Genomic DNA, 72,089 nt, shown 5'->3' on the forward strand with positions numbered 1-72,089 from the left:
AGAACATGATATTAGCTGCCAATAAAAGATAGGCCAGAGTTCTAAGAGGGATGGTGATGGTTGCATGCACACAGTCACAAGCACAGAAGAAAAATGTTTTCTTTCTTTTCTTTTGCTGCAAGAATAAATTGCATGAATATTTGACAGTTTGTGACAAACATGACACAAACCAGAAATATATATGCAGACAAGAGGAAACGAAAGAAAGAAAAAAGAGAGAGGAAAAGAAGAGGATAAAAAATAAAAAAAAAAAATAAAAAAAAAAAAAAAAAAAAAAAAAAAAGTAAGAAAACAGGAAGGACTCATGAATTAGAAAGAAGATATGATACATGAAAAAAATAAAAAATAACTACGTAAAAATAATATGAAATAAAATAAAAAAAATATATATAAAAATAAAATAAAATAAAAATGAAAATAAATAAATAAATAAAATAAAATAAAATAATAAATATTTCTAACAAACAAAATCTTGAAATGAATTTTCACAACTTGCCCTATGAAACATTATATTACATTAGTCCTCAAGAGAGGGAACAGAATTTACAAATGACAGCACAGGACCCCAGGTCTTTTTAAAATGATCTGAACAACCTCACACACTATACTTCATTTTCTCTAAATAGTGGAAGGTCTTTTAGCCAGGAATTTTCAGATGGTGGTTTATGATCCTTCCATTGTAGAAGAATGTGTCTGCGGGCCACAAGAGAGACAAAAGCAATGATATTTCTTTCCCTGACAGAAAAGCGAGTAAAGTCCTCAGAGACACCAAAGGTAGAGATTAAGGGGCTGGGATGTACAGGTTTACAAAAAACTCTTGATCATTTATCATAAAAAGAGGACCAGAATTATCTTAGTTTCAGACAGGAGAAAAATAAATGATGTTTTCTGACCAAAAATCTCCTCCAGCTTTCAACTAACAATCAAATACTCATACTCATACAGAAAAAGCATTAAAAAGGCTTTTTCTTCGACGTGCTGTCAATCACCTTGTCTGACACCTTCCACTTGCAGTGATGTCAGGCTTAAAAATATCAAAACAGAAACTATCATTACCTTTTCTAACATTCTCGGTCATAAAACGGCATCACTGTTCATGTCAGTCACTTTCATGACCCCTCAAAAACTCCTCACAGGAGCTTTAGGTGTGGGACCGGCCTCAGCAGTCAGGTTCACAGTAACATGTGAAGTCTGCTAATACTGGCCACGACAAGACAATGAGAAGAAGACTGTTATCAAAGCACTGGAGGGCTTTGGCTTCAGAATTGTGATGTATTACTGATTCAGGAGATGATGAGAGTAATCAAAGACTTAACATCCCTGCCCCCACACACATATTGTTACAGCAGCAGATAAACCTCTGTTTCACAGCCTGTTACCCGTGTCTAACTGTTTCCAGCCGCCTCACTTTGGCGCTCTGCAGAGAACAGGAAGAAGACAACTCTCTGAAAACGTGAGCCTGCATGACGTACACGCCTCTCTGCAGCGCTTCCTCGTTGAGCTGCTTTCTTTTGTGCTCAGCCGAACTCCTGATGTGTTGCTCGGAGACAAAACAAAGAGAGAAAGAGACGATACACCTGAGGTTGAGACCAAAACCTGAACCAACAGTGCTGGAAATGGTGATTTGTTTCAGAGAATAACCGCAGACCTTGCGCTGACTCACACATGTTCAATCTTTTAAATGTTGGTTTGTTTTTAACCGTGCGTAATCAGGTTTTTGAAATTTGTTTCACTTGTTCCTAATTTTTTGGCAACCCTTTGATTTTTTTGTCCAAGCAGAGGCCTCTAGTCCAAGCTCAGCTGTCCACCAGCCACAGATAACCTGTCCTTTTTTGTCTTCTTAGAAAAACATGGGCCGCTCATTGATGTAGAACATGAGAAAAACAAACTGAACAAAGGGAGGAGCCGTGAAAAAACGAGACAAAAGAGGTATTTGTCCCCCTTCAGAAGGGGGGCAGCTGAGGTCTGTCAGGTAGTTTTGAGTCTGAAAAAAACACAACTGTCCCATGGTTGACTCAATTTTAAGTCACCCCTGAGTATTTGTATTTTAATAATCCATGTTTTAATCCTCATAATGTCTATTTAAAGAGTTTACCCCACCTAACACTAACCCTGTAAATGTCCTGTATTTAACAGGAGACTGTCTTTATACCGTTTCTAAATGTGTTTCTCTGCAGCTTCTCTTTACGATGCATACTTCCTGTGGGCGGGGCATAGAGGGCTCCTTCAGTGCGCCTGCAGTTCATTTGAGGTTTTGTTTGACTTGCTGCCAGAGAAGGCCGAGCTGTGGTGAAAGCTGCACTAAGACAGGAAAACACCCTCAGCTGCAGAGAGACAGATGAGGAAGCTGAAGTAACATTGATGCTGTAATTGGATTGGATGGTTTGAAATTTCAAAATCGCTTGTCTTCCTCTTGCTGAGTTTATGAGCTTTAGCAGCAGGTGTGCATAATGTAGCACAGCAGCCCAAACAAATGACCCATCACCAAACATGATGAACACTTTGATGAACCCAAGGTAGTAACATGCAGTGAGGTTGTGACCAAGGTTATTATAGTTTTGCATTTTTCATTAGTTTGTATTTTGATTTCGTTTTGACTTTTTTTTTTCAATTTTAGTTTAGTTTTAATTACTTTTAAAGCAGGTTTGCTAGTTTAGATAGTTTTTATTTTTTGAAAATGCTTAGTTTTATTTGAGTTTTTTTTAAATTATTTTCAGTATTAGTTTTAGTCTTTTTTGTAACATGGGTTAGTTTTCAGGGGTGAGATTCAAAAAGGTCAGAAAAGGTATTGTGTAAGCTTCCTCAAGCTTGTGATGTTCCTGCGTATATACTGACCAGCAGCTATCAGGTCGCCGGTGGAAGCAATGCATCAGTGTTTTCTGCGGTCCTCCGGTTGTCTCGGGCTCCATCATGCTGCCTGGCAGGGGGTTAGCTTCTGTTTCTGGGGAAGGGGGCTTGGTTAGCCGTCTTGTATGAGTTTCAAATGGACTTTAAGATTAGTGGGATTCTTCCCCTTGAGAATTCCACATATTTTATCACCTTCCACTGCAAGGCACTTCCTCCTATCAGAGACACAGTCATATTCAAAGTAATCCCAAACGGGGCTCTGCTGCTTTCTCCAGACTTTCGCTGCCATTAACGCTCTGCTAGCAGGTAAAGTGTGGACGCTCTGCAGTAGGTAAAGTGTGGACGCTCTGCTAGCAGGTAAAGTGAGGACGCTCTGCTAGCAGGTATAGTGTGGACGCTCTGCTCACAGGTAAAGTTAGGACGCTCTGCTAGCAGGTAAAGTGAGGACGCTCTGCTTGCAGGTAAAGTGTGGACGCTCCGCTAGCAGGTAAAGTGAGGACGCTCTGCTTGCAGGTAAAGTGTGGACGCTCCGCTAGCAGGTAAAGTGAGGACACTCTGCTAGCAGGTAAAGTGAGGACGCTCTGCTAGCAGGTAAAGTGTGGACGCTCTGCTCACAGGTAAAGTGAGGACGCTCTGCTAGCAGGTAAAGTGAGGACGCTCTGCTAGCAGGTAAAATGTGGACGCTCTGCTCGCAGGTAAAGTGTGGACGCTCTGCTAGCAGGTAAAGTGTGGACGCTCTGCTAGCAGGTAAAATGTGGACGCTCTGCTCGCAGGTAAAGTGTGGACGCTCTGCTAGCAGGTAAAGTGTGGACGCTATGGTACCAGGTGAAGTGAGGATGCTCTGCTCGCAGGTAAAGTGAGGACTTTCTGCTAGCAGGTAAAGTGTAAACGCTCTGCTAGCAGGTGAAGTGAGGACGCTCTGCAGCAGGTGAAGTGAGGACGCTCTGCTAGCAGGTAAAGTGTGGACGCTCTGTTAGCAGGTAAAGTGAGGACGCTCTGCTAGCAGGTAAAGTGAGGACGCTCTGCTAGCAGGTAAAGTGTAAACGCTCTGCTAGCAGGTGAAGTGAGGACGCTCTGCATCAGGTGATGAGAGAGGACGCTATGCTAGCAGGTAAAGTGTGGACGCACTGCTAGCAGGTAAAGTGTAAACGCTCTGCTAGCAGGTGAAGTGAGGACGCTCTGCATCAGGTGAAGAGAGAGGACGCTATGCTAGCAGGTAAAGTGTGGACGCACTGCTAGCAGGTAAAGTGTGTACGCTCTGCTAGCAGGTAAAGTGTGGACGCTCTGCTAGCAGGTAAAGTGTGGACGCTCTGCTAGCAGGTAAAGTGAGGACGCTCTGCTAGCAGGTAAAGTGTGGACGCTCTGCTAGCAGGTAAAGTGTGTACGCTCTGCTAGCACGTAAAGTGTGGACGCTCTGCTAGCAGGTAAAGTGTGGACGCTCTGCTAGCAGGTAAAGTGTGGACGCTCTGCTAGCACGTAAAGTGTGGACGCATGCGTGCTTGTGCGACTACGCCAACTGAAGTGAAACTGGCAGAAAACAAACAAACAAAAAATCATATCCACTCAAAATACTGAGTTTATGTATATTTTACTTAATTTTGTAAACTCACAATACAGTTACAGTTAATTATCGTTTTTTTTGTAAAGCCTTTTTTAAATTTTTATTTCAGTTAATAAAACGTTTTTTCACCTCTCGTCTTCATTATTTCGTTACTTTTCCTTAACGATAATAACCTTGGTTGTGACTGCAGTGAGTAAAGCAAATGGGAAACTTTAACTCTAGAACACTATCGCTAAAATTAGTAACACCATCACTAATCACTGGGTTTTTGTTGCTCGATATAATATACCCAATAAAAAGTACTTGTCATCAAAGTATATCAAAATATGACAATACATGACAAATTAGAGTAGTGTTCTTTTATTTCAAACTGTTCCATGTCTAAAAAAATGAAAAAAATGCATCATGGGGGACCCTTTGCTCACAATGCTCCACAATTACTGAAAATTTGGAATTCGGAACCAACAACAAAAAATGATGAAACTGTAAACTCGGTGTTCACTCCACCCATTACTGGGACATGTGAGACTTCCCTGGTGAAGGCACAGTCACCTTTTTTTTTTTTTTTTTTTTTTTTTCTTCTTTTCTCTTTTTTTTTTTTTCCTCTTGTCTGCATATATATTTCTGGTTTGTGTCATGTTTGTCACAAACTGTCAAATATTCATGCAATTTATTCTTGCAGCAAAAGAAAAGAAAGAAAACCTTTTTCTTCTGTGCTTGTGACTGTGTGCATGCAACCATCACCATCCCTCTTAGAACTCTGGCCTATCTTTTATTGGCAGCTAATATCATTTTCTGGAAAAGAGGGCGTGCACACCTAGGTGGGCCAAAAAAAAAAATAAAAAAAAATAAGAGAAAGTGAAAGAAAGATTACATAAGGATATACAAAGGGACAGGGAGAGAGAAGGAGAGAGAGACCTAACACACTTAGATGGAGAGGGACCATCTCACCATGATGCCAAAAAGAAAATCCGTGTGGTGATACTAATGATTAAGCAACCCTTAGTGTCCACAATCATTACTGAAGCTTGGGTCGCAGAGGGTTGCCGCCGTGCTGTGTTCTATTTGTGTAACAAGACCACCACTGGTGCAGATGAAACCACCTGGGTCAGACCAGCCGAGCGGTACGGCTCAGCACCCGGGCCGCGAGAGCAGTCAGACCGAAGGACCCAACCCGCCGCGGGAGACCCAGGCCAGGGGACAAGCCAAGGACCCAGACCGGAAGCAAGCAGGTACCGCCGGAGCACCCAGGGCGACCGCCAGGTCACCCAGTAGGAGGAAAGGGGGGCGAGGGGGGAGAGATCCCGCAGCCCCCCCAAGGGACACCCCCACAACACCACCCCCACAGCCCCCCAAGACGGAGCCAAAGGAGCCACCAGGGCCGAGGGGGCCCGGCACCAGGAGCAGACAGCCAGGCAGACGGGCAGGACCAGGACCAGAGCCCACCAACCGGCGCGCCGGAGCGGGGGGAGGGCGGAGGCGGCAGGGCCAATCCCACCTGCCCCCCCCAGACGGCCCGACCACTCCCCCAAGCCACGCCCCCCACCCATGCCCTGCGACTGATGGACCAGGCCGCGGGGGCATGGAGGGACACCCCAATGGCTGCCATAGTAACACCCCCCCAGCTGCGCACCACCCCACCCCCCCAAGAGGACCGCGAGGGAACCCCGGGAAACCGGCCCCGAGGGCAGCCGCGGACCAGGCCCCCACAGGGGAGGGGGCAGCAGGGGGGCGGAGGGTGACAGGGACACCAGCCACCCACCCAGCCCCGATGGGCCCCCGACGAGTAGGGCCGAGCCAAACACTAAGGCCCCGCCAAACCTGATCTGTGTGTGTGTGATATGATTTGAACTTTGTTTTGTTTGTTTTTTTTGTTGTATGCATGTTTGCTAGTGAGGTGGATTAAAATAGGGGGGGCAGGAAGGGAGGCAGGAGAGAGGGGGGAGAGCCGTAGTGCACTACTGCATCACAATCCGCCGCCCCCCCCCCGTATAAAACCCGCCCCCCTGACCCTATATCTTTACCTATATCAGTATCTAGTGAGGTGCATTAAAATAGGGGGGGGGGCAGATGGGGGGCGGGAGAGAGGGGGGAGAGCCGCAGCGCACTACTGCACCACAATCTGCCCCCCCCCCCCAGTATAAAACCGGTCCACCCAACCCACACCCCCCACCCCATGTCTTTACCTATATCAGTATCTAGTGAGGTGCATTAAAATAAGGGGGTGGAAGGGAGGCGGGAGAGGGGGGGGGAGAGCCTTGGCGCACCAATGCCCCATCATCTGCCCCTCCCCCCTGTATAAAACCCGCCCACCCATCAGCACCCCCAACCCTATTGTTCTTTTTTTTTTTTTTTGTCTAACTATTCTAGTGAAGTGCAATTAAAAAGAGGCAGGGCCCGTCTGCGGCAAGCCCACTCCAGGGGGCCCTAGGGCGGTGGCACTCCAGCAGTCCCCGACCCCCCAAGCCCCAACCACCAGCCCCCCCACCCTGCGATAGACAAGGCCCACGGCCGCCCGGCAGGGCGTGGCACCAGACCCGAGATCCCCCCCAGTATCCCACAGGGAGGCAGGGAGCCCACAGCCAGGGAGGGGAACCCGGCACCACGTGATGCCCCAATCCAACCCCCGCCGCAGGCCGCACGAGCAGAGTAGGGGCAGCAGGACAGAGGAGGGCCAAAACCAACCGGGGAGACCAGACGGGAAAGGCAGGCCAATGAATGGACCCTTCCCCTGCCCCCACCACCACCCCCCCACCACCACCACGCCGGCCGGCCAACCCCAGCCCAGGACACCGCCCGCCCAACCCGCCCACCCGCCCCCGGTACCGAACCCCCAGGACCCAGGAGGCCCCCCAGGCCCCGCCCCAGGCAGCCACAGGGACAGGGCGCAGAAGCGCCCAGAGGGGGAACCCAGGACCAAACCCCACAACCCCCCCACCTCCCCCACCAGTAGAACCGGAGGCCGCGCAGGCACCCGGCAGGCACCGCCAGCCCCCCGTCAAAAGGCCCCGAGCCCAACCACAGGCCCCAGCCACCCACACCGCGAAGGGCCCCACCAAACCCAACACCCCAACCACCCCGGGCGCAGGGCCGACCACCCGAAGGCACAGTCACCTTGACACACAAACAGCTGCAGGAGAGAGAAACAAAAAAGGGTTAAAATCACCCGAACACGTGCCTGTAGGAAAAAGCGGGTTTTGGAGTAGGGAAACACCCACGTCTTCAAAGATGCCAAAGAGGATGCTGAAGCTACCCAGGGACCCATGACACTCAGACAAACACAACATAATGAAAGTCATGTAAATGTGTTTGCTCAGGTGAAAATCACCCGGCGATAGTGTTCTAGGGTTAATAAGGGACTGACAAACACAAGGAAATAAAAAGGTCAACAAGACTAGATGGAGTCCTGAGGAAATGCTACATTCAAATTCATGCTAGTTTTCCGTGACTACCAACCCTAGCTTTAAAACCAAGCAGGAAATTCTGGCTGTGAGAAATGAAGCCAATGCAGAAGTGCTCAAAACTGCAATTCCTTGAGTGTCCACCTGGGGTATGGCTCTGGAAGTACCAGAAACCACATACATACTTATTCAAAAAAGCTAATGTTTACAAAAACAAATAAACATTAAAAGCCTGGTACAAGAAACGCTTTTGGTCTGATTAGCTAATCTTTCATTCAGCAGCACACACTGTAGAAGATATCAAGATTTCAAGTTGTACATAATTAGGGGCACAACCGACTTGACTGACTGGTGGAAACACTATAACTGTTAGCAAAGAGGCTAAAGGCTGCCTCAAATCTGCCTCTTTGCCTCATGCGATAACCTCCGGTCTCAAAATATGAAGCCCGTGCTGAAGTGTAATAAACTGCAGTTCCTGGAGCGTCCGCTTGAGGCTGGCTGCAGAAACACCAGAAACCACATACACACCCATTCAAAGAAGACGATCTTTACAGCAGAAATAAACATGTTTACAGCCTGGTTCAAAAAACGGCTTGGCTGTACGTAGCTAAATTCTCCACTGGCACGCACTGTACGGGGGGTGAATTTTTTTATAACATGACGACTTAGAAAATATTAAGATTACGAGTTTTTGTCCATTTAAGGACATGATTGACTTGACTGACAGGTGGGAACACATAGCTGTTGGCGAGGAGGCTCAAACCCCGCCTCTTTACCTCACACTAAGTTTGGTTGAGTTCAACATTTCCAATATGGCTCCTGCCGACGATTGGCTTCAAAACAGCGCTCAGGAATAAATGGGTGACATCAAGGATACTACATCCATTTATTATACAGTCTATGGTCATGCTAGGTCACCGGAAAGTTAGGTTGAGTCAGTATTTCAACATTGCATCCATGAGCGATAGGCTTCAAAACTCTGCTTCAGAAACAAATGGTTGACGACTATAGTCTACGCATAAAACTCATCCGCACTGTTAAAAGGCAAGCTTTTTCTCATCTTTGTGTTATGATATAATCAAATGTGTTTAAAATTATGATAGATTTAAGCCTTGTCTTGTGCAAATGATGTTGTTCAGTGGCATGAACTTTGTCAACAGCCAATAAATGAGCTCTCGCCTGCCCAAGATAGGGAGAACTAACATGAAGGGGAGGCTTGAGACTAATGTACGGTAAGCTTATAAGCTAATACCAGTTATTTTATTGTGATATTATTATTACAATAAGTATTATATCAACATTGAATAATACTAATATGATATTACTATTAGATTTATTATTGGTTAAAATAATAGACCAAAGTTACCATTGGTTTTCTAATCTAAAGTTGTTGTGAATTTCCACCATGAAACAAGTCGTAGTCTTGCAGCCAGAGACCCTGACAGATCCCCAGTCTTTGCAAAATCTCAACCTGTGACTTAGAGCTGTTACTCGTCATTAGATGTGGGAAGGTGTGAAAAGTGTTTTTTTCAAAGTGTTATGGTGTATAGTCGACATTATTTACAGTGTCATACCTGTCAGATAAACACTCTCTGTAAATATACATTTAAATATACAATGCAACAATTCTCCAAGCAGAATTCCATATTTCTATTTATTTTATCATTTAACGATCACCTACAGGTACTTTTTTAATGTAAAAACTATCTCTGCACTACTCACCACTGCACTATTATCATATTATTTTAGCCTGTACTTATTAGTCATGCCTATTTGTTGTTCTTTTGTATTTATAGCTGATGTTATTGTTGTTATTACTTTTTTTTATTTTTATTTGTAGGTCTTATTCTTATGCCTTGTACATAGGGAGCACAGTTTTCCAAAGTCAAATGCCTTGTGTGTTCAAGCATACCTGGCAAATAAAGCTGATTCTGATTCTGATTCTGATTCTGAACCCCTCATCCAGGTCTACTGCCCTTCTCGCCCGCTACACTCAGCCTCTGAAAAGCACCTAGTGCTTCCAGCACACAAGGCCTCAAAATCACTAGCCGGACTCTTCTCTTCTGTTGCCCCTAAATGGTGGAATGAATTGGCCAACTCCATTCGATCTGCAGAGTCCCTCTCTACTTTCAAAAGACAGCTAAAGACCCAGCTCTTTAGGAAGCACTATGCACTTAGCTAGACTGTTCTCCACTGTTGTCCCCAGTGGCAGATCATGTCTTCCAGCTACAGTTGACTCACACTGTCCTGCTCTACTCTGGGAATCTGTGTTCAGGTCTGGAGTGACCCAGCACTTTGGTCATTATTGTGGTGATGTTAATTGTTGATGATGATAATGGAAGGTCTTAAATGGTTTGGTTGCTTCATTGTAGATGTTCCTTATTTTATAAATTATATATATATATATATATATATATATATATATATATATATATATATATATATATATATATATATATATATTTAAAAAATGATTTACTTGGTTACTTATTTACTTTTGTGCATTGCCTTTACACTGCTTGGCAGTACCTGCACCCAAATGGACTTGAAGCACTTTGTTACTCTTACTGATCTTGTTTCCTCTTGTCTAGATCTTTGCTTGTTTTGTTCTTGTTCTCGTATGTACGTCGCTTTGGATAAAAATGTCTGCTTAATGACATGACATTGTAAAAAACTAGTTATAACATATGGACATTGCACTAACTCTGCTTATCATGTTTGCCCTACCTCCATAAACCACTGCTGTGCCTACAGTGTTGCACTTTATCCTCCACCTGCCTGCCTGCATGTATGTATGTATGTATGTATGTATGTATGTATGTATGTATGTATGTATGTATGTATGTATGTATGTATGTATGTATGTATGTATGTATGTATGTATGTATGTATGTATGTATGTATGTATGTATGTATGTATGTATGTATGTATCTACAGTGGATATAAAAAGTCTACACACCCCTGTTAAAATGTCAGGTTTTGTGATGTAAAAAAATGAGACCAGCGTAAATCATGTCAGAGTGTTTTCTACCTTTAATGTGACCTATAACATGAACAATTCAATTTAATTAAAAAATATTTAATTAGCAGGAAGAATTAAAAAATAATAATAATAATAATGTGGTTGCATAAGTGTACACACCCTCTTATAACTGGGGATGTGGCTGTGTTCAGAATTAACCAATCACATTCAAACTCATGACAAATAGTAGTCTGTATACACCTGTCATAATTTAAAGTGACTTTGATTAATCCCAATAAAGATCAGCTGTTCTAGGAGGATTTTCATCACATGTCCTCAGTTTCATCTTACAGCAAAAGCCATGGTCCACAGAGAGCTTCCAAAGCAGCAGAGGGATCTCATTGTTGAAAGGTATCAGTCAGGAGAAGGGGACAAACATGTTCCAAGGCATTAGATATACCATGGACCACAGTGAAGACCGTCATCATCAAGTGGAGAAAATATGGAACAACAGTGACATTACCAAGAACTGGACATCCCTCCAAAACTGATGAAAAGACCAGAAGAAAACTGTTCAGGGAGGCTTCCAAGAGGTCTACAGCAACATTAAAGGAGCTGCAGGGATTTCTGACTAGTACTGTCTGTGTACTACATGTGACAACATCTCTCCTATTCTTCATATGTTTCTGCTATGGGTAGGGTGGCAAGACGGAAGACTTTTCTTATGAAGAAAAACATCCAAGCCCGGCAACATGTTTCAAAAACACACATGAAGTCTCCCAAAAGCATCAAATGTTTCATGGTCTGATCAAACCAAGGTTGAACTTTTTGGCCATAATTCCAAAAGTTGTTTGTCATAAAAACAACACTGCACATCACATAAAGAACACCAGACCCACAGAGAAGCATGGTGGGGGCAGCATCATGCTTTGGGCCTGTTTTTCTTCAGCTGGAACCAGGGCCTTAGTCAAGGTGGAGGGAAGTATGAACAGTTACAAACACCAGTCAGTTTAACACAAAACCTCCAGACCTCCGTTAGAAAGATGAAGATGAAGAGGAATTTCACCTTTCAACACGACAACGAACCAAAGCATACATCCAAATCAACAAAAGCATGGCTTCACCAGAAGAAGATTCAAGTTTTGGAATGGCCCAGCCAGAGCCCAGACCTGAATCCAGTTGAATATCTGTGGGGTGGTCTGCAGAGGGCTGTGGACAGAAGATGCCCTCACTATCTGATGGATTTGGAGCTTTTGTAAAGAAGAATGGGCAAATATCACCACGTCAAGATGTGCCATGATAATAGACTCCTACAAAAAAAACAGAGTGCTGTAATAAAATCAAAAGGTGCTTCGAACAGTTATTAGTTAAAGGGTGTGTACATCTATGCAATCACATTATTTTATTATTTTATTTTTATTCTTCCCCCTAAAAGATTTTAATTTTTTTCCCAGTTGAATTGTTCATGTTATAGGTCACTTTAAAGGTGGAAAAAGTTCTGACATGATTTATCTTTGTCTCATTTTTTTACATCACAAAACCTGACATTTTAACAGGGGGGTGTAGACTCTATCTATCTATCTATCTATCTATCTATCTATCTATCTATCTATCTATCTATCTATCTATCTATCTATCTATCTATCTATCTATCTATCTAAACGAATTGTTCCATATATGACAATTTTCTTTTGAAATGATTGTATTTATCTAAGGTTTTTGGGATGTTTCACACTGTAAATTATTTAGCAGATAGTGTATTATATACTATTGTGGTGTTTTGACTGTGCCTCTATCTATAATATAAGTACTGTTCTTTATGTTGTATTTTCATCATAGACTATAACAGTGTTGATGAATCTACCATTTCACTGACGGTAAATTGACACCAGTAAACAAAGTAGTCGTGACCCCTCCTAACCAACCCCCCCTGATTTAAAACCCAGCCACAACCAATCAGATTTCAGCGCTGTTTGAAATGAACGCTGAGGGAGCCAATCAGCAGCCTTCGCGCCTTTCTCGTTCGTGGGGCTTCTGCTCAGAGAGGGAGGGAGCGAGAGCTGTACGTCAAACGTTAGCAGAGTCCGTGTATTAAAAATACCGCTTCATTTTGTCCATTCCTCTTGTTGTTGAGGATTATTTCACCCAGCAGGTTGACTCTCTGGATTTATCCGCGGAGGATCGAGGTAAGTGTTTCCTTCCAACACATGTTTGTGGAGTAAAGCAGAAGTTTGCTCTGCGTGTGTCTTTGTTGAGAAACTGGGACTTAGCCGAAGCTAAGGCAAGCTGCATATGGGTGCCGACTAGTTCCTGGGCTCTGAACTTATTACCACAGGTTTAAGTAGGAAATACTGTTTCCTTATATTTCTATGATACACGCATTTTACTGTAAGTAGTCACATTAAAATCAGAAATGTTTGGTGATTTCAGCAGAAAGCTTGTGCTCTAACAGTAACGCTGCGTTTAGGGACGTGCCTTCTCCTGTCATCCAGATTAACGGTACGAAACAATATGCTCACCAGGGATTAGACGGTGACTGCCAGGTCAATGATAACGGTTTGAAGATTGTTCGAGCAGCCTCAGTCTGGTTTTCCATTGCAAACATGATATGTATCATAAAGCGTGTGTTGTGTTTCTGTCTCTGAAGTGAGCTTTGTTAGAGTTATTATGAAGCGGGTTTGATGTGTTGACGTGTGGTTTGTCCATTTACAGTATTTGAATGCATGACGTTTTCCCTCCTTCGCATTCTGTGGCCTGTCCCTGAACGCATCACGGGGACCTTACAGCAGAGCACATGTTTGTGTATTTATTAAAGAAACAGATCCTTTATGACTTACTAGTGGCTTTAATTAACTTAACTCACTTTAAAGTGTTGGAAAAAAATATAACATATACAGGTGCCTAAAAGTCAATCAATCAATAGATCAAACTTTATTTATATAACACCTTTCATACACTTAATTTCTTATGTATTTATCTACTCTGTTATTGATACATTTAGCCTGTATTTTATATTCAACTTCTATCCCAACCCTACTTATTAATTGTTATTCAAACTATAAATATTCTTACTGTTAATTTGATGCTTTAAAATAATTTTAATTACACATTTTATTGTTTTTGGTGTGCCTTAGTTTCTATTTAATCTCTATTTCAAAATCCATTTTTGTCTTTACTTTTACTTTTATATTGATTTTAATGTTGTTTTCTTATTTTATTAATTTTAACTATTTGTTTTTTTATTTATCTACTCAGTTTTCTTGATACTTTTATCCATTATTTTACATTCAACATTTATCCATACCCTACCTATTTATTTTAATTTTCATTATTTAGATTTTTAATGTTAATTTGATGCGCTAAATTATTTTAATTATGCATTATTAATTGTTTTTGGTGTGCACCAGTCTCTATTTGAAAATCGATTTTTGTAATGTGTTGTTTGTAATATGTCTTGCCATTATTTTACTTCAGCTTGATAATGATAGTAATAATAATAAAAATTGACATTAAAAATGTAAGTAGTAAAAATATAAAATAGATAAGAGTTCAATATAAAATAAAGGGTAAACATATCATAAAACTAAGTAGATAGAAAAAAGTATTTAAAATAAAGATAATTGTGTAATTAAAATAAGTTGCAAGCATCAAATTAAAACAAATATATAAATAGTGAAAATAAAAATAAATAAGAGGGGTGGGATAAAAGTTGAATATAAAATAAAAGCTAAAGGTATCAATAAAACTGAGTAGATGGTTAAATAAAATAATAAAACAACATTAAAATCAATGTAAAAGGAGTAAAAGCAGTCATATTAATGGTGTTTCAGCTTCTCAGTGTATTAATCTGGCTTGAGGCATTAAAGTTTGTCTTACTGTGAGTTATCCTCCTTAGAGACAGAAAGTTCAGAAACACGTTATATTGTTTTGAGTGACTTCAAACTCCTGACTTCTGTCAGAGGCTCTGAATCCCAGCTGGAGCTGATCTGCAGTTTCCAACACTAAGGGGACGTCCTGTAGCTGGACTTGTATTTAAACCCCACCCCCCCGTCCCAGCTCGTATCCTTTCATCAGCCTGACCTGAGGACTGATGGGGAACTCTCAGCAGGCACCACTCAGTCCTGACTCTCACATCCCACATGGACCTCAGCAGGCCAGCCAGGAGAGCAACGCGGGCGCTTACTTTGGGTGTGTCGTATGTGGATTTCTTTGGTCTTTCTAAGATTACATACATTACCGTTAGATTAGGATTTAATGCATGTGTTTGACTCTCTCTGCTTACTGTGAGTAATCCTGTAGATTAGGTGAGTTAAAGGACTAATGAGGAACAGAGTGGGTTTAATTGTGTGGTGTAGTGAGCGTTCTTAGTGTCAAGATTGACGGAAACCTGGAGCCCAGCGGTTATTGAAAGATGGCGACCTCTGGAGTTTTAATGAGCTCGTCTGCTAACAGGAAGCTGTTATTAAAGTGAGTAGAGCTGGAGTCAAGACTTGAAACCATAAACTGAAGTACTGTTGGTGCTTTAAAGACTTGGATCAATGATGTGGACTGTCTCTCCATGGTTAGATCCCAGTGTGAAAGTCCTCGCCTGGTTTAGTTGGAACTTCACTGTGTGCTCCTCTCTTTCAGACAGACAGCTTTGGGTAAACCTAGCAGGGACAGACCTGTCAGCAGTTCTGCAGTAGTGGGCTGGTCTCTAGACACTGAGCCTCCCTGGTCCCTCATGTTCCATACTGCTGACCTTGCCTGGCTCGTCTCTTTGTGTTAGCTATGGCACGCTCCAGTAGGACCATTCAAAGAGTTAGCTTGATGTCCAGCCTCTAAGATGAATATAGTTTGATCAGGTGATGAACACAGGCTCTAAAAATAACCAGTGGATTATTTTACTCGCCTTCATTTTGGTGGGAAGTGTCGTTTTTTCATATTGATTCTTATTCAGCACCCAGCTGCTAGATACATGAATGAACTTTTCAGTAGTGCCTCATTTATCTGCTGCTTCATTACATGTGAAGAAGTTTTCAACAGTCACTTTACTCTCTCCCTCTTTGTTTGTCCACTCAGCTCTGCTGGTGGTCATCCTGTAGCTTAGCTGTTAGCACCAGCCTCTACCTCCCCTGCTGTCTCTGGCTCAGTGATGTCTAAAAGGTGAGGGAAGGGGTCTCAACCATAGACAGTATCAGCCAAATTCCACCAGATCTGTGTCCGGTTCATCTCTGATCTGTCACAGCACCAGATCTGATCGCTTTCTATTCTAGTCAATGTATTAACTTCCTCTGGATCCGCACTGTTGCGTTCCAGCTGCATCTCTGATCCAGCAGGTCGGAGTCCTCCGGATCAGATACACAAGACTTCTATTTCTGCCGGATGCCGGAGCACGACGCATCAATCTCAACAGAGCAGATGGAGCGGGACAGGAAGTCAGGTTTTACCAAAACAAAATGAAAACATCCGGTTAATTTTCAGAATAAAACACTCTGTGTTATCACCAGATCGTATTTCACTTAACTACAACAACAAACCGTCATGATGAGCGGAGCCAGGCCTGGAGTCAACAGGTCAGAGGTTTTCAGAGGACCAGAAAGACAACATGGATGAGGAGAGGAGGAGGAGAATCCTTGATTCAGTTGGAAGGAGCCATATTGCTGCTGTCGAGCGATTGTGATGTTAAGAGGCAGGCTTTGAGCCTCCTAGCCAACAGCTGCAGTGTTCCCGCCTGTCAATCAAGTCAGCTTTTCCTCTCATTGGAAGTCTTGTAATCTTAAAAAGTCCCCCCCCCACCACCACCTCCACCACCATCATTAGCTGCTGAAGCTAGTCTCCGCCGGCTGTAGTACTACTAACTGTGTTGTGGTTGTCTTCCTGCAGAAACTGGTTCTACATCAGGGAGTCAGGGTGGCCAGAGGGAAGACACTTAGCATTAATAAGTTGCTGTTTTTTGTAACCTGATGAGCTGGATGGACTGGCATGTCATCGCCCTCATGTAGGCTGCTGACAGAGGTCACTGTGTCCCACTCTTCTTCTCTCTGATCTAACTGGTCATTGGGTCGAGGTCACTGGTCAGTCACAGGTCTGACTCGTAGAGACAAACAGCCTCTTCATGACAGTAATGGATCAGGCGACTGGACTCATATTCAGGCTCCGGTTTGAATTGAACCAACATGTGACAATCAACGATGACATTCATGCATGGCTGAACATGTGGTGCAGTTGTTTACCCCTCAAGTAGGCGTGGCTTGTGCGGTGTCAGCTCCGTCTCCATACTTCTTCCTGTTTCACTTTCTCTCTCTTTCTCTCTCTAATCGTATGGTGTGCTTTCTGTGTCTTCAGGTCACTGAAGATGCCTTTTGTGAAGTACCAGAGGGGGGACATGGTAATGGGGCGCTGGCCCGGCAGCAACCTGTATTATGAAGTCAAAGTGCTGGGCTTCAACAGCGGGAGTCAGCTTTACACCGTCATCTACAAGGACGGCACCGAGCTGGAACTGAAGGAGCAGGACATGAAGGTAATTCTGACTAAGAAGCACCGTGACAGAGCTCCACCTTCACTGCTCCTCTGGACTTTTACAATGAGTCCTGCAACCACTTAATACTGGTGTCAGCGAGAGTCCCACATACACACACAGCAGTCCAGCTTTGAACAGACCATTTAAAAGGAGCATTAGGAAACATGACTGCACTTTGCCTTTTCAAAGTTGCTCATTGAACCTTTATTTTTTTAAATGTAGGATATGAATCAGAAACAGTGTTTATGAGGGAAAGCTTAATAAGGTTTATTTTTAGCCATCTCTTGGTTGAAAACTTTACATTTCTTTTATTAACCCTTTATAAATGTTGCTACTAACGGCTGCTATCTCCTTTTTGTTTATCTACCATCGGTTTTCCCCGCAGAGTGCAGCCGGTTTCCAGAGCCGCCCACGCTCCCGCTCTCGTTCCCGATCACCGGGCCGCCGCCGCAGCAGGTCACGCTCCCCGGCGAGGACCACGAGACGCTCTTCCTCCCGCACAGCCGCGGTCGTTGCTGCCGCCGCTATAACGGAGAGCGCACCGTCCACCCGCAGAGACGCAAAGCTGAAGGAAGCTGTACAAGTCAGGCTCAGTCCACTGGTAAGTGCTGCAGCAGTCATTAGAAGTAAGAATGGAAATAGATACTGTAAAATTGGGCTGGGCGATAAATCAATCATGATAATTATTACAATATCATTTTCTCTATAAAGATATAACAAATGTTCAATAAAAATTAGATATATTTAAACCTCTAATTACACCCCCCAGCAACTGGAACGTGAGGGAGCGCTAATGAGCCTTTAACCCTAGTTGCAACCAAACATTAGATAGAAGAAGAAGACGCCACTGAACAGCCAATCATGTCGCAGAGTGAGAGGTATTTGAAGGATTCAAGAAGAAATCCAGACACAAGCTGAAAAACTGTCTTCAACTTTCACTCAGGAGCAAAAATCTGACTTTGATTTTAAATGAAATACTGATTTGATATTTATCATGATAATTATCGCTATTGACTGATATGAAGAATGTTATCGTGATAACATCTGTTTCAGTATCGCCCAGCTCTACTGTAAAGTATACCCTGGTTGTTGTACCTCAAGGGGTTATATGTTTTGGGGGCATTTTTGCCTTTAATGGAAAGAACAGCTTAAGAGACAGGAGAGAGGCAGCAAATGTTCGAGGCTGGAATGGAAGCTGCAGCCTCTGCCTTGCGGTCTTTAGCCTCTGAATATGGGGCATGTGCTTAGACCGCTAGGCTAACGGCGCCCCATATGATTTGGTTTTTAACCTATGTACCCATCCCTGTTAATTAGGACATCTTCAGAAACACTTCTAGGGAGTTTATTTGTTTGACTTGAGATGAACAGATTAGATTTTTGTCAAAGATCAAGGTCTGCTGAATAAAGCACTGGGGGGTGTAACGATTCTTTTGAACAATGATTCGTGGTTGTCGATACGATTAAAGGACGATATTGGTTCATTAAGAACGATCCAATCCGAAACGATTCAGTGACTTGAAATCAATTCAGTAACTTTTTAGCCAAAAATTCAACCAGTGTGACTGTGAGATAAATCCCTTGATACTGGACAGTCCTAGAGTCCTGTTGTTGTGATGTTTTTGACCCAAGCCAAGTTTTGTCCTAGTCTCTGACTAAACATGCTGGAGAGGTCTGAGGCTTCTGCAGAGCTGATGTTACCTTGATGAACGCTGCAAGAGGCGCCTGGACGGTTGGCGTTGTGTGAAATCCCATGGCACCTTAGTAGGTGGTTGGATAGATTTGTGGTGTTGCCGTGGTAACTTTACTTGACCTTTACATATCCTACAAACAGCGAGCGACTTATTTAGAACATCTCCGTCTTTGTAAAAGCCAAAGTGTTTCCACACACTGGACCGCAATGGTGGCTTGATCATTTCTGGCTCGCCGGCTTCTCCTCTGCCGTCCGCTGTCTTGTTGTCTGCTGGCGTGTGGCGATGACATCACAGACAGGCAGCCTGAATTGAGTAACGTTTAACGTCTTTATCATTAAAAGTGTAAAAAAAACACATCCATATAAAGTCTGCCGTGTTTAATACAATGTGTTATTTCCTAGTATGGATACAATCGATTTATTACCTTTTAAAACGATGTTAGATCCATATATGTCGTCTGGAAGGACAACTTGCCGAGCACAGATCGATGTAGTCGGATCATAGGAATATAAATCGATGTAGTAGATGACTCATTACACCCCTATAACGCCCACATTTTACCCGTACTTTGATAAATGTAACACAAACTTCACACATGTTCATCTGAAGGCCTGTTGAGAAAGGAAATACTGTATGTCTGCTGATGTGACAATAGGTGTCAGGAAAATGAACCCAACAGGACCAAACTGTTAATATGAGATCCGATCTGATTTAGTCCATGGTCAGTCGTCCTCGATCATCAGCACCTCGTCATCGTGGGGGAAATGTTTTTGTCCATCATTCTGGATTTTGACAACAACAGTCTCACGTTCCCTTTGCCTGTTCCTCACGTGTGGTTTTTTTTCTCTCTCCACCCTTTCTGTCTCTCTCCATTTTCATCAATCTCCCTCCATTGTGTGACGGACAGGATCAGACAAAGCCAGCTGAGAACAATAGCAACAATAAGCATGAGCAGAAAGAGGAGAAACAAACAGAGGAGAATAACACTGCTAACAAAGTGAACGAGGTGAGTTTTATCCTCCGAGTGGAACAGAAATGTTTGAGCTGTGTGAGGAGTCACTTCACACACGACCATCAACACACATGAACACTGATGACTCAAGACACAAAAAGCATCACGCACTTTGGTTCTGAAGCTCCCTCTGTTGTGTTCCTCTTGAGTTAAAATGAGCTCAGTTAAAAAGGAGGTGCTACTAAAGGAAACAGTGTAATGATCCCGGCGCTGACGGTGATAGGGCTTTGAGGTAAGTCCGAGCTGCTGGAATGTCATGATGCATGCACGTTGGGAGGCCGTGTGTATGTTTTCCAGCTGAGAGGGGCTCCCCTCACAAGATGTGCTTCAGTCATCCAGTCACATGGTCCACTGACATGTGCCCACTCTTTACTCTCCCTGGGTTCAGTGTTTACTGACAGAGCTGCTATCACAGACACCTGTGAGTAGAGCTGGGTGATATTGAAAAAGATGTTATCCAATAAATGTTTTCATATCAGTCGATATCAGTATTTAACACAATAAATATCAAATCCTTATTCAATTTAAATGTAAAGTCAGATTTTGAAAGTTGACGGTTTCTATCTGGATTTAGTTTTCTGATAAACTTCTTGAATCCATCATTTCTGATGGTTCTAACCATAGAATGTAAATAAAAATGGACAGCGGTGCTCCGCCTCTTCCCGTTGTACGGTTCTGAAGCCAAAAAATCCCGCTCCTGGACGCCGCCATTGTGCAGCCAGAGCCTGTGAAGCCACTGTAACAAGCTCTACCCTACAGCGTGACGTCACAAGACGCTGTGTGTCCTTTGAAGTTTCACTCCACGGCGGCTGTGAATCAAAGGAAACAGGAAGTAAAACCTGTTTTTTAAACTCTAATAACTAACGAAAAAGAAACTTTTCAGGAAAAAGAGGCCTTGGACACAAAACACTGAAATACTAACTACATATCACCACAGCATACGGATGTGAGAAACATTCGTACGATGTGTATTTATATTTTAAAGTTTGACTGCCCCCCATTCAAATGAATGGGGGAGACAGATTTGTTGACCTATACTACAGCCAGCCACCAGGGGGCAGACCATAGACTGTAAAAAATATGGACGTAGTATCCGTGACGTCACCCATCTGTTCCTGAGAGCTGTTTTGAAGCAAATCGACGGCGGCAGCCATATTGGTAATGCGGAACTCAACTAGGCAGAGTGTGACGTAGTGTGAGTCTCTTAGCCAATGGCTGTGTGTTCCCAACCGGGAGTCACGTCAGTCATGTCCTTATTTGGGCAAAACTCGTAATCTTAATATCTTCTGAACCGTCACGTTAGAAAAAAATTCACCCCCCGTACAGTGTATGCCATTAGAGAGATTAGCTTTGTAGGGCCAAGCCGTTTTTTGAACCAGGCTGTAAACATGTTTATTAATGCTGCAAAGATCGTCTTTTTCCCATTCATATCTATGTGGTTTCCGGTGTTTCTGCAGCCAGCCTCTAGCGGATTTTCGATGTATTGCAGTTTATATCACTTCCGCATTGGCTTCATCGTTTCCGAGACCGGAGTTTGCCGCTTGGGGCAGACACACTGCTGAAAGCCTCACCACCAGCCACCGGAACCTCTCCCTTGCTTCTAACAGGAAGCAGGTCTTTTGTGTAAAATTAGATTTTTGTAAAGTTTTAGTTTGTAGATTTAAATTTTTCTTGAATTTGAATGTAGCATTTCCTCAGGACTCCCTCTAACCCCTCCCCCCCCCCCCTCAGAGCTCCTCCAAACTGACGCCCCCGCTCATATGTCGCTAGTGCCGCTGATTCACGACCATATGATCGTAACTGATTCAAAACCGGTCCTCAGCACATCGTTTGTGTAGCTAAATCTGACTACCAACCCCAGCTTTAATGTCTCAATACATTTTATATATTTATATCCAGAAAAACTATATCACGATAATTATCGTTTTGAATTATCGCCCAGCCCTACCTGTGAGTTTAACAGACTCATACAGAAAGTGCTACTTTAATTTAGCCTATGTTCCACGCTCTGTTGTGTTAGCTAGTTTTCTTCCTGTGTGTAAATCAGATATTTGAGTCAGGCTGCAGACTGAAGATCATCACAGTAAGTCAGGATGGCTATGTGACCTTACACTAATCCTGAAGAGGTATGCCTTTTTGTAAGAAGCTTTCTGAGCTCTGGAGAAGTATTGTTCAGTGATTAGATTCAAGTCCCCGTAGGAACTTTGTTGAGATGCACACGGGCTGACAGACTTCACTTTGTTACATGGAGCTAACAGCTTTGTTAAAGTGTAATCGTAGTCAGTTGAAGAGTCAGAGTATAAATGAGTGTTTGATGAGATCAATCAGCTTCATTGCCACGTTTGTCACAGTAAATCCATTTCTGCTCAGCTCCTGAAAACACACTATCATCAACACATCTCTCCTACAGCTGTGATGTGAGGGACTGCAGGTTGTTTGTAGGTGATTACCTCAACTTTAAGCTTCAATAACAGCAGCCATCTATGGACCAGTGTTAATTTTGCAGCTATTTTAGGTTTAGTCTTAGTCTTTAGACAAAAATGTCCGTCATAGTTCAGTGAAATACGATCTGGTGATAACACAGAGTGTTTTATTCTGAAAATTAACCGGATGTTTTCATTTTGTTTTGGTGAAACCTGACTTCCTGTCCCGCTCCATCTGCTCTGTTGAGATTGATGCATCGTGCTCCGGCATCCGGCAAAAATAGAAGTCTTGTGTATCTGATCCGGAGGACTCCGACCTGCCGGATCAGAGACGCAGCTGGAACACAACAGAGCGGATCCAGTGGAAGTTAACACATTGACTAGAATAGAAACCTATCAGATCCGGTGCTGTCGCGGATCAGAGATGGATCGGACATGGATCTGGTGGAATTTGGCCGTCAGCCTCATCCCTTACATACCCTAATGCAGTCAGATCACACAGTACAAAGTCTCACAGCCCTGTCCTGTGTTCAAAATCTGTTACACCAACCTTTGATGCACGCTCAACTAGATACCTCTGCACCACATCAACAAGACTGAGCTCTGATTGAATGAGTGAGGACAAACCAGAAAATGATGTTATCACGATAAAATATGTCAGCAGTCGATATCGATAATTATCAGGATAAATATTAAATCATTATTTCATTTAAATGTAAAGTCCGATTTTTGCTCCTGAGTGAAAGTTGAAGAAACCAGACCGTTTGTCAAACTTCTTGAATCCATCATTTCTGACGGTGCTAACAGGAAGCAGGTCTTTGATGTAAGATGAGATTTTTCTGAATATAATTTGTAGTCTTATTTTTCTTCCGTGTCGCTGTCGCTTGTCTCATCTGTGTTTACATTCCGCTCCAAGCATCTTTAAGCCCCGCCTACCTCTCATCCTGCAACATGATTAGCTGTTCAAGGCCCTCTTCTTCTGTCTAACGTTGATTTTTCGTCAGATTTTTATTGAGAAAAATTATATCACGATAATTATCGTTATCAGATTATCGCCCAGCCCTACTTATAACTGTACATTTAAAAGCTCTTGATATGTGTTGACTTCAGTCGCCCCTGAAGACAGAATACGTCTTTCTCTCTGATTCAATCCTGTAAATGTGTGTTTGTATCAAAAAGTTTAAAAACAACAAACAGCTATTTCTTCAGGTGCTGTAAATATTCTCATCTGAATCCTACCCTGCAGAAGATTACAGACATTCAATATTACTACATGGATATAGTCAAATGAATGGCTTAGGTGGTATAAAAATGGTTAGAATCAGTTACAAAACTTGTGTCAGAGGTTTAAATAATGACTTTTAATGAATCCATACGCTATTGTTTCAAAGTGTCGCAGAAATCTATCCTCCAGGAGCAACAGCCAATGATCTCGGCTTCCTGAGTAGCCAGTGTTGAGTCTGGGCCGACACTTCCTTTGTTTGTTTCAGTGGATTATAAAATGTGAAGCCCTTGTTTCAGAACGCTCAATGGGTTTAAAGATTGCATCAAGGCTGCTGTGTTTCACTTCATTTGCTTCCCACCATGACAGTTTTCAATACCACCTAACTTTGTTTACACTTCAAACTCTAATTGTGTTTAACATGAACTATATTCACTGTTTTTAATATTTCTAGTTATGGTTCTTATCTGTGTTTTCTTCATCAGGTGGAGGCCGAGCCTGAAAAGAACCAAAGCCGTTACAACCTGCGCCGCAGGAAGGATGACGGAGATGCCAAACAAGCTGAGGCCAAACCAGAGCAGCTGGAGGAGGAGGAAGCCAAGCTGGCTGCAGCTCCTGCTGCCGCTCCCACCCCACTTGACTTTGGAGGGAAGATAGGTAGGTTAAAGCATGAATAGGAGATCCAGTATCCTGTCCATAGTTAGCTACCAGCCTAGCTGTACTGTCATAAATTATACACAGCTGACACCTGGACTAAAACTATTCTGAAAGGAGGAATACTTCTTTTTGGTTCTCTGTTTTTAATATCATCACACTCACTTGATTGTTGGCAGTGAGAAATGCAAACATGTTGAAGTATGGATGATCAAATCAAAACATCTCAGGTATCCTGGAAAAACAGCTGTTCAGCTTTCCAGTCATAGAAAACATGCAGAAACAGAGAGAAAGCAGAATGTGCTGGAAGATTCTTGAAACATCCTCCTAATATCTATCAGTCAATCAATCAATCAATCAATCAATCAATCAATCAATCATTCAATCATTCAATCATTCAATCATTCAATCATTCAATCAATCAGACTTTCAATCATAATAATAATAATAATAACAATAATAATAACAATGAAAATAAATACATAGAATAAAAAAAAGAAGTTGCTGAATGAGCTGCTCTCATGATATCTTAATGAGGAAACACTGGAGGTAAAATAAGATGTTAAAACTCATCACAGGAAATTAAACTCACCAAAATAAAATACATTTCTAAGATAATAAAACACTAAAATATTAAACCATTAAAAGAAAATAAGATGCTATACTTAAAATTAATAAATAAAATAAATAAATACAATAGAGTAAGAGTGACTAAAATTTGAACTAGGTAGTAAATCAAACTGTTGATGCTCTGTGCAGCCCTCAGATCTTCAGGTAGGTTGTTCCTCAGGTGTGGGCCGTGATGATAAAAAGCTGCCTCACCGTGAGTCTTTGTCAGAGTGACTGTGTGATCTGAAAGGCTGTGTGATGTTAAGGGTGATATCAAATAGTGACGACAGTTTAAGAATAGCCTACTCGCTGTAAACACCCCAAGTCACATAACACTGTAGCACCTGCAGGCTGAATGACTTTAAGGTAACATTACAACTGTTGCAGCCAAAACTTCAGAAATATTAAGATATATTTATAGATTTAACTAAGTTTAAACTTAATAACCATTTACCATCATTTAGAGTACAGCGTTGCCAACTTAGCGTCTTTGTCTCTATATTTAGCGAGTTTTCAGACCCCTCTAGTGACTCTTTTTAAAAAAAAAAAAGAGACCAGCAACAAATCTAGTGACTTTTTCTGGTGTTAATGGAGACTTTTGGAGACTGACGTGAAAGCATGTATCGTTCTTACTCTACTCAATGAGCAGTGGATGCTGCTGTGAGTCCCTCCTAGCTGCATTCAGAGCAGGAGGCGTTCACCCCTCAGCATCCAGACTGTTAATGTATCACACATGTACGAAGACACGGCTGGCTGATCCCGCTTACTGTCTCTTTCTGGTCCATTTAGATAGTTAATATAGATTGTTTATAAAAAACATGTTGAAAATGTTCTGGCTGAAAATGTAATGTATTACTTTGATTTGTTGTCGGCTCCTCAGTGTAGATATAATCATATTTATTAACCTCTTTTTGTCTCTCCCTAAACGTTACTCGTCTCTCTGACAGCGTCTATTACAATTCCAAATATACACATTTAATGATGACGTCATTAAGTGACTTTTAGGGCATGTGTCGGGCATCGTCAGGGGAGTTTGATGATGAACGAGATGCTGAAATTAACATCCCCATATCGTGAGAGGGAACCCTGAATCTGTATAATAGGTATGTCTGTCCTTTTACCAGGAGCATACTTCTGGCTGCTTTTCCTGCCAGCATGGGTTCTCTTTGTGGTGCTCCAAGTCAACCTGGAGGACCCCAGTCTGGTCAACTTCCCCCCTCCTTTGCCCCCTTTGGAAACCTTCTGGGATGCCCAGGCTCTTGGATTTGTCATTCTCTGGATGTTATTCCAGGCGGTGCTCTACGTACTGCCTGTTGGAAAGGTGAGTGACGAGAGCTGAGCAGTGCACACACACACGCACACGCACACGCATGCACTAGCTCGTACAGATAAACAGAAGGTGGATTTCAACCTAGTTTACCCTGAACTAAAATTGTTGTCTGCGTTTCGACCACCGGCTGAAGTCCCGGGTAGATTGTTCAAATCAGGCCAGTGATGTATGCAGAAAAATAAAAGTAAATGCACTACACCACCAGACCAGTAGAGGGCAGTAAAACAAAGACGAATGCCATTCATCACAGATGAAACCATAGAAGCAGACGGACAGGCGGGTATCATTGTGAGCAACACAACAGTTAGCCTGTTAGCATGAAGAGACTCAGCTGGTCTGTTTTAGATGGTGCTATATTTCATCACAGATGGATTCACTGAATCAACACGTGAGAGGAGATAAGCGCGAGTAGCAAAGACATTTCAACACGGCTTTAAAATCCTTTTGAACTCAAAAGGCCGTGGCAGAGGTCGCCCGGTGTTTTGGTTTAAACCATAGACTGTAGCGTTGCTCCGTCTCTTCCCGTTGTACGGTTCTGAAGCCAAAAAATCCCTCTCCTGGGCGCCGCCATTGTGCAGCCAGAGCCTGTGAAGCCACTGTAATAAGCTCCGCCCTACAGCGTGACGTCACAAGACGCTGTGTGTCCTTTGAAGTTTCCCTCTACGGCGGCTGTGAATCAAAGGAAACCAGGAAGTAAAACCCCGTTTTTTAAACTCTAATAACTAACGAAAAAGAAACTTTTCAGAAAAAAGAGGCCTTGAACACAAAACACTCAAATACTAACTACATATAACCACAGCATACAGATGTGAGAAACATTCGTACGATGTGTATTTATTTTTTAAAGTTTGACTGCGAGACAGATTTTTTGACCTATACTGCAGCCAGCCACTAGGGGGCAGACACACTGCTGAAAGCCTGACCACCAGCCGGAACCTCTCCCTTGGTTTAAACAGCGACCCTGTTAACTGGAGACTTTCAGCCGGATGCATCCCTCATAAACGTCTTTAGACCATCATTAAATATCTGATGAGGATATTTAGAAATCTTAATAAAAACTAAACTAGTTTGCATTCCCAGGAACTCCCTCTGTGTTTCAACAGCTGTGTAAACTCCACAAACACTGACACGTTCAGCTGAAGGTCTCCAGTTTACAGGGTCACTTTTAAAAGCGTAACACCGGGAGAGACGCATTCACGGTGGGCTGAGAGAAGACTACTGTTACAAGCTGCTAAATCAAGAGAATCACAGCTTCTTCTTTTGAAAAGTACACACACATACAAAAAAGATAGAACAAATCAAAACTAATGAAAGAAAGAGAAATCAAGTGAATCACAGATGTGTGTGATGTTATTGTGGACGGCGGGCAGAATAAAAACACTGCAGCTAATCTACCAATCAGTACCCCTGAACTAAATTTAGACCCTGTGTCCTCCGGTCGAAACGCACATAGTTCAGGGGTAAAGTTCCTCCGGTCCAAAAACGCCTAAAGTCAGCTGTAGTCCACAGACGTGCAGTCTCCTCTCTTTGGTGGTGTGAAACATGATCAGCTCATTATTCCACTGAACGAGCTGACAGTAGAAGTAAAGCCTCAGCTCCCAGTATCCACATGTACAAGAAAGAGGCGTGATATTGGCACATGGTGTTTGTTTGAGAGCTCGGGCAGGAGGCAGAAATTGGATTAATGGTGAGGAGTCTGAGTTAATGAGCTGCTCCACGGGGAGAAAAGAAGTCTTTCTTCTGGGTCGTCTCTCACTGAGTTGACTCCCTTCCTGCCCAAATACCAAACCTTATGAACATGTGATGTGTGCTTTAGAGATAATGTCCTTCTCTCAAATCAAAGGCTGAAAATGTCTTCATGTTCATACTTTTTCTCCCCTCTCCAGCTGAGTGAGGGCGTGGCTCTACGGTCTGGGGAACGTCTGAAGTACAGAACCAATGGTGAGCTCTTCGTCTCCAGTCTCTGTAAAAGCACACCAGCTTCAGTTTGTTCCGCTCGTTCATCTTTCATGTCCTCTGTGTCCCTCCAGGTTTTTTCGCCATCGTGGTGAGCGCTGCAGCGGCGGCGGGAGCGGTGCATCAGGGTGTTGACCTCACCTACATCCACAGCCACTTCCTGCAACTGGCTGTGGCGGCCTTCCTCATCTCTACGCTCCTCAGCGTCTACCTGTACATCCGCTCTCGCTACGCGGCCCCAGAGCATCTGGCCCTGGGAGGGAGCTCTGGTAAGTGGAAAGATCATCTCACAGGTCTGATTTATTGTGCCCTTCATTAGTATTCTCAGTTTGATTCTAACGTGTCATGATGTGTTTCTCCAGGTAATCTGGCGTATGATTTCTTCAAAGGGCGTGAGCTCAATCCACGAATCAAAGACTTTGACCTGAAGTTCTTCTGTGAGATGCGCCCTGGTCTGATTGGCTGGGTGAGTTGTTGTATTTATTTTTTTAAATTATAGATTTTTATACGTCTGTTTTTGTTATTTCGTTATTGTTACTATTAGTATTTTTATTAGTATTTTTATTTGTATTTATACGGTTTTATTATTATCATTATTATTCTTTATTATTATTTTTATTTTATTCTTACTGTTTAATTTTTTAATTTTTTTTTATTTCTAATTATTACTGTTTTAATATTATCATAATTATTTTTATTCTTACTGTCTTTTATTATTATTATTATTATTGCTATTATTATTATTTAGTTTTATTATATGTATATTTAGTATTACTGTTTTATTATTATTATTATTATTATTATTTGTTATTATTTTATTATTTTTATTTTATTCTTTCTGTTTAATTTTTATTTATTTTTTTATTTGTAATTATTACTGTTTTAATATTATCATAATTATTTTTATTCTTACTGTCTTTTATTATTATTATTATTATTATTGCTATTATTATTATTTAGTTTTATTATATGTATATTTAGTATTACTGTTTTATTATTATTATTATTTTATTATTTTAATTTTATTTTTACTGTTTTATTTGTATTACTATTATAATTGTTTTATAATTTTTATTCTTACAGTTTTATTTTTTAGTTTTATTATTCTTTATTATTATTATCATTATTTATTATTATTGTATTTTTACTGTTATATTATAAGATTTTTTTTTTAATTAGTTTGTTTACTATTATTATTATTATTATTTCATTATTATTATTATTATTATTTCATTATTATTATTATTATTATTATTTCATTATTATTATTTTATTATTATTGTTATTATTATTTCATTATTATTATTATTATTATTATTATTATTATTATTATTATTATTTCATTATTATTATTATTATTATTATTATTATTATTATTATTATTATTAGTTTTAGTTTTAGTTTTAGTTTTATTATTTTAACGATGCCCAAACTGAACTTGAAGAATATACTTAGGCCTTTTATTTCCTTCTTCACATCGCCCTCTAGTGGTCATATGCAGACATGTTTCAGACACAGGCAGAGTCAGTGAATGCCTTGTGTATGGTCATGATATAGTTAGTGTGGACTTTCACATTCGATCCTCTGGCATTAAAGATCTGCAGCTGTTTGACACAGGAAGTTATTATCAGGAGAATTAAAAGAAAGGTAGATTGGTTGATCCCTCTCTCTCTCTTTCTCTCTCTTTTCATTCTCTAGTGTTTGATTAACTTTGCGATGGCTCTGGCTGAGATGAAGCAGCACGGTCTGGATGCTCCATCACACTCCATGATCCTTGTGAACCTCTTCCAGCTCCTCTACGTGGTGGACGGCCTCTGGAACGAGGTGAGCTCATATATATCAAGTGAAAAGAAGAGAATAATGTTGTTTGTCGTTCAGTTTCCTCCCTAAGGTAATAAATAAACCCTCGCTCACTCATTCATTCAGACTGATTGATCCCTGCCCTCTCTTTCCCTCAGGAGGCCATCCTCACCACCATGGACTTGATGCATGATGGTTTTGGCTTCATGTTGGCGTTTGGTGACCTGGTGTGGGTTCCCTTCACATACACCCTGCAGGCCTATTACTTGGTTAGCCACCCAAACCCACTGAGCCTCCCTGCACTCGCCGCCATCATCACACTCAAACGTAAGTCAGAACAATACAACACACTCAATCGAGTCCATGTTTCGTAAATCCCTGTGAGAGGATTTGTGAAGAGGTGGATTGTTTTATTTGAGGAAGTAGAGAACATGTCATTGGTCATTTTGGTGATGTAGTTTTTAAAGTTGTGTGTGTAAATGTCCTCTTGTTCTGTTTGTTTCAGTCGTCGGCTTCTACATCTTCAGGAAATCCAACTCTGAGAAGAACGCCTTCAGGAGGAACCCAGCAGACCCCAAACTGTCCCGTAAGTTCCTTTGTGGGTAATCAGACACATTCACTCTGAATGGAATGATCAGGGTTGTGACCTGTGAATCATAGATATTTACAGTGTATATAGCAACATACCCTCTCTCCCACACAGGCTTCTTATAAGCTGGCTACAGCTCTATACATTCTGCAGTGTTGACATGTTGCTAACAGGGTTTTAAATGAATACATATGATGTGAACATGGTGGTTTAAAGAAATCATCATCATCTTTTCACAGTAGAGTCAAACATCGTCCTTATGTCATCAATGAGTTAATATCAGAGGGGTTCCTCCTTTTTTAGTCCAGTAACAATCACATCCCTGAATCATCATCTCTCTTTTCTCATTGTTGGACCAGATACTGGGGACATAAAGTGATACTGATGCATGAATGTTAATTTGATTTCATGATAACTGTGACACTTATTATGTTGTGGTAATCCAGTGAGCAGATTTTGTAGTAACAAAGTGACTGATGTTTGAGCTGGGATTTTCTGAAAGCCTCTGGGAACACAAATCAACAAAATGTTCCAACTATGATATTTATAGTCACATTTGCATACTAATATATATATATATATATATATATATATATATATATATATTCAAAATATTGGAACTTAATTTTAATAAATTTTTGAAATATTATCGGTCAAGTTTTTGATAACATTCTAACTAGAGATGTAAATTTGAAGTATTTTCCGTGATCAGTCTTTGGAAATGTTAACAATCAATTATCGATTAATCCTAAAAGAACCGCGTATTTTTTCCATCAAAAATAATGACAAATGCGTTTTTCAGTTTTTTCCCCTGAATCAAATTTTCCTTCATGACACAATGTTTATAACTGACGGTATTAAACAGCTATGGATCGTATTGAGGTGTTCAAAACGTTAAACATGCTGAATATCAGAATCAGAATCAGAATCAGCTTTATTCGCCAAGTATGCTTGAACACACAAGGAATTTGACTTTAGTAAACTGTGCTCTCTTTGTACAAGGCATAAGAATAGGAATAAGAATAAGAACTACAATAAAAAATAAAATAAAAATATAATAACAATAACCTTAGCTATAAATACAAAGAAACAACAAATAGGCATGACTAATATGTACAGGCTAAAATAATATGATAAAGTGCAGTGGTGAGTTGCAGAGGTAGTTTTTACATTATAAAATAGAGTTAAATAATACAAAAAATAGAAATATGGAATTCTGCTTGAGAATTGTTGCATTGTGTATCTACATGTGTATTTACAGAGAGTATTTATCTGACAGGTATGACACTGTTATGGTTTAGTGTTCATCAGAGTGACAGCCTGGGGGAAGAAACTGTTCTTATGGCGGGTTGTTTTGGCGCACAGTGATCTGTAGTGATCAACGTGTGGAGCAGGCTCATAATCTCTGCAGACATACAGTCACAAAAGTGAAGGCTCAGACTTCAACAAGGGAACTGAACAGAAACATATTTCAGACTCACAGTGTCCAGTTTTGTGTCTACTCGTTCTTATTGAGAAGAATAAGCATGAGAACTTGGTCAGCCAGGGTGGCGGAGACAAAAGCGCTCGTGGAGACCAAGCGGCAAACTCCGGTCTCAAACGATGAAGCCAATGCGGAAGTGATATAAACTGCAATACATCGAAAAAATCCTCTTGAGGCTGGCTGCAGAAACACTGGAAACCACATAGATATGAATGGGAAAAAGACGATCTTTGCAGCATTAATAAACATGTTTACAGCCTGGTTCAAAAAACGCCAATCTCTCTAATGGCACACACTGTACGGGGGGTGAATTTTTTTCTAACATGACGGTTAAGAAGATATTAAGATTATGAGTTTTGCCCAAATAAGGACATGACTGACGTGACTCCCGGTCGGGAACACACAGCCATTGGCTAAGAGACTCACACTACGTCACACTCTGCCTAGTTGAGTTCCGCATTACCAATATGGCTGCTGCCGTCGATTTGCTTCAAAACAGCTCTCAGGAACAGATGGGTGACGTCACGGATACTACGTCCATATTTCATACAGTCTATGGTGGAGACCTGTCACTCAGCTGCAGCCCCCAGCTGAGCGTCTCCACTGTGAGCAACACCTTCAGTCAGCTGATTCTGAAACATGCTTTAATCTTAAAACACCTCCCTGATAGCTGAACCAAATATGAGACCACATGATGTTTGTTCACCGTGATAGAAAATCAAAACAAAAAAATGTGCTCAAATAAGTTCTTAATTCATTAATTAATTGATATTCGATTAATTGTGAACATCCCTAATGAGAACTGTAACACTTATTATGTTGTGGTAATCCAGTGAGCAGATTTTGTAGTAACAAAGTGACTGATGTTTGAGCTCTTCAGGGATTTTCTTAAAACCACTAGTAACCCAAATCAACAAAAACGTTCTATCTATAATATTTTTAGTCACTTTTACATACTCATATATATATATATATATATATATATATATATATATATATATGTAAACACATGAACTGAACTTTGATCCATTTTTGAAATATTATCAGTCAAGTTTTTTGATAACGTTCTGACACTAGGATAAAGTGGGCGGGGCTAACCTTGATATTTATTACAATATAAATATCTAACCGATCATAAATGAAACACTGAGTCAAGTGCACACATGGTCTGAGCAGGAGCTGAGTAGAAATGAATAATTTTCAGGTTCTGGAGTTTTGATGTCTTTAGATTCAGAGTCAGACGGCTCAAACATGCAGGCTGTGAACTCTCTCTTGACCTGTCAATCAAAGAGTTAGGCCACGCCCACACAGTCCTGAGAAATGCTCTGACCTGTAAAATAAGATGTTTTCTAACAGAGGTTTTTCAGAGTTGTGGATGTTTATTTTCACTCTGATTTTTGTTGAAGCTTGATAACACATTACATTTTGATATTCCATTTACGTTTCCAGAAGCATTAAACCCTGTGTGTCTCTGTTCTTCTTCTGTTCAGATCTGAAGACCATCCCCACAGCCACAGGGAAGAGTCTGCTGGTGTCTGGCTGGTGGGGTGTGGTCCGCCACCCTAACTACCTGGGAGACCTTATGATGGCGCTGGCATGGTCCCTGCCCTGTGGTGAGTTGATTCATACATAACACAACAAGAGCACAGACAGTGAGAGACTCATTCCCCCTAAATGCACCACTGTGTAGGGGAAGGTGTACAGGAAGTAGCTCCTGTACCTACACAGAGACCTACACACGGAGCTGACTGCACCTCCTCCAAAATGTAACTACACATCGAATCAACGCAGACCGCAAGCCCTGTGATTGGTCTGCTCGGCGGCTTGTATTTCCTGTATTTATAGCACACATTAGCCGTGTATTTCATCTCCTCCTCTCTGTTCTTCATGTAATCATGTCTGTATGATAAACAGCAACATGTATCAGCTGCTCCACTGTTCAGGAGGAGAAACGGTAGGAGGAGGAGGAGGAGAGAGAAATGAAGAGCTATGAGGTAAAGATTTTAAAGTGACTCTAAAGCCTGGTGTACACTTCTGCGTCTCCTTTACACAGCAGGGGCTGACGCGGACATGAGCACCACATGCTTGTGCATTGATATGTCTGTGTCACGCAGCAATTCTCCGCTGAAACGCTTGAGGGCAGTGTGGTCTCTCTGATAGCCGGTCGCCTCCTTCCAGCGCCTCTACGATCTCTGTTTACTTTTCCACAGAGATTCAGAGCGTGTTCTGTTAATCTACAGCTGATACATGTTGCTGTTTATCATACAGACACGATTACATGAAGAAGAGAGAGGAGGACAGGGAAATACACGGCTGATGTGCAGTGATTCTTGAAGTGCTGTAAATGCAGGAAATACAATGCCACCAAGCGGACCAATCACAGGGCTTGCAGTCTTCGTTGATTCCATGGGTAGTTACACTTTGGAGGAGGTGTTGGTTATGTGCGTAGTTACCATAAGATAAGATACTCCTTTTATTCGTCCCACAACAGGGAAATTCATTGAGTTACAGCAGCAAACAAAAAGGTGTACAGTACAAGAATTTCAACAAGAATATATATAGAAAAAGAAATGTTCATCAGAGACGACAGCTTGGCCAAAATCCTCCTGTCAGCCACCACCTCCACAGGGTCCAGGACTGAGCTGGCCTTCTTCACCAGTTAGTTCAGTCTTACTCTCCTGTATCCTGTCCACCCACAGCAGGTGAAATCCTTCCAATGTGGCGTTCGTGTCCGTTGTTAGCTCTGTTAGCATGATGCTACTCTGCCAGTATTCCCTCTGGTGCTGGGTTAGCTCGTCCACCTTATCGTAGATCGATCTTACATTCCCCATAACGGTGGGTGGAAGGACAGGTCCATGTCGTCTTTTCTTAGCTTGCACCTCAGTACCAGCACGTCATCCTTGCCTTCTTCTCCTCAGCTCGCAGGGAACATCAGGCCTAGCATCGTTTAGCATCAACATGCTACGGGCTACTAACAGCTGATCTCGTATGTAAACAATGTTACCATGGATACACGCAGGATCTCCGGACACACACAGGAACAAAAATAGTAAAAAACACCACTGCAAACGTAGACAGTTTGGTGTCTATGGCCAACAAATGAGTCATTAAAAGTCATAACAGGCTCCAAATACAAAGAGAACGAAACAGATATGAAAAAAGAACAACAAAGAGAGAGCTGCTGCAACAAGCAGACACTCGAGTGGAGCTAATACAACGGAAAAAAGAATTACGGAAGCTATGCAGACCTACGCACAGATCTTGCCTTTGCAGTGTTGAAGGCTAAATGCACCCAATCTTCAGACATTTTACAACGTGACCGTGTAACACAGGCTGCTAACTTATGTTTCGTTGACCTGCCGCTTCCTAGTCTCTGTTTCTCACGTGACATTGTCAGCAAAGATAGTATGGATCAACATCATCCCCTGAAAACAACATTCTGTCTGTGTACCCCATGAAGGCATATTCAAAAATAAATAAATAAAAAAATAAATAAAAATGGAGAAGTAAATAAAAGCATTAAAAGCACAATAAGAGGTTTTCAGAATGAGAGGATGACATCACATCGGGAAAATTAGAAAAAGGGAAAAGGATCAATTAGGAATATTAAAATAACAAATGAAAAAAATGAATAAATAAGTGAAATTAAAACAATAAATAATCAAATCAAATCAAATTAAAAAAAGAATGAATTAGTTGGTTAGAAAGTAAAAATAAAGTAAAAACAGTTAGAAGGATGAAGACACATAAAAGCCAGTCTGTAAAATGGGTTTTAAGAAGAGAGAGATTTAAAAGATGTCTCTGACTCTGCAGCCTTACCTCCTCAGGGAGGTCGTTCCAGAGTCGAGCGGCTCTGATGGAGAAAGCTTGATCCTCATTGGATTTGAGCCTCAACTTTCGAACGACCAAAAATGCCCCACCTGAGGATCTAAGGCCAAGAGACGGCTCGTAGTTTGTTAGAATTTCTGTAATGTAGTTTGGGGCGAGACCCAGACGAGCTTTAAAAGTGGTCCGTAAAATCTTAAAATCTAAAAGGTAGAGGAAGCCAGAGGAAAGAAGAGAGGACAGGAGGGGTGTGATGTGGTCTGTTAAAACCAGTTAGAAGCTGAGCTGCTGCGTTCTGGACCAGCTGGAGGAGAGAGAGAGATTTATTGGTGATACCGTGGAGGAGGGAGTTACAGTAATCTAAACGGGAGAAGATGAGTGTGTGAATAACTTTCTCCAGGTCGACTTGTGACTGAATGGATTTGATTTTGGAGATGGATCTTAAAGCTGGGGTTGGTAATCAGATTTAGATCTACTTTTTGTTATACTGGTTAAAATGATCTTTATGTCCTGATGGTAATCAATACATAATGTGTTCTTAAAAAAGAGGTGAAAAAAGCTGCTATCTACAGCCGGAGTAAACCTGGGAAAACACCAACCAATCACCGTTTTTTGGGTCCCAAAATTTTAAACCATTCAGATCCCGTCCTGCCGTTCTGCCCGCCTCCTGCGCGTACATTTCCCCGGCGTGCACTCTGAGTCCCCGTCTCCTGTTGCTGCTTCCCCTGACTCTACTGACTGCCCCTCTCGCTCGACCTTGGGCCTGTCCCCTCTGACCCGATGAGGTGCTTTGCTCAGGACTGTAGTCCGGAGCAGAGTCTAAAAAGCTCTCACCACGGGGGCTCTGACAAGCAGAAGAATGAATGACATTTAGTAAGTCCTACAGAAAATGTAGATGTACTGTAGCGTCCGTCCGGACGCTGTAGGGATGACGAGCCGATTGGTGAACACGTTGATCTTTAATAACCGGTCACTGTCGGCCGTGATCACGACAACCAACAAAACAACAATCAATGTTTGAATGAATGAAGAACTTCTCCTCTTGTCTCTCCTCTCTCCAGCTCACACACTCTACACCTCTCCTGATGCCTTCACTGACTGTCAACACTGTAGGAATTAAGAACATCTACACTGAACATGTTTAACAAACAGTAGAGCTGTTACAGTATTATATATGTGTTATAACTTTTCTCCTGATATCGTGTCACCATGACAACTGGATAATGCTAGCATGACAGTTGTGAGTGCTAACAGCAGCCATGTTTGTTTGTGTTTTTAACTTTCACTATGAGAATGTTTTGGTGAGGACCGGTTTTGAATCAGTCACCATCATATGGTCGCAAGTCAGCGACGCTCGTGCATGTGAGCGGGGGGGGGGCGTCGTTTTGGAGGAGCTCGGAGGGAGGAGGGGAGGGGTTAGACGGAGTCATGAGGACATGCTACATTTAAATTCATGCTAGTTTTCCGAGACTACCAACCCCAGCTTTAAGTGAAGGAAGCAGGATCTTAAGGGGGATAAATGATTTTAGACAGCAGACTGAATCTTCTTTAGTTATTAAATGAAACAGCTGAGTTTAAAGCTTGATTAAATACTCAACAGATTTGAATCAGTGGGTCGTTTGGTTAGGGAGAGGAGGAGACCTGTGCAGATGATTTTGCTCTCAGTGAACAACCACATATTTCATTGTTGAGACTCAACAAGCAGAAGACGAAGGGAAAAAAATGCAGAAGTTTAAATGAAAAGTTTCACATTTTCTTTCTTTATTCTTCACTGATGATTTCCATAGTTGCACATTCAGATGGGAACTAATTTTTAACCGACATCACTGAAGAGCAGCACACTGACGTAGTCTACTTTTTGGTAAACGTCTTCATCTTGTCTCCTCCTCCTCCAGGTTTCAGCCACCTCCTCCCATGGTACTACATGATCTACTTCATCATCCTGCTGGTGCACCGAGACTCTCGAGACATGAGCAACTGCAGGAGGAAGTACGGCTCGGCGTGGGATGAGTACTGCCGGACTGTCCGTTACCGGATCATTCCCTGCGTCTACTAAAGACCAGGACGGACACTCCAGAGCTGAGGCCTTTTCTGACCCAGTATTGTGGCTTCGAAGGCTTGAAAACCTAAACATGAATGGATTGACTGATTTTAGATAAATTTTTCTTTTTGTCAAAGAGTTTTTAAAAATCTTCTGTGGACTGAAGGCGCTGCAGTATTTTGAATATTTTCTTACGAAAAAAAAAGACGCTCTGGTTTTAACGGACTTGTGAAGGATTGCCTTTTAATCAAAACAAATCTTAAAATGTATTTTTGAAAGTTTACAAAAAAAAGGGGAGAAAAAAAGAAGCCACTGCAAGGAATGTCTTGTGAGGGTGTATATATTTTTGTATATACATATTTGTTTTTATACCGCAGAAATAACTCAAAATACCTGCATCATTTTGCTAAAAATTTCCTCTTTGCTTCCATTTTCATGACGTTTCAGTTTCAGCGTAGTTCCTCTGAGTCAGGAAGACGCCATCTTTCTTTGACGGACCTGCTTGTGTATATTGTGACAGACGGGATTGAAAATGCGACGTCGTTTTGAAACGACTTGGACTTGTTTCTTCTCAGGACCCGGGATGTTGTCTGAATTTTGAATTAGAACAAATGTTTTTTGTGTATAATGTTATAGAGAGAATCTAGTTTGGATTTTAAGAGTGTACAAAATTTTGGTGGTTTCAAAAAAAAAAAAAAATGCACTAATGTGTGACAACTTTTATTTTTCTTGCATCGTGGACTCTGGTGTGTGTTCGATTCGGCCCCTCAGGTTCACTCCTGGTCCTGACCCTGATGCTCTGCGCCCTGAGAGAGATGCCATGTGACCTCACCCAATTAGCTCCATTTCAACAATTAGCATCTGTTATGAAAACGTGACACCCATCCTCTTTGTAAAGACTGATTTATACTCCTGTGTCTCCCCTACGCAGCAGGGGCTGACGCGGACATGAACACCACATACTTGTGCGTCGATGTGTCCGTGTTGCGCAGTAATTCTCCTCCGAAACGCTTGAGGGCAGTGTCATCCGGCCCCGCTACGATCTCTGTTTACTTTTCCACAGCGATTCAGAGCATGATACATGTTGCTGTTTATCATACAGACATGATTAAATGAAGGTCGATGAGCGGGGATCCTGAAAGTGCTGTAAATGTGGGAAATACAATGCAGCTGACTGGACCAATCACAGGGCTTGCAGTCCGCGTTGATTCTACCATAGACTGTATAAATAATGGACGTAGTATCCTTGACGTCACCCATCTGTTTCTGAAGCGCTGTTTTGAGGCCAATCGTTGGCGAAGAGGCGGGCTTTGAGCCTCCTAGCCAATAGCTACAGTGTTCCCACCTGTCAATCACCTGTCAGCTGGGCCTCTCATAATGGAAGACTTGTAATCTCAATATCTTAGAAATTGCCGCGTTAGATAAAACCCCCCCCCCCCCCAAGATCGTCTTCTTTGAATTGGTGTGTATGTGGTTTCTGGTACTTCTGGAGCCAGCCTCAAGTGGATCCTCCATGATCTGCAGTTTTTAGCACATCCGCATTGGACTCATATTTTTAGACCGGAGGTTGCCGCTTGTATCTACGCGTAGTTACATTTTGGAGGAGGTGCACGTCAGCTACGTGCGTAGGCCTTTGGGAGCGACGTGGACCTCCGGTGTAGGCTACACCGTCGATTTGATGTAGAAGTATAAATCAGACTTTGAAGAATCCCAACCCTCTTTTTTTTCTTTGCCACATTCTCACGGCGCTGATGGAACTATCTGTTTTTATCTTCTGGAGCACGTTGTTGATGTTCCATGGGATTCTACGTGTTTGGGCATTTCTGCCGTTTTTGATTTGGGTCAGGACACGTCGGAGGGGGAGAGTGAGAAAGAAAGCAAAGGGTCGAACCGGTACCCGCTGAGACCAGGATGCTCACACAGTGATTTGGTTTTTATTTGTTAAGCTTTAATTTTTCAGGTTGTGACCGTTGTGATGAAGTTTATACTGTGACGACACGCAGAGCTTTGATTGTGCTCTCTGCTGTCACAAACCCAAAAAGTGTTCCCACGCATGAGCAGCTGTAGAACAGTATACGTAGCAATACATGAGGTAGACTAGGTAGCATCTCTGTGAGTGCTGTGCTGACTGAATACCTGTACATAAGTTTGTTTTTGATCATGTTTTATTTTCATTAGTGATCATAATTATGTTCATCCTTAGGTTTGTAATGTTGCTTTATCATGTTTCACTTTGTTTTAATTTAACCACTTCATTTCCACCACTGTAGTGTTGGTTACACCTCCAGCTGTTGTGTTTATGGACTTCCAAATGTGACACCCTTCACCCAAATGCCCTGCTCTGTACGCCGACAATACACTTTGGGGATATTTATACATACATAACTCTTTGCAATTGTGTCAAATGATCTGAGTAGAAAGCAATAAGCTGGAAGTGATATTCTGTGAAACCATAAATGAAGAGTCAGTGGCGTGATCTGACCGCCCCCGAGCATCAATCTGTGACAGCGGTCAGGAAATGCTTATTTGTTCAAATGTTGCAGAACAAAATAAAGATTTACAGTATTTCTTTTACGGATTTCTGTGGACTTTGATTTCTACATCTCATTATCAGACCGTCCTCTATGTTCTATTATTAATAAAGACCCAACATCAAGACAGGATCAGATCCAGTCCCATCTTACAGACAGGACTCAGTCTGATCTCATCTTAATCCACCATGAGCAGAGCACTTTGCAGCATTTAGCAAGTTACAGTGGCAAGGACAAACTTCCTTTAACAGGCAGAAACCTCCAGCAGGACCAGACTCATGTTAGACACACATCTGCTCAGACCCTGTTGGAGAGAGGGATAGAGGGAGATGAAGAGAGAGAGAAATGATAGTGGAGATGGATAGTCGTAGTTGTAGCAGCTGGAGTCTGGCACGTCCACAGCAGCAGAGATCCAGAACCTACGAGACAAGGGAGCTCAGAGACTCCAGATAGGTCTAAGGTTAGTAACTTTAATGGGACAGGAAGAGTTAAAGTAAGAGACAGGCAGAGAGAGGAGAGAGAGGGAAAGACAGGATCCCAGTGTGTCAGTCTAAGCCTATAGCAGCATAACTAAGAGCTGGTCCAAGCCTGATCCAGCTCTAACTATAAGCTTTATCAAAAAGGAAAGTTTGAAGCCTACTCTTAAAAGTAGAGAGGGTGTCTGCCTCCCAGACTCTGACAGGTAGATGATTCCAAAGGAGAGGGGCCTTATAACTGAAGGTTCTACCTCCCATACTACTTTTAGAGACTTTAGGTACGACGAGCATAATTCCTGTAACTGAAAGAAAAACAAAAAACAGGTGTTCTACTATTTAATTTCACTCTAATAGGGTGGCTGTGGCTGAGTGGGTAGAGTGGTTGTCTATCAATCTGAAGGTTGGTGGTTTGATCCCAGCTCCTGCAGTCACATGCTGAAGTGTCCCTGGGCAAGACACTGAACCCCAAACTGCTCCCTCTGTTGTTCAGTGATGTGTGAATGTGGTTTTATGAAATTAACACTGATGGTCCCTTACTGTGTGTCTAACATGAGTCTGGTCCTGCTGGAGGTTTCTGCCTGTTAAAGGAAGTTTGTCCTTGCCACTGTAACTTGCTAAAAGCTGCAAAGTGCTCTGCTCATGGTGGATTAAGATGAGATCAGACTGAGTCCTGTCTGTAAGATGGGACTGGATCTGATCCTGTCTTGATGTTGGGTCTTTGTTAATAATAGAACATAGGGTACGGTCTAGACCTGCTAACTTTAGTTGTTACCGCATTAAACCCTGAGGACGAGGTAGATGCTGCTGATGAACTTTGTTTCCATTGCAACACACATCTTGTACTGCTCACAGTTCGTCCCGAGGAAAAGAAAAGACAGATAAACTAGTTCTTCTGCAGCAGAGGACTAAAGAATCTGTGTTTATGAATTAATAAAGCTGAGTTATTCCACAAAGGTCAGCTCAGGTCTCATTATGCAGCACAATAGTCCCATGAATCAAACATCAAAGAAACGCTGCGCTGCCACTGAGTTAGCATTGGACTGTGTTTGTGGGTTATCACAACATTCAGGTTAAGGCCTGTGGAAGAGAGGGAGAGGAAGAAGTGTGGTTGGACGAGGCTAATTGATTTGAAAGTCCCTTTGAAGTTAGGAGTGTGTGAAGCAGAAAACGGCTGAGTTATTTTTTTCTCACGCTTACACACACACACACACTCACACACACAAACACACACAGCACCTAATTCAGCGCTGCTCACCTCATGTACTCTGTTCTTCATTTTCTATCTCTCCCCTCAGAGGCATTTTGTTGTTTTTAAAAGCTGCCCTGATTATCTTCAGCGTATCAGACGACAGACAGACTCACCCTGAGAGGAGTTATCACTGATCCACTGATCTCACTGCAGGAAAACAAACAGACTCAGAATCTTCTTTAAAAGCATCACAGGTGTTACTGACTCATTGATGAGGACTACCTACATCATGTTAGCTTCACAACACCCTGACAATACCAGGATCCTGAGCATCAATAACAATCCATATTATATCTTTTGCTTATCACCCTGCTTTCTTACTGATCTTCGGTTGTGTAAGAAGCTTGATTCTGATTGGTCAAAACCACTTGACGACTGTTATTAACTTTCACTAACATGAGCAACACCAGAGACAAACTGATCACACGTCATGTCAAATCAATCCACAGAAAAGAGTTCAGACACATTTAGCTTCTGCTTGTTGACACCATACACCGTAAGGTGAGGGGGAAGCCATTAGCTTTAGTTAGCATCAAAACAATGTGGCTAAAACGTTAGCTTCGGTTAGCATGTTAAATCAGCAGGCTACAGACATTTCCATCTTGGATCCTGTCCATCAATATGATGAAGGAGGGGAGCAGGTGAGAGAAACTTTAGGTTAGTGATCTCTATAAAGAAAGTTAAACCATGAGCGGTGGTGATGATAGCAGCAGGGTTCAAAGTTGTGACATTAGTTTCTTTTTAAAGGTGTGTGAACCACAGAGCTCAGAGAAGAAGGAGAGCTGAATGAGGACAGTTTCATGTTCAATCCACCACAACAGGCAGAGAAGAATTCATCACCATGGAACGATCACTGACGAGGAATCACTGGGACTATTTTAAAAAATTGTAAACATAAATCATTTAAATCAATAAAATCATCTTTAATCAATGATTTTAACAACGTGTTTGTAACTTAAGTTAGTAGCCAGGTAAAAAGCGGGATAATGTATGGTTAGCAGGTTGTTATGGTCCTTCTGACCTACAAAGCTCTTAATGATCAGACACCTTCATATCTTAAAGAGCTCATAGTGCCCTATTACCCCTCTAGAACTCTACGCTCCCAACATACAGACCTGCTGGTCGTACCTAAAGTCTCTAAAAGTAGTATGGGAGGTAGAACCTTCAGTTATCAGGCTCCTCTCCTTTGGAATCATCTACCAGTCAAGGTCCGGGAAGCAGACACCCTCTCTACTTTTAAGAGTAGGCTTCAAACTTTCCTTTTTGATAAAGCTTATAGTTAGAGCTGGATCAGGCTTGGACCAGCTCTTAGTTATGCTGCTATAGGCTTAGACTGCAAGGGGAACTGACACACTGGGATCCTATCTCACCCCCAACCCCCTCATCTCTTTAACTCTCCCTGCCATTAAAGTTACTAACCATAGACCTTTCTGGAGTCCCTGAGCTCCCTTGTCTCGTAGGTTCCTCTGAGCTGCTGTAGACGTCCTCCTGCTGTGGACGTTCTAGACTCCAGCTGATACAGACACGCTGGACTCCAGCGGCAACAGCTACTACTACTCTACTACACTATCACCGCTCCCTCTCTCTCTTATTCTCCTCTATCCCTCTTTCCAGACCCAACTCGGTCTCAGCAGATGGCTGTCTAACATGAGTCTGGTTCTGCTGGAGGTTTCTGCCTGTTCCAGGAAGTTTGTCCTCTCCGCTGTAACTAGCTAAATACTGCGAGGTGCAATGCTCATGGTGGATTAAGGTGGGGTCAGACTGAGTCTGATCCTGTCTTGGTGTTGGGTCTCTGTTCATAATTTGACATTTGTTGTGATTTGGCGCGAACCAATAAAGATTGATTGATTGATTGACAGGGTGAGACAAGACCCCGACGTGATGCCTTACATAGTTATTACTTATTTTTATTTCACATGCAATTTAGTCAAACCTAGACTTATAAACATCTATTGTTGAACAGTTTGCAGTTTCAGTCTCATCGTTCTCTTTTGTTTCTTTCTCCTCCCTGACAATCAGAGGAAGCAGATTCTCAGTCGTCCTTGCAGCTAGAGGACACTGTTCGCCACAAACAGTTTAAAAACTCTTTCCTGTCAGAAGCACACAGACTGAAAGAGATTTGTTTCAACCCGAGGCTTCAATGAAACTCTTCAATCAGAGTTCAAACAGCTTCTGTCCTCTGTACCTGAAGGATGTGTGCTGCAGGCGGGACCGTGTGGGACCTGCCCCCCCTGCTGCTGTTCACCGGCCAGAAAGACACATCAGCAGAAGAGTAACCTTTGAATCGGAGCCTTATATGAAAACAGATGATCTCTCTGCTTTGTCTGACGGTGAGATGAGTCAGGACGCTGCCTCAGCATCAGGCGCATAGATGTGTGTTTACTGCCAGCAGAGATTACACGGTCGCAGGTGCTGCCGGCAAACAGCTTAGACAGGAGGCGAGGGGCCTTCCCTGGTTTCAATCACACACACACACACACACACACACACACACACACACACACACACACACACACACACACACACACACACACACACACACACACACACACACACACACCAGCTCACCTCGCTTACAAACACTTGCACACGCAGCAGATGGCTCAGACAGCCTGCTCGTCACTTGTGCTTTATGAACACTGGATATCTGAGGTGTCAGCTCGCTGAATAATTTCACAGGAGTGATTCAGACTATAATGAGGTCTTTGATGGACATGTCATTACATAAGATGCAGAGAAGCAACTTTATCTGACCTGCTTTTAATAAATGAGATGCTAATATGAGCTCAAAGGTATGTAAGCATGGGCTATTGCCAGCCCTGTCCCCTGATTGAGATCCAGAGTAATTAGAATGTGGTTATTAATTGATCTCTGCTGAGAAAATCTCCTTTTAGCACGGTTTAAAAATCAGAGCCGGGACAAGTCTGTGTGTTACGTAAGGGCACATCAAAGTTCTTAAACTAGTTTCTCTCCTTGAGCTTTGATTAAAAGTGAACCCTCCACTGTGTCAGGAAGTTTGGAGGCTCTGTGTCAGGAGCCTAAAGAACATTTAGATCATTTTATGTTACTTCAGCTTGTTTTATTTTAGTAACAGACTACTTCTATTTGAAGGAATATTTTGAAATATATTTCAACCAAAACTGCAAACTTCAAGATCTATCAACACACATACAAGTTTATATGCTCACACCCGTACACATATACAGGAGCTTTAAAGGGGCCTTGCGGTAATTCTCGGATGTCCCTTGGGATTGTGGGTCGGGTGGGCGGGTTTTACATGGGGCGGGGGGGGGGGGATTGTGGTGCAGTAGTCCACTACAGTTCTCCCCCCTCTCTCCCGCCTCCCTTCCTGCCCCCCCTATTTTAGTCCACCTCACTAGCAAAAATACATACAAAAAAAAAAATATATATAAAAAAAAATAAAAAAAATCAAATTATATGACACAAACACAGATCAGGTGTGGCGGGGCCCTGCTGTCCCCTCCGTTGCGAGGGCCTGGTCCGTGGTCGCACTCGGGGCCGGGTTTCCCGAGGGTTCCCTCGCGGCCCTCTTGGGGGGGTGGGGTGGCGCGCAGCTGGGGGTATGTTACTATGGCAGCCAATGGGGTGTCCCTCCATGGTGTCCCTCCGGCCTGGCCCATCAGTCGCGGGGCGCGGGTGGGGGGCGTGGTCTGGCCGGCTGGGGGGGGCAGGGGGGATTGGCCCTGCCCCCTCCGTCCTTCCCCCACTCCGGCACGCCGGTTGGTGGGCTCTGGTCCGGGTCCTGCCCGGCTGCCTGGCTGTCTGCTCCTGGTGCTGGGCCCCTTCGGCCCTGGTGGCTCCTTTGGCTCTGTCTTGGGGGGCTGTGGGGGCGGTGTTGCGGGATCTCTCCCCCTTTCAACACCTTATACATCAAGGATAAATGAGAGAAGGAAGCAGGAATAGGGCTGTCAGTGGAGGCTTGGGCGCAGATTTGCAGTTATCAGTGGTCTTCAATTAACTCCAGAGACTGGAGAGAACATTGCTGGAAAAATATAATCAGGTACTTTAAGACCCCATACCAAGAAAAATATAGGGATGCAGGACAGATGTGTTGGAGACAATGTGGCTCAACGGAGGTAAATTATTTTCATTTATTCTGGGACTGTCCCAAACTGAGTTTATATTGGAATGACATCCACAGAACACTAGGCAGGGTCTTTGAGATCAAGTACCCATGACCTTTGTGGCTCTGTACTTGGGTCATGTTCTGTGTCTGAAAAAGAGGAGTGATATAAAGCTGGTGCAAGTGCTTTTAGCAGCCAGTAAAAAATCAATCACCAGAAGGTGGCTTAAACCAGCAGCACCAACAGTGGATGACTGGTTTGGAATCATTTTGGAAATATTTAAAATGTAGAAGTTGAGTTTCTCTCTGAGGATCCAAAAGGACAAATTTGAATAAGTGGATTACATTTTTAACCCCAGTGCGAGCAGATTTTCCAACTCCACCAACAAGGAAGCAGTCTGAGGTCCAGAGCGCTCTGGAGCAGGTTTTCATCAAGAATCTCTCTGTACTTTGCTGCGTTCATCTTTCCCTTGATCCTGACTAGTCTCCCAGTTCCTGCCACTGAAAAACATCCTACAGCATGATGCTGCCTCCACCATGCTTCACTGTAGGGACGGTATTGTCCAGATGATGAGTGGTGCCTGGTTTCCTCCAGACATTCAGGCCAAAGAGTTCAATCTTGGTTTCATCAGACCAGAGAATGTGGTTTCTCATGGTCTGAGAGTCCTTTAGGTCCCTGTTGGTAAACTTTCATGTGCTTTGTACTGAGGAGAGGCTTCCCTACTGGCCACTCTATCATAAAGACCTGATCGGTGAAGTGCTGCAGAGATGGTTGTCCTTCTGGAAGGTTCTCCCATCTCCACAGAGGAACGCTGGAGCTCTGTCAGAGTGACCGTTGGGTTCTTGGTCACCTCCCTGAACAAGGCCCCTCTCCCCCGATGGCTCATTTTGGCCAGGCAGCCAGCTCTAGGGAGAGTCCTGGTGATTTAAACTTCATCATTTATGTATGATTAGCACCACTGTGCTCTTTGGGACCTTCAATGCAGCAGACATGTTTCTGTACCCTTCCCCAGATCTGTGCCTCCATACAATCCTGTCTTTGAGGTCTACAGATAATTCCTTTGACTTCATGGCTTGGTTTGTGCTCTGACATGTACTGTCAACTGTGGGATCTTATATAGACAGGTGTGTGTCTTTACAAATCATGTCCAGTCAATTGAATTTACCACAGGTGGACTCCAATCAAGTTGTAGAAACATTTCAAGGATGATCAGAGGAAACAGGATGCACCTGAGCTCAATGTTGAGTTTCAAAGCAAAGGGTCTGAATACTTATGCACATGTGATATTTGAGTGTTTTATTTTTAATTAATTTGCAAAAATTTCTACAAAACAATTTTCACTTTGTCATTATTGAGTATTGTGTGGAGAATGTTGAGGAAAAAAATGAATTTAATCCATTTTGGAATAAGGCTGTAACATAACACAATGTAGAAAAAGTGAAGGGGTCTGAATACTTTCTGGACCCACTGTATGTTGCTTGCATCAAATGTATAATGAACATGTGTTTTTCATATAACAATCACATGTTTCAGTTTGAACATGTGATGTTTTGAAGCTGCAGTATTTCCAATTGAAAATAGAGTTTGAATGATTTGGGAACCATCAGATTCTCTTTTAATCAACATTTTGAACAGCATCTCCACTCTCATGGAATTGGAAGTGAAGTGCGCACTTTTTGACTGACAGCAGAACAGAGATCTGTGAAAGGTAAATTAGACCTTCTTTGTTCCATGTTTAACATCGTCCATAGATATCCACACAATGTTGAGTTTATTTTTTCTCCCTCTAATTAAAAAATGGAGATTTCACAAACTTTTCCACTGGACCCCAAAAAAGGGATTCTCAAGAAAATGAGTGCAGGTCAAGAAATAATCAAATATCCTTACTGTACATGAATCCTGTGATCATAAAAAAGAAGGATGTAGTGTCTTACATCACACCTCTTGTTGCCTGATTGGTTGTTTGATTTAATATCTGCTGTCACTGACTGTTGTCTGTTCTGTAAAGTGAAATGTTGTGCTCTCTCTCAGTGAGGATACTCTGGGTTAATAACAAAGGTCAGCCTTGTACCTCTCTAAAGACTCAGACCAGTGCACTACACCTCACAAAAACACTCGCACTGCACCTTATCTGTCAGTAGGTGATGCTAGAGAGCCACCTGACCACAGTGCTTCCCATCACCATGGAGATGCTGTCTGTTGGATGTGGTGTGGAGGTTCCCCTGCAGTGTTCCCATAGTAAATCTGAGAGGAGACAGAGCCAGGGGTGTAAAGGGGGATGAGCCGTTTGCCTGCAGGGAACAATCGAAGTCTTCCTTTAAATAGACAATGGTTGATTTGACTCGGCCGTGAGAGCTGCTGCATGGGGAGTAGGTGCTTGGGCTCACCATGGCTGCCTGAGCATCATTACAGTCAGCATCTGTTTGATAGAAACCCCCTGAAAAGGCCTGTTGTTAGCACCAAAAAGACCTCATCACAGAAACGCTTCTAACAGCAGGCTCTGAACCCTCACAGCTTTAAGTCGGAGCTGCAGTAAGACATGAACATCTTTCTTGTTCTCAGGAAAAAAAGAGACTGCAAATATATAACATTAACCTTTACAACATGTTTCATCCAATCCTCATCCTCACCTCTGCTCTCTGTAGTTTACTAATTCACAGCCTCTTGGAGTAGATCGCTTCAGTTTTAACACCATCATATCATCAATCTTCTACAACTACTACTATCCGTCTCACCACCATCATCTCTCTCTCTCTTCATCTCCCTCTATCCCTCTCTCCAACACGGTCTCAGCAGATGTGTGTCTAACATGAGTCTGGTCCTGCTGGAGGTTTCTGCCTGTTAAAGGAAGTTTGTCCTTGCCACTGTAACTTGCTAAATGCTGCAAAGTGCTCTGCTCATGGTGGATTAAGATGAGATCAGACTGAGTCCTGTCTGTAAGATGGGACTGGATCTGATCCTGTCTTCATGTTGGGTCTTTGTTAATAATAGAACATAGAGTACGGTCTAGACCTGCTCTGTTTGGAAAGAGTCTGAGGAGAGCGTTTGTTGGGATTTGGCGCTTTATAAATAAAGATTGATTGATTGATTAAACCGGTCCTTCACCTTAATAAACATACACTACATTACAGTTTTAGTCAAACTGCAGATCAAATACTTGCATACACACCCTCACAAACTGCCTCACTGAAATAAACTCCTGGATGCAAACAAACTTCCTCAAACTCAATCAAATAAATCAGAAATTCTTATCATAGGCCCAAAATCCATCACCTGCCCGGACCTCTCACTCACTATTGACAAATCCACTGTTTCAACATCCAGTCCTGTCTGTAAGATGGGACTGGATCAGATCCTGTTCAATTCAATTCATCAGAAGCCCAGGTCTGTTTTAAAACACCTGCCTGCATTCACCTCTGGAACAGCAGGGGTAGACCTGTGATGTATTGTAAGTATAAGCACTGATTCTTCCTTTCTCCTTCCTTGCTCTTCAAATCATCACATGAGAACAAATCAATGACTCTTCTCTCCGTCTCTGCCTCGTGTATCTCTTCTCCATGTACAGCAGTGTTTTAGCCATGCAGGAAACAGAAACCTGAGCTTTTAAAGCGTGCACAGTTCCTGACGTTATCTCTCTCAGCAGCAGTCCTGACCTTGCTGCAGCGTCCTGAAGACCATATGTGATCTGCTCTTCTTCTGTCACTTAATAAAGAAATGTATTCCACTGAATCAGAGCTGCACACTTTAATGAGTTTGTGACCTTTATCAGTTGTGTTACTTTGCAGCAGTTTTCCTGAAAGGTAGTGGTGCTTTGGTTGTGGTTGGTGTTGCTGTCCTATAAACTGAAGATTCAAGGGTCCCTGAGAAGGGATACAAATATATTTCTCCATTTTGTGTCTCAAGATAAAAATGAGCAACTAATAAGTACAAGATGTTTTTGGTATTAGGATGATTTTTTTTTTTGAAGTAGCTGTGTATCTTTTAAGCGTAAACTAGAAACGTATTTATTAAGTCTGGCTTTCTTTTGATCGTATTTTATTGAATTTTCATGGAGACTCATTCATAATAATCAGAGACACCATTGTGAATATAGACCCAAATATCCATAGTATAGTCAAAATTAGACTAGAAAGGAACATTTAGGGTGCTGGTGGAACGTACCAAAACACCACTTACAGATCTTCAACATAAACCCCCCAAAAAACAAAAATAGGTCAATAGAGTAAGTACAATAAAAACTAGAAAGGTTGCATTTCCTGAAAGCAAATGCGTTGAAATGCTGAAGCTGAAGGATGAAAGCTGTGAAACACAGCTGAATATGTGGAAGAGTAGTAGAAGTAGTTGAATTAGTGGAAGAAGAAGAAGAAGAAGAAGAAGAAGAAGAAGAAGAAGAAGAAGAAGAAGAAGAAGTGGAAAAAGTAGAAGTGGAAGAAGTGAAAGGAGTGGAAAAAGTAGAAGGAGTGGAAAAAGTAGGAGTGGAAAAAGTAGAAGGAGTGGAAAAAAAGTAGGAGTGGAAAAAGTAGAAGGAGTGGAAAAAAGTAGGAGTGGAAAAAGCAGAAGTGGAAAAATTAAGAGTGGAAAAGTAGAAGAAGTGGAAAAAGTACAAGAAGTGGAAAAAGTAGAAGGAGTGGGAAAAAAAAGTAGGAGTGGAAAAAGTTGAAGGAGTGTGTATCTGTGTGTGTGTGTGTGTGCATGCATGCTTGTATGTGTCAGCACTGATGAGGTCATCTGAATCCCGTGTGTGTGTGTGTGTGTGTGTGTGCGTTCGTGTTTGTGTCTGTCACTCACTGATCAGGTCATCTGAATCACCTGTGTGTGTGTGTGTGTGTGTGCGCGCGTGCTTGTGTTTTTCACTCACTGATGAGGTCATCTGATTCACCTGTGTGTGTGTGTGTGTGTGTGTGTGTGCGTCGGCATGTTGTTTTAACTGTACATTTCATTTTTATTTATTTATTCATTTAAATGTATCTACTCAGTTTTTACTCTACCTTTTTTAATTTATTCATTTTAACTATCTATATTCTTAATATTAATCTGATGCTTGAACTAATCAATTTTTGTTTTTTGATATGTCTTGCCATTATTTTATTTCTTGTTTTTTAATCACCATAAAGCACTTTTGGTCACATTTGACTAAATTCAGCTTGATTGATTGATTGATTGATTGATCTGGATGGATGTCAATGCTTACATAGTCTCTGTGAATTACGATCAATTACAGTGGATATCAAAAGTCTACACACCTGTAGACCTAATGTGACCTATAACATGAACAATTCAACTGAAAACAAAATCATTTAGGGGGAAGAATAAAAAAAAAAAGCTAAAATAATGTGATTGCATAGATGTACACACCCTTTAACTAATAATTGTTGAAGCACCTTTTGATTTTATTACAGCACTCTGTTTTTTTTGTAGGAGTCTATTATCATGGCACATCTTGACATGGTGATATTTGCCCATTCTTCTTTATAAAAAAGCTCCAAATCCATCAGATAGTGAGGGCATCTCCTGTGCACAGCCCTCTGCAGACTACCCCACAGATATTCAACTGGATTCAGGTCTGGACTCTGGCTGGGCCATTCCAAAACTGTAATCTTCTTCTGGTGAAGCCATGCTGTTGTTGATTTGGATGTATGCTTTGGCTTGTTGTCTTGTTGAAAGGTGAAATTCCTCTTCATCTTCATCTTCATCTAATGGAGGTCTGGAGGTTTTGTGTTAAACTGACTGGTGTTTGTAACTGTTCATACTTCCCTCCACCTTGACTAAGGCCCTGGTTCCAGCTGAAGAAAAACAGGCCCAGAGCATGATGCTGCCCCCACCATGCTTCTCTGTGGGTCTGGTGTTCTTTATGTGATGTGCAGTGTTGTTTTTATGACAAACATACCTTTTGGAATTATGGCCAAAAAGTTCAACCTTGGTTTCATCAGACCATAAAACATTTGATGCTTTTGGGAGACTTCATGTATGTTTTTGAAACATGTTGCCGGGCTTGGATGTTTTTCTTCATAAGGAAAGTCTTCCGTCTTGCCCCCCTACCCATAGCAGAAACATATGAAGAATAGGAGAGATGTTGTCACATGTAGTACACAGACAGTACTAGTCAGAAATCCCTGCAGCTCCTTTAATGTTGCTGTAGGCCTCTTGGAAGCCTCCCTGAACAGTCTTCTTCTGGTCTTTTCATCAGTTTTGGAGGGATGTCCAGTTCTTGGTAATGTCACTGTTGTTCCATATTTTCTCCACTTGATGATGACGGTCTTCACTGTGGTCCATGGTATATCTAATGCCTTGGAACATGTTTGTACCCTTCTCCTGACTGATACATTTCGACAATGAGATCCCTCTGCTGCTTTGGAAGCTCTCTGTGGACCATGGCTTTTGTTGTAAGATGAACTGAGGACATGTGATGAAAATTCTCCTAGAACAGCTGATCTTTATTGGGATTAATCAAAGTCACTTTAAATTATGACAGGTGGATACTGACTACTATTTGTCATGAGTTTGAATGTGATTGGTTCATTCTGAACACAGCCACATCCCCAGTTATAAGAGGGTGTGTACACTTATGCAACCACATTGTTTTTTTGTTTTTTTTTATTCTTCCCCCTAAAAGATTTTTATTCATTATTGTTCATGTTATAGGTCACATTGAAGGTGGAAAAAGTTCTGACATGATTTATCTTGGTCTCATTTTTTTTACATCATAAAACCTGACATTTTAACAGGGGGGGTGTAGACTTCTGATATGCACTGTATATTACTTACAGTTTGTGAAACTGAAGATCCCCATCAGCTAAAATCTGGCAAAGTGATCGCATGTCATTCTGCCTGGTTCATCACAAACCTCTACCTCTCAGTCCAGAAACTGTCCCCCTTCAGTTAGCACTTCATCGCCCCAGAACTATTTTTCTCACTGATGTCTTCTGCAGTCAATTGACTCGGTGTAAAGTCTTTTCATCAGCACGGTCTGTGTGCATCCATCCCTCTCTCAGCAGTTGTTTTATTGACAGTCAGGCTTTTGGGAGTCACTGCGAATGATGGGCTCCTCCATAAAAACCCCATCTGATCACTATTAGCTGTGATCTGATGGCATCTGGCCATTGTTAACAAACGCTTCGATTGGAAACTGGCCATGAAAAATGAACAGCCATCTGCTGAGAGTGGAGTGGCTGTAAACAGCTTCAGATGGCTGTGTGCAGCAGAGAGACAGAGGCTTTTTCAGCCAGCCATCATCAGCTCTGTTTGCTCTGCTCTGCTCCTCTTTTGATTTGTTTCCCTCTCTGTATCGGCTCTTCCTCCCTTTGTACTCGCTGTGTTTTAATTCGTACTACGTTGTCAATCCAGGAGCCTCATAACAGCACCTGAAGGAAGCCAGTTACCTTCAGTTTCTGAGGCATTGTTGAAGAACAGAGGGGGATGGAGATGACCTACCTGACCTGAGGGTTCAAAATAGAATCAGCTGATCAGTGATGCATTGTAAAGCAAATCCATTTTCGTCTTACAGTAAAAAGCAAAGAAATCTTTAAAATCAATTCTGTAGTAAAAAAAAAAAATGCTAACCCATGCAGATCAACAAGAACAAGACTGAAGCTGTGTGTGTGTTCTCAGTGCCGTTTAAAGGTTTAGCAGCTGCAGTTTGAAACATGTGGAGCTGTAGGAGGGTACGAGGCACCAGTTTCAGTGCACAGGGTCTAAGCTAAGTGGTTTTGGTGTTTCCTATGAGGTAATTAAATAGATTCATTGAGGGACATTATGAAGAGGTTGATTTAGATGAGGAAGACAAAGTTGGGGCTGCATGGTGGAGCAGTGGGCAGCACTGTTGCCTCACAGCGAGAAGGTCATGATTCAAGCCCCTGGCTGGGCAGCTGCCTTTCTTCACACACACACACACACACACACACACACACACACACACACACACACACACACACACACACACACACACACACACACACACAAATACATCTCTTACTCCCGGTATCTTCTCCCTGTTTCCTTCCATATCTTTGTGAAGACTGGCCAATGGCGCTCTTCCAGGTGGCTTGCCTGCTGTGCATGTGTGTGTGTGTGTGTGTGTGTGTGTGTGTCCTGGCCAGGTTTGAAAGGATCTTTCATCTTTCACTTCCTCTGACAAAAGAATCAGTCCAGTCAGCACACCCGTCTGTACGCTGCCTCTGCTCTCCCCGGCACACGTCCTGGTTTATCCCTCTGTCACGCTGCAGCTCAGTCGCGGCCTCTCCTCTCCTCCGTCGCTCCATTTCTTCTTGGTTACTCATCCTATCGCTCTTTTGCTCTGTTTCTCCCTCTCTTCCTACAGTCCCACTCTATCCTTGTTCCTTTCCATCGCTCTGTCTCTCTGCTCTTACTCCCACTTCTTCTCCGGCCTTTTCTCTTTCCTCTTAATCCCCTTCCTTCTGTACCATCATTGTTTCCTCCCAGTTTCTCCTCTGTCTCTGAGTCTCCTTGTTTCTGCCTCCTCCCCTCTCCATCCTGGGAGTCCTCGGTCTTTTCATTGCTGTGTAACAGAGAGTGACATGTTTGGCAGTTCCTCTGCTCTCTCTTCTAATAAGGAATTACTGTCCTGACCCACTTCCACATGCAGGCATTGTCACTTCTACACAGCTGTGGAACAATCTGTGTCACTGACAGCCAGAGAGGAAGATGTGCAAACTCACAGCCCAACCACAATATGTGGACTAAGTGAATATGTATTCCCTCAATCAGGGCCTTCTTTAAGGTGGACTGTGACCTGGACTTAAATGCTTCTTTCTTCAAAAACAGAAAAAGATGAAACCTTCTTGGATTGGTTGACACTCGATCTTTGAAGCTATCAGCGGTCGTATAGTGACAGTGCATCCTCTCTCAGCGGAGGCCCAGCGTTTAGAGAAGACACCTACAGTGGGTTTTACATATGAAGACATCTGCTGATGGAGATCAGGTAAAGCTGAATCATTGTCTACACCAACACTGTTTACAGCCAATGCTTACTGACGCACGAGCAGATGGTACCACATAGACAACAAACAGAAACAAGAGCGCTTCTGATGCCACCCATCAAGTCATGTGGATTGAAGTCTGTATATTAAAGAGGCCCTTGAAGGTGACATATCATGCAAAATGGACTTTTTAATGGTTCTCTACCTGAAATATGTTTCCCTGGCATGTCTACAAACCCCCCGAGAATGAAAAGAATCCATTCTGCCCCTGTTCTGATTTCTCCACCTTTCTGTAAATGTGTGTGAAACCAGCCGTTTCAGACTTCCGTGTTTTTGTTACGTCACAACAATATCCGGTCTGTCACAGAGTCAGAGCTCGGAGCTTGTTCAGCCGATAGACTGTATAAAATACAACTCAACCCCTCCTCTGTTTTTCATTCCCTGCACACATGTGTGCTAACAAGGAGCTTAGGAGGGAGGCATGCTAGTTGTAGGCTGTCTTAATAAACACAAAGGTCGGTTTTACTCCCCACGTCTGCAGATTTGAAGATATAGTGGATGATTTTTATTTGTCATGGATAAGTGCTAGCGCTAATTAGCATAGCCACATAGCTACATGTTTGTAGCTGTAGCTGTGTACCAAGACACACGTCTACATACTGACAAATAAAACAACAAGTAACACTAAATCTGTGACCAATGGTTCAGAAAGGTCCCGCTGCCTTTCTGGCAGAGGTCGGTTTTACTCCCCACGTCTGCAGATTTGAAGATCTAGTGGATGATTTTTATCTATCATGGATAAGTGTTAGCGCTAGTTAGCATAGCCACATAGCTACATGTTCGTAGCTGTGTACTAAGACACATGTCTACATACTGACAAATAAAACAACAAGAAACACTAAATCTGTGACCAATCGTTCAGAAAGGTCCTGCTGCAGGCGCCTCTCCGTCAGGATCAGATTCTGGATCAGATTCAGAGGGTTGAAGTAACGTGATCTCTGAGCAGCCGTGTATATTCAGCCAACATGTAAACATTAGATCAACGTGCTGGAGAGCCGAGGCCACACCCACTTCCTGAGGGGGCGTGGTCAGAGAGAAAACAGACCGTTCTGAGGAGGACTGAAGAAGAGGGCTTTTCAGGCATGCCAAAATCTGATTTCAAAGTGTTTTTTTGAGCATAAACTTTAAAGACATGTTTTGGGGACCTCTTAGACCAATATATATTGATGAAAAAAGAGTGATATGTCACCATTAAAGGTTGATCCTCCCAGCTCTTACTTATGATGTGATAGGCTTCAGCCTGATTTATACTTCTGTGTCTCCCCTACGCAGCAGGGGCTGACGCAGACATGAGCCCCACATACTTGTGCGTCGGTGTGTCCGTGTCACGCAGCAATTCTCCTCCGAAACTCTTGAGGGCAGTGTGGTCTCTCTGATAGCCGGTCGCCTGCTTCCGGCCCCGCTACGATCTCTGTTTACTTTTCCACAGAGATTCAGAGCGTGTTATGTTAATCTACAGCTGATACATGTTGCTGTTTATCATACAGACATGACTACATGAAGAAGAGAGAGGAGGAGAGGAAATACACGGATGATGTGCGCCCAATGAGCAGGGATCCTGGAAGAGATGTAAATGCGGGAAATACAATGCTGCTGAGCGGACTAATCACAGGGCTCGAATCTACGGGTAGTTACATTTTGGAGGAGGTGCACGTCAGCTACGTGCGTAGGCCTCTGCTTAGGTACGGGAGCTACGCGGACCTCCGGCGTAGGCTCTCTGTCCCATTAAAACAAGGAAAACAAGAAAATGTCAGAGCTCATGTCCTATAAGGATCTTACAGTACTCTCTGGACACAAACCAAAGCTCCAACATGCCAGACAAAGAGCTACTGAACCCTGAGGGATATCTGTCCACCTGTATACATCACGGCACCAGCAAGACTGACAGACTCTTAATGATCTGACACCTTCATATCTTAAAGAGCTCATAGTGCCCTATTACCCCTCTAGAACACTACACTCCAACATGCAGGCCTGCTGGTCCTACCTAAAGTCTCTAAAAGTAGTATGGGAGGTAGAACCTTCAGTTATCAGACACTTCTCCTTTGGAATCATCAGCAGCATCTACCTCGTCCTCAGGGTTTAATGCGGTAACAACAAAAGTTAGCAGGTCTAGACCGTACCCTATGTTCTATTATTAACAAAGACCCAACATCAAGACAGGATCAGATCCAGTCCCATCTTACAGACAGGACTCAGTCTGATCTCATCTTAATCCACCATGAGCAGAGCACTTTGCAGCATTTAGCAAGTTACAGTGGCAAGGACAAACTTCCTTTAACAGGCAGAAACCTCCAGCAGGACCAGACTCATGTTAGACACACAGTAAGGGACCATCAGTGTTAATTTCATAAATCCACATTCACACATCACTGAACAACAGAGGGAGCAGTTTGGGGTTCAGTGACTTGCCCAGGGACACTTCAGCATGTGACTGCAGGATTGAACTGCCAACCTTCAGATTGATAGACGACCACTCTACCCACTGAGCCACAGCCGCCCTATTAGAGTGAAATTAAATAGTAGAACACCTGGTTTTTGTTTTGCTTTCAGTTACAGGAAATATGCTCATCGTACCTAAAGTCTCTAAAAGTAGTATGGGAGGTAGAACCTTCAGTTATCAGGCCCTTCTCCTTTGGAATCATCTACCAGTCAGGGTCCGGGAGGCAGACACCCTCTCTACTTTTAAGAGTAGGCTTCAAACTTTCCTTTTTGATAAAGCTTATAGTTAGAGCTGGATCAGGCTTGGACCAGCTCTTAGTTATGCTGCTATAGGCTTAGTCTGACACACTGGGATCCTGTCTTTCCCTCTCTCTGCCTGTCTCTTATATTAACTCTCCCTGTCCCATTAAAGTTACTAACCATAGACCTTTCTGGAGTCCCTGATCTCCCTTGTCCCGTAGGTTCCTCTGGATCTCTGCTGTTGTGGACGTGCCAGACTCCAGCTGCTACAACTACTACTATCCGTCTCACCACTATCATCTCTCTCTCTCTTCATCTCCCTCTATCCCTCTCTCCAACACGGTCTCAGCAGATGTGTGTCTAACATGACTCTGGTCCTGCTGGAGGTTTCTGCCTGTTAAGATACATGTTATACTTATGTCGATAAAACAGACACCCATGGTGCTTTTTTTGAGTGAACAGGGGTAACCCTTAAGGTCTGAAACTCAACAGTATGAATGCTCAGAGTGAGTTCTCATGAGGACAGTATCAAAACAACACTCACCCACCAACCCATATGTGCACACAACACAAACATAACACACACACACACTCAGTAGACCTGGCGGCAGAACCTGGATTGACGCCATCATCTGCAGACGCCACATTTCTCTGCACTCTGTTACATTGCAGAAGTTGCGGCTCTGTGAGTTTCACACCCTGTTTTCAGTCTGCTGGGGCGGAGGTTGCATTCCCACACGGCTAACCTGGCAGGAGTTTTTGAGCTGCTTCTATGTCGAGCCGGTGAGAGCACTTCCCAGGCTGCATGGTTGCATCTTACCTGCTGCAGAAGACGGGGACGCTGAGAATTTCTCTGTGCTCCTTCAGACGTTAAAGAGTTTAAAATCAGCTCAGTAGAAGTTCAACTGCAGACTGACAGATGCTCTGAAAAATGTGTTATAGTCACTTTTAAAGGAAGGACTGACTTCAGCCTGTTTTAGGTGTAGAGACAAAGTGGACGGATCAACTCGTGTTTAGAGACTGTGATGACAGCCTGCTCAGGTAAGCGCCCCTCAGCAGGAGGAAAACCTTCTATTGAGCTGAATCCTTCCTTTGAATTTGAATCATCTTTCAAGTTGAGTGGGAATCATAGACTCCTTAACTCAAGTGATTATCAGATTTTAGATTCGTACTCATGAAAGCTAGTCTGTGTTTCTGAGTGTCACTGCGCTGTGTGGGTGCTCGGTTTGTTGCACTGCTTTCCTTTTGATGCTTGTAAGGATTAACTCTGCGTAAGGTGGGCTTTCAAATTGGATTAGCTGCAAATACATTTCAGATTTTCTGCATCCCTTTGTGTCGTGTTTCAGCAAATGATTTAAGAATCATCCCTTTTTATTCTTTGAGACCTTTATTTGCACAAGTTTACATAAAGAAGACATACTTTAAACACTGCACTCTACAGGGAGAGGGGATGCACTAAGAATGGATTGTGATTGCTGATAGCACCAAGGAAAGTGCAAAGTTTGTCCCTACTCTGCTCTGTCTCAAAGTCTAGATCACAAAGTAAATTACACTAATGATAGAAAAGCCCACAAAGTTCAGCAGCTCTGTGCAGATCGCTCCAGTTTAGCATTGCATTGTGACTGAGATGAGCTATAAGCAGCTCCACTCTCAATCTAGAGCTCAATCATCCGCAGAACCTGTGGTGACTGAAGTGACACAGATGTCACAGTTTATATCCTTCTTACTTCCTGAAGTTAGCAAAAAGCAGCTCGTTCAGATAAAAAACTCTCTGTCATGAGGAATGGTTCAGCCTGCATGTGCAAGGGCTGGTTTTGATACTTGTGCTGATACACACCTGACTATATGGGTAAAATGTGGAGTGCTTCAGCCCCATGGAGTCAGTATTGTTTCAGACAGTGCAGAAGTTTGTCTCCAGCTCTTTGTATTTTTTACTTTGACGACCTGTAATACTGGTAACAGTCTAATGAAGCATCTTATACACAGACAACCTGGTTGTGTTCAGTCTAAGTAGAACCAGCAATCATTTGGGTACGCCCAATGAAAACTGGAAACTTTGACCATCAAATCATTTATTTCCTGTATTTTGGTTTATTTTATGCACCAAGCTGTTGTGACATTGTGTATATATTTTTAAAGGGAAACATATTTCATTCAAATTTACATCTGGTACATAAGTTTAAGTGTAGAGCCTTGAGAGAGAGAGAGAGAGAGAGAGAGAGAGAGAGAGAGAGAGAGAGAGAGATGTATGTATGTATGTATATACACATATCACAGACCTGTACATACACACACCACAGACCTGTACATACACACTCCACAGACCTGTACATACACACACCACAGACCTGTACACACACACACATCACAGACCTGTACACACACACATCACAGACCTGTACATACACACATCACAGACCTGTACATACACACACCACAGACCTGTACATACACACTCCACAGACCTGTACATACACACACCACAGACCTGTACACACACACACATCACAGACCTGTACACACACACATCACAGACCTGTACATACACACATCACAGACCTGTACATACACACACCACAGACCTGTACATACACACATCACAGACCTGTACATACACACATCACAGAGCTGTACATACACACACCACAGACCTGTACACACACACATCACAGACCTGTACATACACACATCACAGACCTGTACACACACACATCACAGAGCTGTACATACACACACCACAGACCTGTACACACACACATCACAGACCTGTACATACACACATCACAGACCTGTACACACACACATCACAGAGCTGTACATACACACACCACAGACCTGTACACACACACATCTCAGAGCTGTACATCTTTCCTCTTTAAATCTTTATAATTTAATTTTACATTTCTGTAAATAATCTATAGTCATCTGTAAAAGATAAATGAAATTATTATTATTATTATTATTATTATTATTGTTGTTGTTATTAGTATTACTGTTGTAATTATTATTTTTGTTGTTGTTAGTATTATTATTGTTATTTTTATTATCATTATCATTATTATCATTATCATTATCTTTCTTCTATACAGCTCTGTTAGTTTAACATTGAATCTTATTATTCTGTAATAGTTTGTAATTTTGTGTTTTATTTCTTTTTAAGCTTTAGCAATGATTACGTATGTTTTCCATGCTAATAAAGCCCTTTGAATTGAATTGAATTGAGAGAGAGAGAGAGAGAGAGAGAGAGAGAGAGAGAGAGAGAGAGAGAGAGAGAGAGAGAGAGAGATAGAGAGAGAGAGAGATTTGATTTTTCAAACTCCTTTTATTGTCTCATTCGGTCTTTCCAACAAAACCCAAAGAACAAACAGAGATCATGAGCCAGCCAAGATCAACAAGACACAACACATAAAGAAGCTAACACATGCTCAGCACAGGATGTTCCCAAACACCAGCTCCTGGTTCTCTACAGAGCCCAGCACCCGTTTGAGACCCCACAGGTGTGTGAACTCATCCAGGCCGTGGATCAGACTGAAGTACCTAAAATCGGTCTTCAGCCTGACCTTCACCATCCTCACAAACAGGACCTGAGGATCCACGTCCTCAGAGCGCTCCAGCTGGTCCCTCCTGCTCACATAAATGGCCAGCTTAGCCTGACTCAACAGAAAGTTCATCAGCTGACACTTCACCTTGTCTCTTTTACCGTACCTGTGCCCCAGGATGAAAACCTGCCGAGAGGGAGAGAGAGAGAGAGAGAGAGAGAGAGAGAGAGAGAGAGAGAGAGAGAGAGAGAGAGAGAGAGAGAGAGAGAGAGAGAGAGATTCCTTTACTCGTCCCACAACGGGGAAATTCAAGTGTCACAGTAACAGAGTAGACAGTGCAAAAGAAATATATAAAGCAAACAAGAGCCTATAAAATATCAATTATTTCCTCCAATTTCCTGATTTCATCTGAATTGTATTTATTTTATTCTGTTTTAACCATTTTAAGAACTGTATTTTAAAATAATTGTATTCCTTCAGAGTTCTTTTTAAGGGAATTTTATGTCTTTTAAAACATCTTTTATTTCTTTATCTTGACTTGTGTGATTTTACCAACTGCTTGTTTTATTTTGCTGACCGTGCTGCAGCACGTACACTGTGTTCCAAATTATTATGCAAGTTGCATTTCTGTAAATATTTTAAAAACTATGTCAACAGTCGTTTTCAAATTAGTTTAGAAGTCAGATAGTGAATATATTTCTTCAACTGTGTGGTTAAAATGATGCTTTTGGGCTGTATTTTTAAATACATGCAGAATCTGCAGAAATGAGTGTGCCAAATTATTATACAGGTTGTTAAGAGCATATCACTTGTGAAAATTCAAAACTAGGCAACTTTTAAAACATTGTATTGATTGAAAATAATAATGTTTACTACAACTGTATTCAAACTTCAACAAAGACAACAGTTTTCTTTACTCTATGTCTAATTTGACATAGAGTGGTCTAGACCTCCTATGTTTGTAAAAGCGTCTTGAGATAACGTTTGTTTTGATTTGGCGCTATACAAATAAAGATTGATTGATTGATTGATTGATTGATTGATTGATTGATTGATTGATTGATTGATCATTCACATGTGAGTCTGATGATGATCATGAAAGACAGAGAGGAAGCTCTTCACCTGAGATACTCTCACCTTTAAGCATTATGACTGATTAGATTAATGATTAATAAGGGGAATCACTTTCTATTTTTTTGTTACATTTGGATCACTTTTGGTTTGTTTGTTCACTATGTGGGACAAAATCACAAAGATGTGTCTAACTCAAAGAGCCCAGCACATACATGCTAACACCTCTGGGTTACTGCAGGTATTTCTAACAGTAAAGGAGATTTATTTACCTGACACTAAAAAACTATTTAATCAGCAAAATATCAAATTCAGATTCAGACTCTCAGATTCACTGTTTCCTCATGGTCTAGACGGCCCCTCTCTTTGTCTCTGTCTGTCCTCATCCGCCTCTCTGCAGGGGAGATGCAGCACTTGGCCTGGTTGCTGCTGCTGGTCATATGGACGGTGCAGGCTCTGGAGAGCTGCCCCGATGTCTGTAAATGCTCCAGGAAGTCCGGTCCAGAGAAGTCAGAGGTGAACTGTCATAAAAGAGGGTTTCGTTCCTTCCCCTCCAAACTGCCCCCTGATGCCTGGATCCTCAAACTGGGTGAGCCCCACATAGTTAATCATATCATTGCAAATATATTAGATTTGATCTTTTCTTCTATAAACACAGGCGCTGTGCACCTTCACCGCATCATTAACCAAACCTCTTACTGCTCCTCAAGGTGAGAACGGTATCACAGACCTGAAGGCCAACGCTCTGACATTGATTCCTCGGATTGAGAGCATCAACCTGGAACGAAACGCCATCAAGTCAATCCACCCCCAAGCCTTCTCTGGAGCAAAGCAGCTAATGCTTCTCAATCTCTACGGCAACCACATCACCAACCTTCACCGGAGGGGATTCCAGGTAAACATTAAGAAGAGAAACATAATGTCCAGCATCATGAGGGAATGATCTCACCCCTACAGCTGAGGTTCCTTCCATGTCTCCAGGACCTCCTGAACCTCCGCTTCCTCATGCTGGGACAGAACCAGATCGGCACCGTCAAAGCTGAGATGTTTGCTGGACTGAGGAACTTGTCTGACCTGGATCTTCCTCTCAATGCGATCACAACGCTCCCGTCTAATGCCTTCAAGCCTCTGATTGCCCTCAAAGTTCTGGACCTCTCCCTGAACCGCATCCAGAAGATCTCCCCGAAGGCCTTCAATGGACTCAGACAGCTCATGTTCCTCAACTTAGACAATAACAGGTCTCATCTTACGTGAACTTAGAGCATGCTTCTATGAACCAGGAAACTGTTATCACTCTGTAGATCAGCCTGCAGTAACAGCGTGGGACTGTAACAACAACAGTTCTCCATATTCAGCTCCAAAATGTCTTCAAAATGTTGAGTGAATTTTTAAAAGTCACTTTTTAAAATCACATTTAGAGGAATATTTTTAATTTTCTTCTCTTAATTTTAGTTGTGACAAATATATTTAAATTTAAATCACTGTTAAATCTAAATACAAAATATAAATATTAATGCAACATGTTAAATGAAAATGTTAATGGTTAAATCTAAAAGCTAAATGTTATATCTAAATGTTTAATGTTAAATCTTAATATTTAATGTTAAATCTTAATGTTAAATGTTAAATCTTAATGTTAAGTGTTAAATCTAAATGTTAAATGTTGCTCTGCTATCCTAAATATGTATCTAATATGTTAAACTGCTGCCTAGCAGAAGTACAAAAATAAAAGCTTCATAAAGGATACAGACTTTGCAATAGCAGCTTAGCTTGTCCGTACCATAGACCGGGTCAGCACTGACTCTGAGCGTTGTGAAATCTCTTTATGGCCTCCAAAACTGCCTTTTAACATTTCCTGCTAATTCAGTGCACATTATTGATGGTGGGCAGTCCAGCTATAACCCGTAGGAGTCAGTACTGACAGACCGTGGTTGGGATATCTGTATCACTTTATGAAGCTTTTATTTTAGTACTTCCACCTGGTGGCAGTGTGAATTTGTATATTAGTTAAATATTTAACATTTAGAGTTATGATTACAAAATCATGCTTACCAGGTTAATTGGTCACTCTAAATTGCCCGTAGGTGTGAGTGTGTGCGTGAATGGTTGTCTCTCTCTCTGTGTTAGCCTTGTGATAGGTTGGCGACCTGTCCAGGGTGTACCCTGCCTTCCGCCTGAAGCCAGCTGGGATAGGCTCCAGCCCCCCCGTGACCCCTAATGGGTCAAGATAATGGATGGATAATGGATGGATGGATTTATGATTAGCATTTAAATTAACTTGTATATTTATATTTAACATTAAACATTTAAATTTAACATTTAGATTTAACATTTAAATTTAACATTTAGATTTAACATTTAACATTTAGATTTTGTCAGATTTATATATGGCATTTAGATTTAAAGCTGTTTTTTCAAATGTATTTGTAACGACAAAAATAAAGTGACAAAGGTCAAAAAAGGTTGCTCTAAATGTGATTAAAAAAGTGACCACACTACGTTTGATGAAGTTTTGGGGCTAAATGTGGAGAAATGTTGCTGTTATCTTCAGTATGCACAACTTAACAAACGGAGCCCCATATAATAGTAACTTATTATTAACCTAATCTTTGCCTCAACCCTCAGATTAATCAGATGACCTCAGGACTAGGGCTGTTTTCGAAACGGCCTGAAACATACTACCTACTAATGTAGTAGGCAGCAGGTACTGCCTACTACATACTGCGTTTGAATTTAGTCTGTAGTCTGACTGTTCTGTTGGTTCTGTGTTGCAGTACGCTGGGTCAGACGTCACTAGATTTCCGGTTTCAGAAAGCAGAAGTAAACAACGACCAAGCCGATAGATAAACTGCTTCTTTAGCATCACTTATGATTTAAAAAGTTAAGAAGAGGTTTACATGTAATTTAATAATTTTCACAGCTCCTAAAAACTGAGTTCCCCCCATCAAAATAAGAAGAGAAAAGAAATGTATTGTGGGAAACAGTACGTGAGGCAGACTGGTCCGATGCAGACTGAGACATTTTCCTGAATCAGTAGACATCCGGCAAGTTTTGGCATACTGCAGATTTTGCTCTTGTTCACTTACTACATACTGAATTTAGACCAAATCAATACGTACTGCTAGTATAGTAGGCGGTTTTGAAAACAGCCCACGTGTTACTTCAAACCAGGATCATTCATATTTGTTTATGATCCAGTTTTACTTGAAGTTTGAAACTTCAAGAGTCAATCCTGCTCATTATGCCCTCCTCTCTTGATAACAGTACATCAGAATCATTTCTAAAATCCACTTTAGATGCAATGCTTCACTTTTCACAATTCAAGCACGCTTCTTTAATCTCAAATGAATAATTCTCTCTCCCATCCAGCCTGAAGACGGTCCCTGCTGCAGTGTTTAGGCCTCTGCGCTCTCTGGAGATGCTCGTTCTGGACAACAACCTCCTGTCCACATTGAGCCCGTCCACTCTGGACGGCCTGGATAACTTGCAGGTACTACAGTATCTGTTCCACATGTTGTTCATATGTATAGCGTTTGGACCAAGATGGTGACTACCAGTTTGTTCAGGTCAGCTTGGTATTGTTAGGTTCAAACGCATGTTTAGAGGGAAACCTGGCTGTTCTTTATCCTGATGCTGCTGTGTGTGTGAGGGTGAATAAATATAATTCACTCAATAGTTTTCATTCAACACTCAACACAGTTTGTGGAACACTGTTTACATTTACCACTCACTCCAGACGCTCCATACACATAATGTTCCTCTATGGTGTTTGACGTGACACACATCCTCACCTCTGACTGACTCTGCATGCTTATTAAAGGCCCTGTGAGGAGTTTTGAACTGGCTGAGAAACAGACTGAAAATGATACTGATGTCTCTTTATGACCTTCAATAGCAAACAAGACCATCAGCAGCAACACTGACACCTTCTCTGTTGTCATTTTTAATGCCTGAAACCGCCCAGGGGGGGTAGGTGTCAGACCAGATGATGGACATCTTGCTTCAGAAACAGCCTTTATTTCGACTGTTTACATGGAAAATAATCACAATGCCTGATAAAGTTCACGGTTAAAAGGCAACAGGATGAGATTTTTGTTGAAAACACTACTTTTGCATGTATAGGACAAGAGATAAGAGGTATCGCTTTGTCCACAAGGGGGCACCAGAACCAATTCAAAACAAAAGTTCCTCACAGCAGCTTTAAGGTGTTTGGATCTGTTTCTGCATGGTTAGAGAAATATTCAAACACGCCTCTGCTGAGGAGAGGATTGTTCTCAGAACAAAGAGAAAGAGATATATTTTTTTATAAATACCTGTTTACGTGTGGATGTTTCCTAAATGTGCTGGTTGTTGATCCAGGAGCTCTACCTGAGGAACAATGAGCTGGAGCAGCTGCCACCTGATGTGTTCAGGAACATGGCCAAGCTCTCTCAGCTGGCTCTCAGTGGAAACCACCTGAAGACAATAGATGGAACGATGTTCACCCGCATGCCCGGTAAAAGAATCACTTCCTGCCTTTCCAGTGAAATGTAGAACTGACCGCAGTGTGACCTGATGCCACCACTGTCCACATTTACTGACTGTTTTCTGTCCCTGGCACCTCAGACATGAAGAAGCTGCACCTCCATGACAACCTGTGGCACTGTGACTGTCACCTCGGCTCCTTCATACAGTGGATGAGCCACACCAACGCCACCCTGTCTCCCAGGGATGCCCTGAGGTGCACGAGCCCTGAGGAGCTGCAGAATAAAAGCTTCTCCAGTCTCCAGGCAGACAAGCTGCTGTGCAGTGCCTAACCCTGTAAAAGTGGATGGAACACAGCAGAACACAGCAGAGGCTTGGGGTCCGTGGAGAGTTGGATGATGTGCTCTGCTCAAAATGTGTTGTTCTTCTCTCTCTGTATACATCGATATTTTAGGAGTGTGTCTTATACGATCGCTCAAGCTGCAACACGATCAATAAACCTTTCTGTAGGATGATGCACCTCCTCTGCTTAAAGCAACATTTTCATGTTCATATAAGAACCTTACACAAACATCACCTTTAGCTTCACCTACATGTATTTTGAGATGAAAACAAGAGCTGTATATACATTTTCAAGCCATACTGCAGCACACCATCCTCACTGCAGCTCAACTGTGATAATGACTAAAAACAAGAGAGACAGTGTGTCCTTCCATTCTGCACAAAGAACAAGCACCGCCACTTATCTCCAAATCCAGCTCTAAGATTATTATTATAATCTCATATTGCTTGTCGTAAAGCTACGCAGGTTTGGAAAGAGACGGATTACATGCAATGGGATTATATTAATCCCATTTCAGCAAATGGTCTCCATAATCTTTAGTTAATGTATAAAAAAGGATCCACACAGGGAGGATGAGCACAGCTGAAAGTGAGAGATGAGAGATACTGTGAGGTCATTGTAATGAAGAAATGAGATGTACAGTGATGTCAGGATCCAGATTGAGCCCTGATACTCTGAACTGTACGTCTCTGTCTTTTATTAAAGCTTCCTTTATCTCACTTTATTCAATTCCCACTTCACTCCCTCTGATTTTATATGAGTGCTTTTTTTTTACCATTAGCCATGTTGTGATAAATCCAATCCACTTTATTTATACAGCACATTTTAAAATATCAATCAAGTTTATTTAAGTGCTGCACAGGCAGGTAAATAAGTTAAAACACACAGAACATAAAACACTGTCAGAGAATAATACAAATAAAAATCATTATAAAACACACAAAACACTTTAAAATATAATAATAATAATAATAATAATAATAATAATAATAATAATAATAATAAATTAAAATTAAAACACTTTAAGAACAATTACAAATCCACTAAAAGAACAGACAGAGACAGAGAACACACAACTCTCATGCTGGGTTATAAAACAAGGAGTAAAAATATGTTTTAAGACAGGATTTAAAAGTCGGTAATTTTGGGGACAGTCTAACATGGGGGGCAGCTCGTTCCACAGTTTTGGGGCCACCGTCAAGAAGCAAGTAAGTAAGTAAGTAAATTTTATTTAGTATAGCACCTTTCACAGAATAAAATCACAAAGTGCTTCACAGGAAAATATCCAACACATTAAAAGAAACAGACCATAGCATAAATAAAACATTAGTCTGAACACAGTGAGTCGAAGGCCTGTTTAAATAAATGTGTCTTTAAGAGTTTTTTAAAAGTGACAACAGAGACAGCTGAACAAACATTTACAGGAAGAGCGTTCCACAATGTTGGTGCCACCACTTCAAAAGCATGGTCACCTTTTGTTCTTAGACGAGCTCGAGGGACAACCAACAAGCCCTGGTCAGAAGAACTGAGTGACCTACTGGTGAGGTAGGGGTGGAGCAGGTCGGTGATATATTCAGGAGCCTGACCACGCAGAGCTCTATACACAAAAACAAGAACCTTAAAAGGGATCCTAAATTTAACTGGAAGCCAATGTAGGGAAGCTAGAATCGGAGTGATGTGGGTTGTCGGGCTGGACTTGGTCAACAGCCTTGCAGCAGCGTTCTGGACTAACTGAAGACGATGGAAGGACAACTTACTGAGGCAGGTGAAAAGTGAATTACAATAGTCCAGTCTGGATGAAACAAAAGCATGAATGATCATTTCCAGTACAGGATGTGACACAACACACCTGAGTTTGGCAATGAATGGTAAATGGAAGAAACATGACCGGGACAACTGTTTTATGTGGTGATCAAAGTACATGGACTGATCGAATATAACTCCAAGATTTCTGAGTTTAAACTGGACAGCAGAAGAGAGGGAACCAATACACTGAGCAACCTTGGAAGCTATAGTATCAGATCCAACAATAAGGACCTCCGTCTTGTCAGCGTTTAGCTGCAGGAAGTTGTCAGACATCCAGTCCTTAATGGCAGTCAGACAATCAAGCAAAACTATCAGCTTGTCTGTGTCATCAGGCCTAAAAGACATATACAGCTGGATATCATCAGCGTAACAGTGATAAGAAATACCTTTGAATTTACTGATAATGTGACTCAAGGGCAGCAAATACAAGGCAAATAATATAGGGCCCAATACAGAACCCTGAGGGACACCACAGGAGAGAGCAGCAGTTTCAGACATGTATGGACCAAGTGACACCGAAAAACTCCTGTCAGAGAGATAGGAAGAGAACCAATCCAGGGCGCTCCCAGAGACACCTACCCACTGCCTCAGCCTCTCAGTCAGGATACAATGATCAACCATATCGAAGGCCGCACTAAGATCCAGCAGCACCAAAACAGAGCAGTCACCTACATCAGAGGACATCATAATATCATTGGACACTCTCAGAAGAGCCGCTTCGGTAGAATGCTTCTGGCGGAAACCAGATTGAAATTTATCTAAAATGTTGTGAGAAGTCAAGACAGTAGTGAGCTGTTTGGCAACAACTTTCTCTAGGACTTTTGAGAAGGCACGACTACCCCTGGTTTTCAGCCTGGTCTGACAAGGAACTTCCACCAGATCCGTGTCTGGTCCGTCTCTCATCCATCAACACCAACCTGTTGTGTTTTCAGAACGCAGCACAGAGCAGGACCTCCGGACAGCTGGAGTCATGTGACCGAGGTTTTCCTGCTGTAATCACTGAATCAAGGATTCTCCTCTTCCTCCTCTCCTCATCCATGTTGTCTTTCTGGTCCTCTGAAAACCTCTGACCTGTTGACTCCAGGCCTGGTTAAAAGTCGAGCCGCAGCATTTTGGACTAACTGCAGACTAGGGATGGGCATTTCAAGCCAAAATACTATTCGAGCATCTATTCTACAATATTCGAATAATCATCTCCCCACAAACAAACACACACACACACCTGTCCCCTTATCAGCCCGTTTGTGTGACAGTCTTGTTAACCAGCAGCAGGACGAGGTGCTGCTAGTAGCTGGCACTGACAGCGTCTGTCTCCATGTTTATGTCTGTGTTTCTGTGACGCAGCGTGGCGTGTGTGTTTACATTTCACAGCCATGCTCAATCTCTGGAAATACGTGTGTAGTAATGTGAGATTCAGAAACAGAGAAAATCACTGCAACTGTCACAAATGTTTTCTTCTTCTTTTGCTATTTAATGCAGTTAGCATTCTTCTTCTTCTGTTACTTAATGTGGTTAGCAAACAGCTCTAAGACCGGTAAAAACGATGATAAATTGTACTTTTAAAATGAGAAAATATTCAAAGTACCTCTTTTATTTTTACAAAGTGAGCGAATATTCGAATATACGAAAATCATCGCCATCCCTGCTGCAGACGTGACAGGGAGGCCTGGTTAACGCCTACATGAAGTGCGTTACAGTCGTCCAGACGAGTCCAAATGAAAGCCTTTTTAACTTTCTCAAAATCATTAAAAGATAAAACTGATTTCATCTTAGATAAAAGCTTCAAACGGTAAAAACAAGATCAGACGTATGTATCTGTTTATCTAATTTAAAATCACCGTCCATTATAACACTAAGATTGGTTACTGTTGCTTTCATGTATAGACTGTATGAAAATATGGACGTAGTATCCATGATGTCACCCATCTGTTTCTGAAGCGCTGTTTTGAAGCCAATCGGCGGGGGCAGCCATATTGGAAATGCTGAACTCAACATAACTTCTGTTGAGCGATTGTGATGTAAAGAGACGGGACTTTGAGCCTCCTAGCCATGTAATGGAAGACTCATAATCTCAATATCTTCAAAATTGCCGCGTTATGAATAAATTCACACCCCGTACAGTGTGTGCTGATTGAGAGATGAGCTATCCAGACTACACTCGTTTTTTGAACCAGGCTGTAAACATGTTTATTTCTGCTGTAAAGATCATCTTCTTTAATTGGTGTGTATGTGGTATCCGGAACTTCCCGAGCCAGCCTCAAGTGGACACTCCAGGAACTGCAGTTTTTAACACTGACGCACTGGCCTCATATTTTTAGACTGGAGGTTGCCACTTGTAAGGTTGCAGGGAGCCCAGGTCTAATATTGGGGCCTTACATGCAGCCCTGGATTCAAGCACAATAATTTCAGTCTTCTTTTCATTAAAGGTGACATATCATGCAAAATGGACTTTTTAATGGTTCTCTACCTGAAATATGTTTCCCTGGCATGTCTACAAACCCCCCAAAAATGAAAAAAATCCATTCTGCCCCTGTTCTGATTTCTCCACCTTTCTGTAAATGTGTGTGAAACGAGCCGTTTCAGTTTTCTGTGTTTTTGTTACGTCACAACAATATCCGGTCTGTCACGGAGTCAGAGCTCGGAGCTTGTTCAGCCCATAGACTGTATAAAATACAACTCAACCCCTCCTCTGTTTTTCATTCCCTGCACACATGTGTGCTAACAAGGAGCTTAGGAGGGAGGCATGCTAGTTGTAGGCTGTCTTAATAAACACAGAGGTTGGTTTTACTCTCCACGTCTGCAGATTTGAAGATCTAGTGGATGATTTTTATTTTTCATGGAAAAGTGCTAGCGCTAGTTAGCATAGCTACATAGCTACATGTCGTAGCTGTAGCTGTAGCTGTGTACCAAGACACACGTCTACATACTGACAAATAAA

General features: G+C 42.2%; 2 protein-coding genes across 2 annotated transcripts; both read left to right on the forward strand.

Moving 5' to 3' along the window:
• Positions 1 to 12,768: 12,768 nt before the first annotated feature.
• lbr (lamin B receptor) lies at positions 12,769 to 40,487 on the forward strand. Its single transcript, XM_034699669.1, has 14 exons — positions 12,769 to 12,958; positions 17,100 to 17,274; positions 17,660 to 17,875; positions 19,873 to 19,971; positions 24,108 to 24,279; positions 26,010 to 26,206; positions 28,102 to 28,156; positions 28,246 to 28,440; positions 28,534 to 28,637; positions 29,870 to 29,995; positions 30,130 to 30,298; positions 30,477 to 30,557; positions 33,534 to 33,656; positions 37,764 to 40,487. Exons 2-14 carry the CDS (start codon positions 17,110 to 17,112, stop codon positions 37,922 to 37,924), a joined length of 1,863 nt encoding a protein of 620 aa, XP_034555560.1. The 5' UTR covers positions 12,769 to 12,958; positions 17,100 to 17,109; the 3' UTR covers positions 37,925 to 40,487.
• Positions 40,488 to 62,943: 22,456 nt separating this feature from the next.
• On the forward strand, positions 62,944 to 67,539 carry si:dkey-1j5.4 (leucine-rich repeat-containing protein 15). The gene is made up of 6 exons (XM_034700179.1): positions 62,944 to 63,127; positions 63,249 to 63,433; positions 63,520 to 63,776; positions 65,908 to 66,028; positions 66,898 to 67,033; positions 67,144 to 67,539. Exons 1-6 carry the CDS (start codon positions 62,944 to 62,946, stop codon positions 67,332 to 67,334), a joined length of 1,074 nt encoding a protein of 357 aa, XP_034556070.1. The 3' UTR covers positions 67,335 to 67,539.
• The last annotated feature ends 4,550 nt before the right edge of the window (positions 67,540 to 72,089 follow it).

The sequence above is a fragment of the Notolabrus celidotus genome, chromosome 13 (genome assembly GCF_009762535.1).
Source record: "Notolabrus celidotus isolate fNotCel1 chromosome 13, fNotCel1.pri, whole genome shotgun sequence".
Taxonomy (NCBI): Eukaryota; Metazoa; Chordata; class Actinopteri; order Labriformes; family Labridae; genus Notolabrus; species Notolabrus celidotus.

Excerpts from the sequence above, each read along its gene's own strand:
- lbr (XM_034699669.1), top strand. The coding sequence starts at position 17,110 with ATGCCTTTTGTGAAGTACCAGAGGGGGGACATGGTAATGGGGCGCTGG. Across the intron at positions 29,996-30,129 it reads TGGACGGCCTCTGGAACGAG|GAGGCCATCCTCACCACCAT; the intron begins GTGAGCTCATAT and ends TCTTTCCCTCAG. Across the intron at positions 30,299-30,476 it reads CGCCATCATCACACTCAAAC|TCGTCGGCTTCTACATCTTC; the intron begins GTAAGTCAGAAC and ends TGTTTGTTTCAG.
- si:dkey-1j5.4 (XM_034700179.1), top strand. The coding sequence starts at position 62,944 with ATGCAGCACTTGGCCTGGTTGCTGCTGCTGGTCATATGGACGGTGCAG. Across the intron at positions 63,128-63,248 it reads TGCCTGGATCCTCAAACTGG|GTGAGAACGGTATCACAGAC; the intron begins GTGAGCCCCACA and ends CTGCTCCTCAAG. Across the intron at positions 63,434-63,519 it reads TTCACCGGAGGGGATTCCAG|GACCTCCTGAACCTCCGCTT; the intron begins GTAAACATTAAG and ends CCATGTCTCCAG.